This window comes from Lithobates pipiens, unplaced genomic scaffold, assembly GCF_037356315.1.
Source record: "Lithobates pipiens isolate NorthernLeopardFrog02 unplaced genomic scaffold, aLitPip1_a1.2 Scaffold_27, whole genome shotgun sequence".
In the NCBI taxonomy this organism is placed as follows: domain Eukaryota; kingdom Metazoa; phylum Chordata; class Amphibia; order Anura; family Ranidae; genus Lithobates; species Lithobates pipiens.
The window spans coordinates 69459074-69531162 of record NW_027507788.1 but is presented as its reverse complement, the minus strand read 5'-3'; the positions used below and the strand labels follow the sequence as shown (position 1 = coordinate 69531162).

The 72089-nt window shown below is 47.7% G+C and overlaps 1 long non-coding RNA gene across 1 annotated transcript; it reads left to right on the top strand.

Annotated features, from left to right (window-relative positions):
• The first annotated feature begins 40267 nt into the window (after window positions 1-40267).
• LOC143933919 (uncharacterized) lies at window positions 40268-41511 on the top strand. The gene is made up of 2 exons (XR_013263170.1): window positions 40268-40535; window positions 40627-41511. It is a non-coding gene; the product is annotated as an uncharacterized LOC143933919 (long non-coding RNA).
• Window positions 41512-72089: the final 30578 nt, after the last annotated feature.

Sequence of the window (72089 nt, the reverse complement as noted above, 5' to 3'; positions counted from 1 at the left end):
TGCAAATTGAATGTTAATAAATAGAAAAGGCAATCATTCCGACCCCAGCATTTTTCAAACTGGTCACCAACATTTTTTGCCACTACTGTCTAGTTATATGTATACATCATTTTTTGTATAAAATCATTGATTTATGAGCAATTATTACATCTAGTTAACATCATTAATATTAGGACAATAAATATGTCTAAAAACTAATATACCTGGCTCCAGCTGGGTGCATCCACTTCTTCCAGGATGGAAGGCCCAGGTTCTTCCTGGGAAGCCTCTGCTGGGGTGGAGGGAAGGGTGGAGGGAAGGCTGCAGGGACAGGTCGAAAGAGACTCCCTGACTTCAGGCTGGTTGTCCAGAAACCTCCATTTGTTGAAGTACCACAGCCTGGGGACATAAACATTTTCTGCTGATGCTCCTGATCTGAGTGGAGCCTAGATCTTATTGTGCTCCTTCTTGTATATGTTCCTCAAGAGCCCAATTTTATTTTCCAAAAACTTCATGTTTGCTTCGTGGACCCGAGTCTTGGCAAATACCAGAAGTCTCACCAGCATTGCCTTCCTTACTTGTTTTTATTGTAATATAAACTGTGTTCCATTGATTCTTCATCTCCCTGTACTTATCAATAAAACTGGACAGAAATTCTGGGTCTTTAAAATGGAAGTAAACCCTCCTATAGTTTTCAGCCATGGAAGCTGCCATTTTTGACCCTGTTTAATCTTCAACTGCCATGGTGCTGCACATGTGATGAGTTATGATACCAGCCATTGGATGGTTTGACAGTTTGACTAAGAGCACAACCAATGTACAGTTAGCATTCCTGGCATGCCGGAAATGTAACTGTTTTTTGAAACTGTTAAATTGATGGGTCTACTTCCACTTTAACTGATTAATTTTTTCTGTAATTACAATATACAAGACAAAAACACTAATGTCAGTCTAAAATCTCATAATCCTATCCCAATATAGGCCTCCAACTTGAAGCAGTATAGGCCACTGTGATGGGCCAAGTTCAAATTTTACCTTAATTTAGGACGCTCGCCACTTCCGTTCGTCCTTTCCCCCACACACAGATCGGACGTACGATGCGTGTTAGCTTGATAATATAAGAAAACACCAATGTCAAGCTAAACTCTCCTTATCTTATCCCAATATAGGCCTCAATCTTGAAGCAGCATAGGCCACTGTGATGGCCCAAGTTAAAATTTTACCTTTGCTCGCCACTTCTGTTCGTTCGTCCCACACACAGATCTACAACAGATGCATGTTAGCTTTATATACACTATGCATGTGTCAAACTCCACCCACGTCACCCCTGACGTTCTTTTTCAAGAATATTCCCTGCCCCTTCTCTCTTCGGTGCGCAGTAGAAGTAGTAGGAGAAAAATGACGGAGACACATCGGGGCTGATTTACTAAGATGAATGCGCTGCACCGGTACATACCTACATTTGTGCGCCAGATAAATTTTCAAGTGAGCGTATGAACCAGCGCACGCATAAGCGCAACTCATAACATGCCAGCGCAATTCATAATAGCGAGCGCCGTATCATTAACAGTCCATTCACACAGGGGCAACAGGACTTCCAGCGCAACTTTGGGAGACAACTTGCACAGGGAAAGGGGGGGGACAAGAGAGCGCCCCCCCCTCCTGAACCGTTACCAGGCCACATGCCCTCAACATTGGGGGGATGCTGATGAGGACAAGGGCCTCATCCCCACAACCCTGGCCGGTGGTTGTGGGGGCCTGCGGGTTGGGGGCATATCGGAATCTGGAAGCCCCCTTTAACAAGGGGACCCCCAGATCCCGGCCTACCCCATGTGAAATGGTAAGGGTACCCCTACCATTTCACCCAAAAAAGTGACAAAAGTGTTTAAAATGACAGGAGACGGTCTTTGACAAGTCCTTTATTAAAATCTTCTTTTATCTTCTTTCTTCTGGTCCTCTTCCTTCTTCCTTTCTTCATCCTTCGGTTTCTTCCTCTTCTTTCTCCATCTTCTTCCTCCGATTCGCTTCTTCTTGCTCCGGTGTTCTTGTCCGGCATCTTCCTCCTCTTCATTCTCTCGCCGTTCCGCGCAATGGGAGGTTCCTGCTGTGTGACACTTCTCTTCTTCTGACAGGTCTTATATAACGGAGGGCTGGGCCAACCCGGTTCCATGCGTCAGAGGGGGCGGGGTCACCGGTTGGCCCCGCCCTCCGTTATACAAGACCTGTCAGAAGAAGAGAAGCACCACACAGCGGGAGCCTCCCATTGCGCGGAGCGGCCCGAGAGTGAAGAAGAGACGCCATGGAGGAAGATGCCGGACGAGAACACCGGAGCAAGAGGAAGCGGTTCAGAGGAAAGAAGAAGATGGAGGAAGAGATGAAGAAACTGAAGGATGAAGAAAGAAGAAGGAAGAAAACCAGAAGAAATAATACTTAATAAAGGACTTGTCAAAGGCAGTCTCCTGTCATTTTTCACACTTTTGTCACTTTTTTGGTGAAATGGTAGGTACCCCCTTACCATTTCACACAGGGGGGAGGCCGGGATCTGGGGGTCCCCTTGTTAAAGGGGCTCCCAGATTCCGATAAGCCCCTGCCTACAGACCCCCACAACCACCGGTCAGGGTTGTGGGGGATGAGGCCCTTGCCCTCATCAACATGGGGACAAGGTGCTTTGCTTTCTCCTCACACTGACAAAAAAAAGCCGATCACTGGCTTATGCTCAATGGACATTGGTCCTGAAGAGGAAGGAAGCACATATGCCTCCTCTCTGTGCCACCAAGTGCCCCCTGCCATTGCCCACAGTGCCCACCACTGCCACCTTTCAATGCCCACAAGTGCCACTATCAATGCCCACAATGCCCACCAGTGGTGCCAATCAGTGCCTCATCAGTGCCACCTAGCAGTGCTGCCTTTCAGTTTAACCTAGCAGTGCCCATCACTGCCACCCATCAGTGCCCATCCCTGCCAGCTATCAGTGCCAGCTATCAGTGCCACTTCTCAGTGCCCACCAATGCCACCTATCAATGCCCTTCAGTGCCACCCATGAGTGCCACCTCTCAGTGCCCACCAGTGGCACCTATCAGTGCCCACCAGTGCAGCCCATGGTGCCCACCAGTGCAGCCTCATCAGCGTACATTAATGAAGGAGAAAAATTACCTGTTTTCAAAATTTTATTTTATATATATATATATATATATATAATATATATATATATATATATATATATATATATATATATATATATATATATATATATATATATATTTTTTTTTTTTTTTTATTCGGTCTTTAAAAAAAAAAAAAAACGCAGAGATCAAATACCACCAAAATAAAGCTCTATTTGTGGGGAAAAAAATAATTTGGGTACAGTGTTGTATGACCGCGCAATTGTCATTCAAAGTGCGACAGCGCTGAAAGCTGAAAATTGGTCTGGATAGGAGGGGGTTTAAGTGCCCAGTAAGCAAGTGGTTAAAAGAAGTTTAGGACATTGTTGTCTAGATGTCTTTGAAACTAGAATGAATTGCAAACTTCATTCAGTGGAATGTAAGGAGAGGACACTCAGCAGCTGTCTACACATCTGGACTCAGGAGCACTAGTGTGGGACACGAGAACACATTTTTTAGAGTAACACACACAGGTGCTCCAGTGGGTACGTGGGGTGTCTCCATCTGTGAAAAAGGTAAGTATTGCAGCTTGGTAAAAAGCAGAATTTTAATCATGTCTTCAACTTGGATCTCTTCCCAAACAGACAATTGTACACCACTTCAAAGCAATGTTTTTTATTCCTATTTCTGGTCTCAAATATCTGTGTGCTAAGTATAGCTTTTGTTTCATTCTCACAGGGGAGAAAAGACTGAGATAACAGAATCTCGGGGACCCCCGACCTTGCCAGCCTGATTGGGAAGTTAGCCCGTGCCCCCCCCCAAAGGATGTGGATGAAGTGGGCGACATGGGCACCCCACCAGGTGAGTCTCTGACACCCCAGCTTCAGGTAATCTATGTATGCCTGCATATTTCTGAATACATGTTTTTTCATCAATTTTAGGTGATGTTCTGCTTGTGGAAGGGGAAGGGCCAGCACCCAAACTCTCATTATGAAAATAATGGCATGGAATGGGGAGATAGATGAATGCGCAATCGCCTTGACATCATGCAGCAGGAAATGAACATGATCAATGTTTTGGGGAGAATATAATCCCTTTTTCCCTCAAACAAATTTGATTATGTTCTTCATTTTCTTTTAGATGACCATAATAATTTGTTCTTATTTGTACATTTTAAAAGCCAAATTTTGAAGATGCACATGGTGTGTTAACATGTGCTATCTGCCATCAGGGGATCTCAATGTGCGTGTTTTTTGGGTGCAACCCCTTCTTCGTACCACTAGTAGGTGAGAGGAGAGGGATTGCACCGCCAAAACACATCCATTGATCCTCCATTATGGGAGATAGCAGATGTTGACATTACCCATTTGGAATCCCAATTTGTGTGCATCTTCAAAATTTGGCTTTTACATGGGTGACATCACCCCATCATATTAAGGCAATATCAAGACATTTTTGACACTATAATGTCTGATATTGCCTTCAATTTTTATACGTTGAACTTTGTAAGTTCCAGAGTTGTGTATGTTATGTTTTAAAACATGTCTGTTTGTAAAAAAAAAAAAAAAAAAAAAAAAATTTAACCACTTGCTTACTGGGCACTTAAACACCCTTCCTGCCCAGACCAATTTTCAGCTTTCGGTGCTCTCACACTTAGAATGACAATTACTCAGTCATGCAACACTGTACCCAAATTAATTTTTTGTCCTTTTTTTCCCACAAATAGAGCTTTCTTTTGGTGGTTTTTGATCACCTCTGGGGTTTTTATTTTTTGCCCTATAAATGAAAAAAGACCTAAAATTTAAAAAAAAAACGCATATTTCTTTGTTTCTGTGACAAAATTATGCAAATTATTAATTTTTCTTCATAAATTTGGGCCAAAATTTATACTGCTACATATCTTTGGTAAAAATAACCCAAATTAGTGGATATTATTTGGTCTTTGTGAAAGTTAGAGAGTCTACAAGCTGTGGAGCGAATCGCACAAAATTGATCACATCTGATGTACTGGTGGCCTATCTCGCTTCTTGTGACCCGAACAAGCCAGGAAACAAATACCCCCCAAATGACCCCTTTTTGGAAAGTAGACATTCCAAGGTATTTAGTAAGAGGCATGGTGAACTTTTTGATGTTGTAATTTTTTTCCCACAATTCTTTGCAAAATTAAGATTTTTCATTTTTTTTTTCCCACAAAATTGTCATTGTAATAGGTTATTTCTCTCACATGGCATGTGTATACCACAAATGACACCCCAAAAAAAATTCTGCTACTCCTCCTGAATATTACAATACCACATGTGTGGGACTTGTTCACAGCCTGGCCACATAGAGAGGCCCAACATGCAGGGAGCGCCATCAGGTGTTCTAGGAGCATAAATTACACATCTAACTTGTTGACTACCTATTACACTTTTGAAGGCCCTGGAGCACCAGGACAATGACACGTGACACTGATGACAGATGGCACTGATACGTGGCACTGATGACACATGGCACTGATGACACGTGGCAAATGGCACTGACAACAGCTGGCACTGGGGACAGATAGCACTAACAGGTGGCACTGGGGACAGATAGCACTAACAGATGGCACTGGGGGCAGGTAGCAATGGGGCGGATGGCACTGGGGCAGGATGGCACTGGGGGAGCATGGCACTTATGGCCGCTGCAGCCGTTCATCTCTCCCCTCTCACACGCAGTCTGTGTCAGGAGGGAGAGCGGTGCTGAGAGATGATCTCATATGTTTACATATGAGATCATCTCACATTGGACACGCCGATCGCGCTGCAAACGGCTGCTGTGATTAGCCGTTTACAGCGATCTGTGTTTGCATATCTCCGGGGGACAAGGTAAACACAAAACTTCCCCGATGCGTGCCCGCGGCGGCGCGCATTGCGGAAGTAAACACCAGGACATCCAGGGATGGCCTTCCGGATGAAAGCTCCTGCTCTATAGCCATCATTCGGCTATAGGGCGGGCAGGAAGAGGTTAACACATTTTATAAATGCACATGTGTGAATTTGCACACAGTAAACATTTTGAAATACAACAATGTGTGGTTTCCTCTTTCAATACTCAATACCAGTTTTGTAAGTCATTTTGTGTTTACAGTGACATTGGGGATTATTTACTAAAGGAAAATCACTGGTAATACAAGTGCACTAGGAGAACCTAAGAGACAGACAAAAAGAAAAGCAAGCAATAAAGCAAATTCTAGATTTTATCAGAAAAAAATGTTTAATTACTAAAAATTGTATACATTGTCTGGCATTGCAATGGCCCCCTATCCATAAAATAATGAACATATTTCTCCCGAACTTCACAGGTGCTTTGGGGTGCCAAGCCAGTACGGCCAGTATCCAGGCCCATCAGGGAATTGTCTGGAATAAGTCCAGCCTGAGGCCCAAATGAGGCTAGATAAATAATTGTGCAGGATGCAGCAGCACAGGATGATATGGTTGATTTTGTAGTCTGCCATATGGATTGCTGTCAGAAACAGGCAGAACCGGCTGGCCATTATCCCAAAGGTATTCTCAAAGATTCTTCTCGCTCTGGCCAGCCGGTAGTTAAAAACTCTCCACTCCGGGGTGAGGGTCCTTTGGGTGAATGGCCTCATCAGGTGCTTGCCCAGACTGAAGGCTTCATCTGCAATAAAGACGAAGGGGAGCCTTCCACATTGTCCACATCAAGTGGCAAAGCCAGGCCACCAGTCTGGAGACGCTGGTGAAATTCAGTCTGGGCAAAGACTCCTGCATCCGACAATTCTTTCCCACATCCACATAGAGGAACTCATAGTGTGCCGACACCACCACCAATAACACTACACTATTAAACCCCATATAGTTATAATAGTAAGACCCCAAATGGGGTGGTGGCACAATGTGGACATGCTTCCCATCTATAGCCCCTCCACAGTTGGGAAAGTCCCAACGGTCAGCAAAATGGGGGACCACAGTCTGCCATTCCTATGGCGTTGAAGGAAACTGTGGAGTCAAACAAGAAAAAAAATATAAGTACTTTTGCACATAACATTGCAAGCAGATTACACAAAAATATTCTTGCACAACATCAGTATAACATTTATTTGAAGGAGTATTTAAAAAAGACAAAAATATAAGGCCCACTTATCAGATTCCTCACCCCCTCTGATGGCCCATTGATAAAATTGTATGGGGGAGGGGGGGGGGGGGTTTGGGGTGACTTTGGAGCCCAAAAAAAAAAGCCTCAGGCATTCTGCTGAATTTAAGGACACACATGACATGTGAAGGACCTAACCCACAGTCACTTCCTCCACCCGTTAACCATAATATCTAACCCTCTCCAAATCCCCTCACAAATGACATGACAAGATTTTGGATTAAATGGCCTTGATGGCCTTTTATTAACAATTACTTTGAGATTAAATAAACAACATTTAAAATACTCATAACCAACTTTTTGTACTTTTGGGGTCTTTGAGGGGAACCCCACCCCACTGGTCACTGCGAAAAACTTCTTTTTACTTTAGGCCTCCAGTCGCAAATCCCCGGACCCGGAGACGGTACTCAACTTTCGCAGTGACCCACCTTTTACCCCTTCCAGGTTAACCCCTTGTTAACCAGAAGGTACCCGATAACCCCATCCACAGATGGATACCAACCATGTTATCCCCATACCACAGATGGGTACCAACCATGTTAACCCCCATACCACAGATGGGTACCAACATGTTAAACCCCATACCACAGATGGGTACCAACCATGTTAACCCCATACCACAGATGGGTACCAAGCATGTTAACCCCATACCACAGATGGGTACCAACCATGCTAACCCCATCCCACAGATGGGTACCAACCATGTTAACCCCCATACCACGGATGGATACCAACCATGTTATATATGCATATAACATCCATATTCTCCTCCTTCAAAGATCCAACCACTGCCACAGCACGAAAGGGTAAAACCTTACCCTTGCGTGCACCTCCACACCCTCCTCGCTCGAGGTATGCCTTCCCACAAACCGAGAGCCCAAAGACTGGTTCCCACTTCGTTGAAGCGCAACCCCACCGTTCCCAAGATACCTCCAAGTATCCACCTCCAACTCACCATGACGTACAGCCATACCCCCGTTCCTGCTCACAAGCCTACTCACTTCCATGTTCTTACCCCCCAGAGTCCTATAAACCTTTTCCGCAGGCCAAGATGACTGCCCACCATATCTGACCAAGCCATGACCATGCTGGCTGAGCTGCCCCATTGTGCACCTATTAGCCGAACATTTGATCTCCTGGCCCACCCCAGTAAACATATGAGTGACCCAGGATCAACACTGGCCAACTTCCCCAATGCAAACAAGAAAAATGACAACCCAAATCAGTAAGTTCCCCCTTCTGTAATGCTAAGACAAAGGCCCGAAAGCCGCATCCTTAGACCCAAATCTGCAACGAATATGGGCGAATATAAAAACTCAAATCCATCCGAGTACCACCCGTCCATGCACTTATTTGTAACATAAGTTGGGGCTGGGCCTGGCAGCCCCTGTGACCACCCCAATTCAGAACGACTGGGAGGCATAACTTCGTGGCTCATAGCCACCGCTGTCAACCAGTTGTGAAACCCAGCTATGAAAAATGTTCCGTAAACAATGTGCTCCTCTTACCGGCCACCTATGCGTGACTCCTGAATCCGGAACCCCTCCAGACACCTGTCCGTAGTGGTCCGATCAGTTCGACCGCCTTACTCACCTTCTGACGGAATCCCGAAAATAACCTACAAACCCACACCATCTGCCCTACTTTATGACCGTTAAGAAGGGCTGTCTATCTCGCATATACGTAATGTCCCCCACGAGAGCTGGCTAGAAGGCCGTGCGGAACAGGGCACGTTCATGCTCTGAGTTACAACTGTCGTTCAGCCACTAAAATGGGCTGTGTAGCATGTCAACGGAAAAACCGGGCGCCACGTAGTTTGAAAGAAACTCCAAGTCCACCAATACCAATCGATGGCGGCAGCCTAAATACCTCTCTCCAATCCCCTGATAATAAAATAGCGACCCGCGTGGGTTACCTCTCGACCCTCGGAGGCGGTACCAACCCTGTACCGAAATGCTGCACATTCCTGCCTCACCTTGAAGTAGCCCCCCACCAATTGTCCTATTAACGGATCATTGAATCCCCCCATGCCGTGATCCACAAGGCAATGTCCCACCCAAGTCATGATCGGTGTTGTTCCGCATCAGGTGCTAACCCCCGGCAACCGACCAGTTGAAAACGAGACCACGCATTCACCACGGTGATACCCAACCTTGGTACATATACTGCATAAAGAAAGCATCCCTTGGAAACAGCCCAACACCCAATGTCTCACCCCACCGGGCCCCCGGCATAGACTTTGCCGACAAGCGGATGCCGCCCAGACCCCCCCCCCCCCCAGGTTGTCACAACAGAGACACACCTTTAGGTACGGAAGGATTCCCACCACATTTACCTCATTACCACAGTCTGAAACCGTTCCAGATGAACCAAGTTCCTCAAGAGCCGAGCCTCCCCCCTCGCTGGGGGACAAGGGCAGCGCTGCCTTTTCCCGAAAAACAGGCCCCCATAGCCCACGGGGCCCACAGCCTACGTGACAATCCCCCTAGAATATACCGATGGGCCCAGACCTCATAAGAGTATGCCCATAAAATGACTCCAGGATGTCCTGCCACCCCCGCAAGTCCCCCCTTGGGTTCACCGTTGAGACTTCTGAAATCCTAAGGGACCTTGACTAACTCAGATTCCGCCGCCAGCCGGCGGCAAAAACCTGCCCATGGAAAGTCAAGCAAGCAAATTCTCATGTATATGTTTATTCATTTATGGGCCTAACCCACAACGTTTTTAGCTGATGAACAATAACTCTCGCCTAGCAATGGTCCACGACGTCAGCCTTGAACTTTCCCCGCTTGTCCCTCGATAATCGCATTCCCTTCCCATTGAATCCACTTCCATGCCCTGAAAAAAAACCGTGGCAGACGTGAGGCCCCTCCGTCTTACCCATTGTTAGTGGGACCCCGGAATGTTCCGCTATATGTCGCACGGTCTCCAACGGGACGGTGCAAATGGTGAAACCCGGTTGGCAAATGCATCTGAAGTCCACCAGATATTGAATGACCGAGTTGATCGCAGTGATATCCCGCACCACCCATTCCCAAAAAACGGAACTGAACGTTGTGAAGAAAAACGCAGGGGAAGGAGCATCGCATGGGAGACAATGATCTACAAAGCATACCACCTGCCATGTACAGTCTGGTAGATGGAAACTGTCTGGATGAACTGGCAAAAAACCGGAAAGCTGATTCACTATCAGCGTCCGACCACCGCGACCCCCACCCATCGCCGGCCCGTGATACCGCTGCACCCCCAAGTACCTGAAAACCGCATTCTCCTCCTGAGCCGTCAAAGCCGTAATCAACCCACACTCTGGATGGGAAAGGCAGTGAATCCCTCCCAACATATTGGGCTTTTTTCCGGGAACCACAAGCAATGGATAAACCAACGGTCAGTAACCGGAACCGGCCTAAAGAAGGGAGGGGGACGCGTGGTATTGTGACCGCTCGCGAAACCCGATTCCAACACCTGAGCCGATTACCGGTCGGGTACTGCTGGGAAAAAGGAAGCGTCCAAACCATCCACCGTTGTCATCCCTCCACATCCGAACCACCTTCCAGAGCCCGGGAACCCCCCGCGGCCAGCACGCGTGTCTAAAGCAACAGCTCGCCCAGAATTTACTTGTTCGTGGTCGGTTGTCCCGAGGCTGCGGGACCTCAGTCCCCTGCCTGAAACTGATTAGGAGCCCGCTCCGCTGTCATACGCTGCATGTACAGGCAACTATCCGAGTGATCCCATCGCAGTGTCTGTCAGACATCCAATCGTTGTCAAAAATTAATCGTCCCGCAGCCCAGCCCTACCGCCAGACGTCTGACGCCACAGGCTGCCAGGTATCAGAACCGCATCGAGCCGTGTTAGGGGGCCTCCCTCCCGCCCCCCCCCCCCCACTTGCCTGGATGGCGAACGCCTGCAACCCAGCGTGGAGAAGGGGGTGGGTAGAAGAAATCAGCAGATCTCTGTGATTGTCGCACCCAGGTTGAATCTCCCTATCGGCAATAATGAGAAGATCTCCACCCATTCCCCTTTCCACATTTCCGTTACCTCGTTCTTTAGATGGTCATCTCCTCTGGTATCCCCCCCGAAGCCAGCTGTGTAGCCGCCGTGGCACGCTCCTTACGTATGCGGTGCCTGGGATGTTCTGCGCGGGGCCTATCACCGCCTGCCCCCTAACAAACTACCCACCACCGGGGGGCCCTGCTGTCCACCCCGATCTACCACTAGTTATAGAAAGAGAAAACAGAAAAGGAAGAATTGCACTCACCGGGCTGTCCAGGACTGGGCCCACCAGCCGCCACTCTGGAATCCACCGCTGCCGAATGTCCCCGGTCCTCGTCCCTCTCCGACCCGGACGGTTCTCCCTCCGATCAGCTGCTGTCCTCCTCCGTCCGAAGGGCCACCGGCTGCACCCCCCAGAGGGTCCTGCTCAGGTTGCTGGGGTTCGGTGATGTCGCTCCCATCCTGCTCACCGTCCTGTCGCACAGACCCGCTTGGTGCCCACATAGCTGGGCTCCCGGTCTCAGCAACAGCAGTTCAAACTCAGACCATGCTCCCCACCAACGCCGCGCTCCTCCTGTCCTCCCTCAGGTCGCGTGGGACAGCGGGCCTACCCTGCCGCCTGACCCACCACCCGTGCCGCTGTTCAGACCTGCTCCATCAAAACTGGCTGCGTGCACCAGGCCTCTGCGACGAGTAATGGGGATGGGGGGGAGGGGGAACGGAACGGAGCCATGAGTCGTGTTGGGCTCCCCCCGCACTCCAGCAACTGCGTGCGTCTCACACCCCCCCTGAAACCCCCGGGCTTCTGTTCGCCGTGGGGGAGGGGGGGAGAGGTGTGATGCTCTCTCACACATTCCCATCTAGCTGCTTTTGCTGGCACCGAGCCCTGGTGAGGTGGCAGGCTGAAGTGCTCCGGCTGTAGTGACCGCCGAGCACGTGGAGTCAATGCTGGCCACAGAGCCCCGTTGAAGTATCTGGCTGAGGTGCTCCGGCTGTAGAGCCCGCCGAGCACGTGGAGTCACAGGTCCCCCCCCTTCTACTATTCGTCCCATCCTCCGCATACCGGCCCCCCCGCCCGTGCTTGCAGCCGTGACATACCTCTGTGCCACCGCTGCAGCCGCTTGTAGCTGTGCCGGAATGACTCCTCCACAGCCAACACAGCCGTCCATGGATCGAGGATGAAGAGCGGTGAGGGTGTGTGGAATCTTTTCCTCCGCCGCTCACTACTGACGTCACTCTCCTTCCTGCTTATTAGTTTTCTAGCCCGAGCACCTCCCCTGCTCCGGCCACTCCCCTTTTCTTAAAGGAGACAAATTATTTTTTCCTTACAAGCATGACTGTGCTGTCCACACCTGTCATGCTGTCCCTGCGCTTATCCTTTTCTCTCCTTCTGCTCCGGGACTCTCTTTACATTTGGACACATTTTAGGGGTGTTTCAGGGAAAGCAGTGCAATGGAGCGGGCAATATACATTGTTAAAGGGACTAGGCTATAGGTGTATTTGGGCCCAGGATAGCATGCTGGGGAGGTTAGTGAAGGCAAATATGCATGTAGGCCAAAAAAGGAGTATTAAAAAAGATTCCATCATGCATGAGGATAAAGGGGACATTCACAGCATATTACAATCATTGTAATTAGGGAATGATGAAATAAATACATACATTAGCAAACATTAAATACATATAATGTGATGTTAAGGGATAAAACTTACCCTAATATAGTCCTTCTGCAGGACCTGGATGATGGCAGAATAGGTCTCTGGAATAATGATCCCCAGGGACTGGGAGGAGATGCCTGTTGAGAATTTGAGGTCATCGCCCAGTACAGCAAGGTGGCGACTAGCCTCTGCTTCGGAGTGATGGCTTGACGCATGCAGGTATCCGGCCTTCTGATATAAGGGGTGAGCAAAGCCAACAGACGGTGAAAAACGGGGTTCGTCATCCTTAGATAATTCCTGAAATCATTAGGATTATTCTCCTGGATCTCACAAAGCAAAGGCATGTGCGAGAATTGGTCACGCTGGAGTAACCAATTCTTGGTCCATGAACTCCTCGTCTCCCTGTTCATGGACTAGGCTTGGGTCAACGTATGAACCCCAACACCAAGCCCCCACACAACATGATCTCTACAATGAGTACATACCCGCACCATGGTTTCAAAACGGTCGGTTGGTCCAAACGAACTTAACCGAACGCACTGAAGAATAGCAAGGCCTGTGAAGAGTGAGCTGAAGATCAGTAACAAGAGGACCAGAACACACTGAAATACAGATATGAACTGACTACACACACTGAAAACCAGATACAAACCCACAAGCACAAACTGAACAGTAGTAAAATGATCGGAATAAGCTGGAGTCTAAAAAGTGCAAATCATCTCTAACCAAACTTCTACTAACACGACATCAGCAGAAGGAGCCCAAAGGGTGGCGCACTGGGTCTTGAACTTCCTTTTTCTAGTCCCGTCATACGTGCTGTATGTCACTGCATTCTTAGCGATCGGACTTTGATGTGATCGTGTATGCGCACAACAGTTTCAGCGGAACTCTGTCGGAACTCCGTTGGAAAAACCTTCGGGGATTTATTCTGACGGGAAAACCGGTCGTGTGTACGAGGCATTAGTTCCTTTGAAAAAATTAATGGTACCATTACGTAAAGCCATAGAAAGTTTTATTTGGGCCAAAAAAACACCACGAATAAAAAGAGAAATTTTAATTAGAACAAAAAAGAATGGAGTATGACCCTCCCTGATTTCTCAAGATATCTACAAGCTGCATCCCCGATAAGGATAATAGGTATCATAATGTTGACAATAAGCAATGGATAACTATAGAGGAAGATATTACAGCTTAAATCCCTCCCATAGATAAAACTCAGCTTCGGCTGGAGAAAAAAAGATTTAACAATCCTAGTGTTGGCAACTTTAAGAACATGGGATATAGCATTAAAAAAGGGGAGAACTCTCTACAATAATTGGGCCAATGACCCTGTTGTTCTCCAATCCTCCAATCCAGCATTGGGGGTTACTAAGTTTATCAAATGGAATAGAATGGAAAACACGGAGGCTTGTTCAGACCCTAATAAATGGCAAACTTCCACAACTACCTAACATGGGGGCAGGAATATAAAAATAAATGGATACAACACCATCAATTAAATACATAAATAGAACCAAAGATACAGCCATTTTTGACTAATAGACCATTAACTGGGTTTGACCAACTGTTAATACAGGAGCGAAAACCAATCCAGAAATTGTCTATAGTATATAAAATGTTGCTCCCTTCCAGACCTCTCAATGAACTAGCATGCATAAGAAAATGGGAAAATGAAACAGAGAATCGGATTCCATTATTGGAATGGGATAAAGCATTTTCAGTAATAAATAAAGCATTGGTAGGGGTTGAACATCAAGAAAGAAATTATAAAATTATTATGAGATGGTATTGGAGTCCAGTGGCCTTAAATAAAATAAATAAAGATAATACAGAGATTTGCTGGAGATGTCTTAAACATATGGGAACAGCATAAATATTTGTTCTGGGTGTCATACGGTAGGGTGAAGGATTTCTGAAACAGGATATTTGAAATATATCAGAAGGTATCAGGTATTGAAATACAGCCAGACGTAAAAGTCTTGCTGTTATCTATAATACCAAGGTCAATAAAATCAATAAAATGGATATCCTTCACCATATGACAACAGCTGCCAAAACAGAAATAGCCCCGAAGATGGCGAAAAATAAAAAGTACTACAATAGTTGAGTGGGTTTGTGAATTGAACGAAATACAATATATGGAAGAACAGATTAGTAGAGAAAAAACACAAAAGAATCAAAGAAAATAGGTTCCTGCTCCCCCAAAAGGTGCCAAATGTGGCACTGGAGGGGAGGAGGAAGCAAACAAGCGGAGCTTCCCCTTTTGGGTGGAGTTCTACTTTAAATACATTTTCTTAACCAAAAATAAATGTCTATAAAAAACAGTGCTTCTTCATACAAATCTCAATATGTGCTCCAGCAAACTGTGCGTGCTGGCCTACTTCCAAAAACACAAAATCTGTGCTCTCACACTCAAACTGTGCACTCACCAGAGCTCCATGACCCTCTTAATTTACTAAGTGGGTGCACAGTACCTTAGATTTATGCTGTCCTTCCTGGCAGCTTTCCAGCCTTCCAAGTCACCTCCTTCCAGATTTTGATCTTTACACCTTTTATTCCCCCAAACGCATTTTGTCTATATGAAAAATACAAATGCCAGCCAGTATTCAATATACTACCACATGGTTCCAAGATGGCCACCGATGGCTCAACTTTCTGTTGGTTTCCTACCTCAGCCAGAGCCTCAATTCGCCTGTAACCACTGAGATGTTATGTTTAAACAGTGGTGTGTATCCAGGGACTGAGTTTCTGCAAAGTTTATGACCTCACAAAAACTGGTCAAAATGAATTGACCAGTTTGTATGCAGCCAGAGCAAAGAGTGCAGGTGCATCCAGAGATAGCCTTTAGCCACCTTCAAATACAGCAAACTAATTTGCTGCAATCGAAGTCTATGAGGTCAAAATATAAATTGATGCACCAAAGAAGCACCTGTGTTATTCTGTGTTGCAGTGCAATGCGCATACAAGTGTGAATAGTAGTGATGGCCGAACGGTTCGCCCGGCGGTCGTTTCGCGGCGAATTTCCGACTTTCGCCGTCCGCGGGTTCGAACGCCTTTTTCCGTCGTTCGCCCCGGCGGACTTACGTGTTTAATGTATACAAGAACTTTAACCTTTCGTGACACGTTTATCATGTGTTACAGGACAACCAATTGAGACATGACAGCTCATGGACACTTGGACATTCCCCCTAACCTATAAATACACCCGATCCGGTGGCCATTTTACATTCTTTCTTCTGTCACTGTAGGGAAAGGATCCTGTGTGGAGTAGGGACAGAGAAAACGCTAGCTATTTGGTACACAAAAGTTCTTTTCAGGACTGGTATAGGTGTTAGGTCAGCAGCCTGAGTTTCTTTTGTCAGTTTAGATAAAGGGACAGAGCGCTGTATGCTGCTATTTTAGGGACAGCTCAGCCAGATTAGTCTTTCTTCATCATCATCATCATCATCATCATTAGCTGTTACTATCAGGTCCACAAAAGAGCTGTTCCAGCTAATCGTTCCAGCCTACTCTTTTTTGCCAATTTGTATAGGGACAGGCAGGAAGCAGTGTTGTCAGGCAGTGAGGATAATTTTAAAGACTTGCTGTTACTATTAGTTCCACAAAGGTTCTTTTCAGGACTGGTATCAGTGGTACGGTAATAGGCTTGTACACGTATAATATTCTTTCTTCCAAATATAGAAAGAATATTATACTTGACTGCTGCCCTTCTGCTGCAGTCTGCTAATCATTCACAACTCACTTGTTCCACAAAGCTCTTTATCAGGACTGGTAACTTGGTCTGTCTAGGGTGCTACGGTACATAGGCTTGGGTGCGGTACAGTCTGCTGTTCTGTAAGGACCGCTATCGGTCCACAATACATAGGGTTGCCGTGCACTACTGCTGACCGCTGCCCTATACTGCAGCAGTCCTTCATTGGTATAGGGACTGACGTACAGTCTGCTAATCACTAACACACAACCTGGCTTGGTCCACAAAAGTTCTTATAAGGACTGGTAACTTGGTATAGGGTGCTACGGTACATAGGCCTGAGTGCAGTACAGTCTGCTGTTCTGTAAGGACCGCTATCGGTCCACAATACATAGGGTTGCCGTGCACTACTGCTGACCGCTGCCCTATACTGCAGCAGTCCTTCAGCGGTATAGGGACTGACGCACAGTCTGCTAAACACTAACACACAACCTGCTTGGTCCACAAAAGTTCTTATAAGGACTGGTAACTTGGTATAGGGTGCTACGGTACATAGGCCTGAGTGCAGTACAGTCTGCTGTTCTGTAAGGACCGCTATCGGTCCACAATACATAGGGTTGACGTGCACTACTGCTGACCGCTGCCCTATACTGCAGCAGTCCTTCAGCGGTATAGGGACTGACGCACAGTCTGCTAAACACTAACACACAACCTGCTTGGTCCACAAAAGTTTTTATAAGGACTGGTAACTTGGTATAGGGTGCTACGGTACATAGGCCTGAGTGCGTTACAGTCTGCTGTTCTGTAAGGACCGCTATCGGTCCACAATACATAGGGTTGCCGTGCACTACTGCTGACCGCTGCCCTATACTGCAGCAGTCCTTCATTGGTATAGGGACTGACGTACAGTCTGCTAATCACTAACACACAACCTGCTTGGTCCACAAAAGTTTTTATAAGGACTGGTAACTTGGTATAGGGGTGCTACGGTACATAGGCCTGAGTGCAGTACAGTCTGCTGTTCTGTAAGGACCGCTATCGGTCCACAATACATAGGGTTGCCGTGCACTACTGCTGACCGCTGCCCTATACTGCAGCAGTCCTTCATTGGTATAGGGACTGACGTACAGTCTGCTAATCACTAACACACAACCTGCTTGGTCCACAAAAGTTTTTATAAGGACTGGTAACTTGGTATAGGGTGCTACGGTACATAGGCCTGAGTGCAGTACAGTCTGCTGTTCTGTAAGGACCGCTATCGGTCCACAATACATAGGGTTGCCGTGCACTACTGCTGACCGCTGCCCTATACTGCAGCAGTCCTTCATTGGTATAGGGACTGACGTACAGTCTGCTAATCACTAACACACAACCTGCTTGGTCCACAAAAGTTTTTATAAGGACTGGTAACTTGGTATAGGGTGCTACGGTACATAGGCCTGAGTGCAGTACAGTCTGCTGTTCTGTAAGGACCGCTATCGGTCCACAATACATAGGGTTGCCGTGCACTACTGCTGACCGCTGCCCTATACTGCAGCAGTCCTTCATTGGTATAGGGACTGACGTACAGTCTGCTAATCACTAACACACAACCTGCTTGGTCCACAAAAGTTTTTATAAGGACTGGTAACTTGGTATAGGGTGCTACGGTACATAGGCCTGAGTGCAGTACAGTCTGCTGTTCTGTAAGGACCGCTATCGGTCCACAATACATAGGGTTGACGTGCACTACTGCTGACCGCTGCCCTATACTGCAGCAGTCCTTCAGCGGTATAGGGACTAAGAGTTTTGTCACAGGGTGATTTAAAAAATGACAGGCAGAGGAAGAGGCAGGCCCTTCCGCAGGGGTGGTAGGGGTAGGGCAGGAGCAACAGCCTTGAGCCAAAGTGGGAAGTTGCAGAAGGTGCGTTCAATTACTTTAAAGGACGCACCAGACTTGGTTGAGTGGCTCACTCAGCCTTATTCTTCTGCACCCTCCTCATCCTCTCGATCTGCACCCTCTTCTTCACTCTCTGCTATGTGCACCCCCAAAGACACTACCACCAACAACACGACCACCACCACCACCACCACATACCTTCCGCTTGAGTCACTGGAATTATTTTCCGATCCATATCAAGAGGACATTTCTGATGCGCAGCCACTCTTGGTATTGGATCAGGAAGAGGAGGTAGCAACAAGCGCTACTCAGCAGTCTGACGCCAGTACCCAGATCAGCCCAAGGAGGAGGTTGGTCCCCGGTGTTGCTGCCTACTCTACTTATAGCGGTGGGGAAGGTGACGTTGATGATGACGTGTCTAGTGATGTCACGTGGGTGCCCACAAGAGAGGAAGAGGAGGGGAGTTCAGAGGGAGATATGGACCAGCAGATAGGGAGGAGAAGCAGCAATGACTTACATTGCACAGCAGGGACAAAGCAGACTGCAAATGTATCAGGAGCGAGTCATCGACCATGTACGGTCACATCTGGCGCTCCCAGGACACCGGCACATGGCTCCGCAGTGTGGGCTTTTTTTAACGTGTCCGCTGCTGACAATAGCGTTGCCATCTGCAATCTTTGCAGTCAACGCGTTAGTCGCGGTAAGCCCAATACTCACCTAGGGACGACCGCCTTAAGAAGGCACATGAGCAGCCATCACCGAGCCCAGTGGGAGCAACGGAACACACAAAGCCACACTGCAGGCTCTCACCGTCCAGCCTCGTCTTCTACTTCTCCTTCTCCTCTCTCCTCACAATTGTCCTCCACTCCACCTTCCATCACGCCAAGCTCACATTTTTCTGCAAAAAGGCAGGCTTCCGTGGGCCTAATGTTTGAGCGTAAAAAAATGATGACGCCGGATAACCCTCTTGCCCAACGGTTGGCGGCTGGCTTGTCAGAACTCATAGCCCGCCAACTACTGCCATATAAACTGGTGGACTCGGAGGCCTTTCGCAAATTTGTGGCCATTGGAACACCACAATGGAAGGTCCCAGGAAGGAAGTATTTCTCAGAGAAGGGCATCCCAGAGCTATATGGCCATGTTCAGCGGCAAGTGAATGTATCTCTGGCACACAGTGTCGGTGCCAAGATACATCTGACCACAGACACGTGGTCTAGCAAACACGGGCAGGGAAGGTATATCAGTTTTACTGCCCACTGGGTGAACCTTCTGACGGCCGTCAAGCATGTAACCCGTGGCACCCGTGTAGATTTGGTTTTACCGCCACGGATTGCATGCAGGCCTGACTCTTCTTCTCCTCCTCCTACTCCATCCTCCTCCCTCTCCTCCTCAGCTGCCTCCTCCTTTTCCGCTGCTAGCGTCTCTTCCACTGCACCGCCCAAGCTCCCCAGAACCTATTCCACATGCCAGGTGAGACGTTGCCATGCCGTGCTGCGTCTGTTGTGCCTGGAAGCAAAGAGCCACACTGGCCCGGCACTCCTTTCAGCTTTGCGTTCACAGGCAGATGAGTGGCTAACACCGCTCAATTTGACAGTTGGTAAAGTGGTGTGTGACAACGGTGCCAATCTGCTTAGCGCATTGAAACAGGGCAAAATCACGCACGTGCCGTGCATGGCACACGTCTTAAACTTGGTCGTGCAGCGATTCCTTGTCAAATACCCTGGGGTCCAGGACATCTTGCGGCAGGCAAGGAAAATCTCGGCCCATTTCAGAAGATCTTACACGGCCATGGCTCGCCTTGCTGACATTCAGCGGCGACACCATCTGCCGGTCAGACGTCTTATTTGCGATTGCCCGACGCGATGGAACTCAACCTTCTATATGCTTGATAGGCTGCTCCAGCAGAAACGTGCAGTTAACGTCTACCTGTATGAACTCTGCGAAAGAAACGGTTCTGGGGAGCTGGGTTTTTTTTCACCGCGCCAGTGGCTGCTCATGCGCGACACATGCAGACTTCTGCGGCCATTTGAGGAGATCACCAAACTGGTCAGTCGCAGCCATGGCGCCATCAGTGACATGGTACCTTATGCCTTCTTTCTGGAGCGTGCATTGCGTCGTGTCATTGATCAGGCTGTGGAGGAGCAGGAGCGGGAAGATGAGGAAGTCGCAATGCTGGATGAATTCCCAGGGGGGGCTACTCTATCTGAGACAAGTCAACAACAGGAGTCTGATGAGGAGTCAGAGGAGGATGGTGCCGGGGCGGATGAGCAGGAGCAAGAAGAGCATGCTTTAAACCTTTCTGGGATCCCTGTTGTGCGAGGATGGGGAGAGGAGAATGAAGAGGACGACATTATCCTGGATGATGAGCAGGAGCCAGGCCACCACACCGCTTCCACTTTAGTGCAAATGGGGGCCTTCATGCTCCAGTGTTTTAATAGGGACCCCCGTATAAAAAGCATGAGGGTCAAGGACCAGTACTGGGTGGCAACGTACTTAGACCCCCGGTACAAACACAAAATGGCGGAAATGTTACCGCCGTCGCAGAGGGCTGTCAGAATGCAGCACTTCCAGGCCTTGCTTCGAGAAATGCTGCATTCTGCTTTTGCGTGCGCTGGCAGAGGAGCAATTCCCACTCCCAGAGAAGGATTTGCGGGTACCAATCCAACAGCGCCTGCAAGAAGAGGCCGGTTTGAAGATGTGTTGGTGACTTCGGATATGAGGTCATTCTTTCAGCCGACCCATCGACAGGTGTCATCCGGATCCAGCATCAGGGAACGCCTAGACCGTCAGGTGTCCGACTACATTGGGTTAACGGCCGATGTGGACGCTCTGAGGAGTGATGAACCCCTAGACTACTGGGTGGGCAGGCTTGACCTCTGGCCAGAGCTTGCCCAATTTGCAATCGAACTGTTGGCTTGCCCCTCATCCAGTGTCCTGTCCGAAAGGACGTTCAGCGCAGCAGGGGGGATTGTGACCGATAAGCGTACTCGCCTAGCTCACCACAGTGTTAACTACCTCACATTTCTAAAAATGAATGAGGCATGGATCTCGGAGGAATTCAACACATGTGATCAGTAGACCATGTATATGTCTATAAACAATTTTTGGAATCAAGCACACAGACCTTCTTAATTCATTTGGCTCACTTCCCTGACCCAAAAAAGCACACCGTACTATATGCCCCTACCCTCCTCTTTGAAGAGGTTGAGCGGTGTCATATTTCTACTGGGGCTGCTTATTATGAGGGGTTCCCACCATCCCTGTGCTGTGCTGACTTCCTCCTGGGTGTTCTTATTATGAGGGGCTCCCACCATCCCTGTGCTGTGCTGACTTCCTCCTGGGGGTTCTTATTATGAGGGGATCACACCATCCCTGTGCTGTGCTGACTTCCTCCTGGGGGTTCTTATTATGAGGGGATCACACCATCCCTGTGCTGTGCTGACTTCCTCCTGGGGGTTCTTATTATGAGGGGATCACACCATCCCTGTGCTGTGCTGACTTCCTCCTGGGGCTGCTTACGGTGCTGCTGTCAGCGCTGTATGTCACGGAGCTGCTGTCAGCGCTGTATGTCACGGAGCTGCTGTCAGCGCTGTATGTCACGGAGCTGCTGTCAGCGCTGTATGTCACGGAGCTGCTGTCAGCGCTGTATGTCACGGAGCTGCTGTCAGCGCTGTATGTCACGGAGCTGCTGTCAGCGCTGTATGTCACGGAGCTGCTGTCAGTGCTGTATGTCACGGAGCTGCTGTCAGCGCTGTATGTCACGGAGCTGCTGTCAGCGCTGTATGTCACGGAGCTGCTGTCAGCGCTGTATGTCACGGTGCTGCTGTCAGCGCTGTATGTCACGGAGCTGCTGTCAGCGCTGTATGTCACGGAGCTGCTGTCAGCGCTGTATGTCACGGAGCTGCTGTCAGCGCTGTATGTCACGGAGCTGCTGTCAGCGCTGTATGTCACGGAGCTGCTGTCAGCGCTGTATGTCACGGAGCTGCTGTCAGCGCTGTATGTCACGGTGCTGATGTCAGTGCTCTGTATTACGGTGCTGCTGTCAGTGCTCTGTATCTCCTGCACCCTCTTGTTTGCCTACCCTGGTCCCTGACCTTCCCTCTCCTCCATTGCCTTCATTAGCTCCATAGTCCTGAATTGTCAGAACAATTTCCCAAATAAAAAAAAAATGCTTGTAGTTATCGATCCCAAATTCACCTCATACATGTATTATGCTATTGTCCAGGTGGTGGGACTACGTGCTACCCCCTAATAATTACCCCGTGGCCGCAAATTCGACCTAAAGGTTTGCGAAATTCGCCTCCCATTGAAGTCAATGGAGCCCGCGGCGAACGGTCGTTTTCGCGAACGTTTGTGCCCGTTCGCGTTTCGCGTTCGCGAAACGTCCCGTCGGAAGTTCGTCCATCACTAGTGAATAGGCCCCTATAAAAAAAATTGAACTCCTATTGTCCTGTGCTGGCACAGGAGTAAACTGGGACAAAAGGGATAGCAAGGTACAGAAGCTCAGACATTGCCATTTTAACCCATCCTTATTCTACCTAAAACTAAAAAAAGGTTTTGGCCATATATACACTTTAATTTACCTAAGCAAAAAAGCAGGTACTTGCCTACCTTATGCTCCTCTTTAAGCCCACTGCCTTTTTGATCGACAAAGAAAAAACACAGTACTTCTGATCATACAGAAACTTCTAACCCACATTCCAGGAGACAGCTGTTAATGGGCCGATTGCCCAGACTAAATGCAAGGGCAAGGGGAACCTGAATAACTCTGACTTTCTCAGAAAGGTAAAACTTACCCAGGAGTTTCTTGAGACTCTGACAAGAGTGACATAAAGGTAAGGTAAGTACACAATGCTAACTGTGGCTTCTGTAAAACAAACCCATTACTTTGCCAATCATGGGCACAGTGCAGGTTTACACAGTACACAACTCCAAAGCACAGTGGCTGCCTGGAACATGAAGTGCGTTGAAATAAGACTGTCAATTAAAAATTAATATATGCATGTGCAATTCCATACTTCGATTGGTGTAATGTATCGAGAAATAAGTGAAAAAAACAGGAAAAGCTGCTAGCACAGGTTTAACCAATTTAAGACCTATTTTTCAAACTTGTTGTTTACAAGTTAAAATCATTTTTTTTTTGCTAGAAAATTACTTAGAACCCCAAACAGCATATATATATATATATATATATATATATATTTTTTTTTTTTTTTCTAACACTGTAGAGAATAAAATGGTGGTTGTTGCAATACTTTCTGTCATACCGTAAAATACCCATATCCAATGTTTAAAAAATTCTGCAGGTTGTTTGTTTTGAGCTACAGAGGAGGTCTAGGGCTAGAATTATTGCTCTCACTCTAACGATCGTAGTGATGCCTCACATGTGTGGTTTGAACACCGTTTTCATATGCAGGCGCTACTCACATATGTGTTCGCTTCTGTAAGTGAGCAAAGTGGGACAGGGCACGCTTAAAAAAAAAAAAACTTATTTGTTTTACCTTTTATTTTTACACTATTCTTTAAAAAAAAATGGTGTCACTTTTATTCCTATTACAAGGAATATAAACATCCCTTGTAATAGAAAAAATGCATGACAGGACCTCTTAAATATGAGATCTGGGGTCAAAAAGACCTCAGATCTCATATTTACACTAAAATGCAATAAAATAAAAAAGTTGTTTGAAAAAAAAAAAATGTTGCTTTAAGCCCTTGTACACACGGTCGGAGATTCCGACAAGCAAATCCGTCAGAGTTATTCCGACGGATCAATTGCGGATGAGGTCCGGAAGTGATGTTGCATACACACGGTCGGACTAAGTTGTCAGAATTTCGGGTTGCCAAGAACCAAGTGACTTAAGCCGCATACGGCGGGCCTAGAAAAGGGAAGTTCAGCACCACGTCCGGCACCCTTTGGGCTCCTTCTGCTGATCTCATGTGCATCGCGTGTTAGTAGAAGTTTGGTGAGAGACTATTCACGCTTTTCAGATCTGTGATTCAGTTCACTACTGCTCCTTTAGTTTCTTCTGCTTGTCTTTGCGTATCTGATAATCAGTGCGTGTAGTCAGTAAGTATTTGTTTCTCATTGTTGACTATATCTTGGTATAGTACGCTTTGATTTGCATTGCTTATTAGTGATGGACGAACTTCCGACGGGACGTTTCACGAACGCGGACCGCGAACACCGCTGATAGTTCGCGAACCGTAACATTCGTGGCGGGCCCCATTGACTTCAATGGGAGGTGAACTTTGCAAACCTACAGGTCAAATTTGCAGCCACAAAATAATTACTAGCTGTGCACACATAGTCCCACCACATGGCCAATGACATAACACATGTATGAGGTGAATCTGGGATCGACAACTACAAGCATTCTTTTTTTATATGTGAAATTGTGACAATTCAGGACTGTGGAGCGCATGAAGGCAATGGAGGAGAGGGAAGGTCAGGGTAGGCAAAGAAGAGGGTGCAAGAGATGATCAACAGCACAGTGATAGAGTGCACTGACATCAGCAGCGTGACATACAGCAATGACACCTGCACCGTGATAGAGTGATCGGACACCAGCACCGTGATAGAGAGCACTAGAGGTTGACCAATATATCGGCTGATATTTGGCATTTTTTTATTAATCGGCATCGGCCGATTGTGCTGATAAAATAGCCGACTACATGTTCAGCTCGACTTGCAAAAGACTTCTGTAATAGAAGTCAATGTAAGTTGCCTGAAGACATCAGTGAAGGACTTTCCTCCTCTCTGGGAAGGCTGCCAAGAAAAGATCAAAGTGATACAATGTTTCTTCTTCAATGGGCTGAACTCCCTGTGTAGAAGTTCTCAGTTTAACCATTTAAAGACTAAATCTTTTCTGACACTTGTTGCTTTGAAGTAAAAATCCAGTATTTTCTGCTAGAAAATCACTCAGAAGCCCCAAAAATTATATATATATTTTTTAGCAGAGACCCTAGGGAATAAAATAGCTGTTGTTGCAATATTTTATGTGATGCGGTATTTGCGCAGAGGTCTTTCAAACGCAAGTTAGCCCTTTTTTTTTTGTCCAAAAGTTTTGAGTACCTGTTTTTGTATATTTAATAAATTGTTTTTTTTTTTTAAATCTAAATTATACATACAAGTGAACTGATTGGAGGTTTGTTTTGTTTAATAAATGTGTAAGAAATTTTCTGCATCACTTATTAAGGTTGCTTTCACACTGGATCGGGCAGGCGTTGATGGTAAAATGCTGCTGGTTTTAGCAGCGATTTACCGTCATTTTAGCCCCGCTATTCGGCTGCTAGCGGGGCAGTGAAGCACTACTGCAAAATCGCATTGCATGTGCTTCAGCAGTGGTGACCATTCATTTCAATGGGCAGGAGTGGTGGAGGAGCAGTTTACACCACTCCAAAGATGCTGCTTGCAGGATTTTTTTTTTTTTTTAACGTCCTGCCAGCGCATCTCCTCATTATGAAAGCACCTGGGCTTTCACACAGACTGCAGGGGAGCCGTTTTGAAGGCAATTTACAGGCGCTATTTTTAGCCCAAAATTCCCTGAAAACGCCCCAGTGTGAAAGGTGTCCAACTTAGATTTTATGAGATGAAGGGGGGGGGGGGAAGGAAAAAATAAATAAAAAATCGGCCTAACATATCGGCCCAAAAAAATCGGCATCATATATCGGCCATCGGCTGCCACGGTTTCTAAATATCGGCATCAGCATCGGCCAGAGAAAAACCCATATCGGTCGACCTCTAGAGAGCACTGACATCAGCAGCGTGACATACAGCAATGACACCTGCACCGTGATCGAGTGATCTGACACCTGCACCGTGATAGAGAGCACTGACATCAGCAGCATGACATAAAGCACTGACACCAGCACTGTGATATACAGCACTGACACCAACACCGTGATATACAGCACTGACACCAACACCGTGATATACAGCACTGACACCTGCACCGTAAGCAGCCCCAGGAGGAAGTCAGAATAGCACAGGGATGGTGGGAGCCCCTCATAATATGCACAGCAGAGGTACAGCCCTAGGAGGAAGTCAGCACAGCACAGGGATGGTGAACTTTACAAACCTACAGGTCATATTTGCAGCCACAAAATAATTACTAGCTGTGCACACATAGTCCCACCACATGGCCAATGACATAACACATGTATGAGGTGAATCTGGGATCGACAACTACAAGCATTCTTTTTTTATATGTGAAATTGTGACAATTCAGGACTGTGGAGCGCATGAAGGCAATGGAGGAGAGGGAAGGTCAGGGTAGGCAAAGAAGAGGGTGCAGGAGATGATCACCAGCACCAGCACCGTGATATACAGCACTGACACCTGCACCGTGATAGAGTGATCTGACACCAGCACCGTGATAGAGTGCACTGACACCAGCACCGAGATAGTGAGCACTAACAGCCGCACTGATACCAGCAACTTGCTGCTGGGCCCCAAAAATATGACACTGCTCAACCTCTTCAAACAGGAGGGTACGGGCATATAGTATGGTGTGCTTTTTTTGGACAAGGAAGTGAGCCAAATGAAGAAAGAAGGTCTGTGTGCTCGATTAAAAAAATCGTTTATAGACATATACATGGTCTACTGGTCACATGTGTTGAATTCCTCCGAGATCCATGCCTCATTCATTTTTAGAAATGTGAGGTAGTTAACACTGTCGTGAGCTAGGCGAGTACGCTCATTGGTCACGATCCCCCCTGCTGCGCTAAACGTCCTTTCGGACAGGACACTGATCGAGGGGCAAGCCAACAGTTCGATTGCAAATTGGGCAGGCTCTGGCCAGAGGTCAAGCCTGCCCACCCAGTAGTCCAGGGGTTCATCACTCCTCAGAGCGTCCACATCGGCCATTAACCCGATGTAGTCGGACACCTGACGGTCTAGGCGTTCCCTGATGCTGGATCCGGATGACATCTGTCGATGGGTCGGCTGAAAGAATGACCTCATATCAGAAGTCACCAACACATCTTCAAACCGGCCTCTTCTTGCAGGCGCTGTTGGATTGGTACCCGCAACTCCTTCTCTGGGAGTGGGAATTGCTCCTCTGCCAGCGCACGCAAAAGCAGAATGCAGCATTTCTCGAAGCAAGGCCTGGAAGTGCCCCATTCTGACAGCCCTCTGTGACAGTGGTAACATTTCCGCCATTTTGTGTTTGTACTGGGGGTCTAAGTACGTTGCCACCCAGTACTGGTCCTTGACCCTTATGCTTTTTATACGGGGGGTCCCTATTAAAACACTGGAGCATGAAGGCCCCCATTTGCACTCAAGTGGAAGCGGTGTGGTGGCCTGGCTCCTGCTCATCATCCAGGATAATGTCGTCCTCTTCATTCTCCTCTCCCCAACCACGCACAACAACAGGGATCCCAGAAAGGTTTAAAGCATGCTCTTCTTGCTCCTCCTCATCCACCCCGGCACCATCCTCCTCTGACTCCTCTTCAGACTCCTGTTGTTCACTTGTCTCAGATAGAGTAGCCCCCCCTGGGAATTCATCCAGCATTGTGACTTCCTCATCTTCCCGCTCCTGCTCCTCCACAGCTTGATCAATGACACGATGCAATGCACGCTCCATAAAGAAGTCATAAGGTACCGTGTCACTGATGGTGCCATGGCTGCGACTGACCAGTTTGGTGATCTCCTCAAATGGCCGCAGTCTGCATGCGTCGCGCATGAGCAGCCACTGGTGCATTGAAAAGAAAAACAGCTCCCCAGAACGTGTTCTGCCGCAGAGTTCATACAGGTAGACGTTAACTGCACGTTTCTGCTGGAGCAGCCTATCAAGCATATAGAAGGTTCAGTTCCATCGCGTCGGGCAATCGCAAATAAGACGTCTGACCGGCAGATTGTGTCGCCGCTGAATGTCAGCAAGGCGAGCCATGGCCGTGTAAGATCTTCTGAAATAGGCCAAGATTTTCCTTGCCTGCCGCAAGATGTCCTGAACCCCAGGGTATTTGACAACGAATCGCTGCACGACCAAGTTTAAGACATGTGCCATGCATGGCACGTGCGTAATTTTGCCCTGTTTCAATGCGCTAAGCAGATTGGCACCGTTGTCACACACCACTTTACCAACTGTCAAATTGAGCGGTGTTAGCCACTGATCTGCCTGTGAACGCAAAGCTGAAAGGAGTGCCGGGCCAGTGTGGCTCTTGGCTTCCAGGCACAACAGACGCAGCACGGCATGGCAACGTCTCACCTGGCATGTCGAATAGGTTCTGGCGAGCTTGGGCAGCGCAGTGTAAGAGACGCTAGCAGCGGAAAAGGAGGAGTCAGCCGAGGAGGAGAGGGAGGAGGAGGAGAAGAAGAGCCAGGCCTGCATGCAATCCGTGGCGGTAAAACCAAATCTACACGGGTGCCACGGGTTACATGCTTGATGGGCCGTCAGAAGGTTCACCCAGTGGGCAGTAAAAGTGATATACCTTCCCTGCCCGTGTTTGCTAGACCACGTGTCCGTGGTCAGATGTATCTTGGCACAGACACTGTGTGCCAGAGATACATTCACTTGCCTCTGAACATGGCCATATAGCTCTAGGATGCCCTTCTGTGAGAAATACTTCCTTCCTGGGACCTTCCATTGTGGTGTTCCAATGGCCACAAATTTTCGAAAGGCCTCTGAGTCCACCAGTTTATATGGCAGTAGTTGGCGGGCTATCAGTTCTGAAAAGCCAGCCGTCAACCGTTGGGCAAGAGGGTTATCCGGCGTCATAATTTTTTTTACGCTCGAACATTAGGCCCACGGAAGCCTGCCTTTTTGCAGAAAAACGTGAGCTTGGCATGATGGACGGTGGAGTGGAGGACAATTGTGAGGAGAGAGGAGAAGGAGAAGTAGAAGACGAGGCTGGACGCTGAGAGCCTGGAGTGTGGCTTTGTGTGTTCCGTTGCTCCCACTGGGCTCGGTGATGGCAGCTCATGTGCCTTCTTAAGGCGGTCATCCCTAGGTGAGTGTTGGGCTTACCGCGACTAAATGCGTTTACTGCAAAGATTGCAGATGGCAACACTATTGTCAGCAGCGGACACGTTAAAAAAAGCCCACACTGTGGAGCCATGTGCCGGCGTCCTGGGAGCGCCAGATGTGACCGTACATGGCCGATGACTCACTCCTGATACATTAGCAGTCTGCTTTGTCCCTCCTGTGCAATGTAAGTTATTCCTGCTTCTCCTCCCTATCTGCTGGTCCATATCTCCCCCTGAACTCCCCTCCTCTTCCTCTCTTTTGGGCACCCACGTGACATCACTAGACACGCCATCATCGACGTCACCTTCCCCACCGCTATAAGTAGAGATCTCGGAGTAGGCAGCAACACCGGGGACCAACCTCCTCCTTGGGCTGATCTGGGTACTGTCGTCAGATTGCTGAGTGGCGGTTGTTGCTACCTCCTCTTCCTGATCCAATGCCAAGAGTGGCTGCGCATCAGAAATGTCTTGATATGGATCGGAAAATAATTCCTGTGACTCAAGCGGAAGGTATGGTGGTGGTGGTGGTGTTGTTGTTGGTGGTAGTGTCTTTGGGGGTGCACATAGCAGAGAGTGAAGAAGAGGGTGCAGATCGAGAGGATGAGGAGGGTGCAGAAGAGTAAGGCTGAGTGAGCCACTCAACCAATTCTGGTGCTTCCTTTGACGTAATCACACGCATCTTATGCATTTTCCCACTTTGGCTCAAGCCTGTTGCTCCTGCCCTACCCCTACCACCCCTGCGGAAGGGCCTGCCTCTTCCTCTGCCTGTCATTTTTTAAATGACCCTGTGACAAAACTCTCCCTATACTGATAAAGGACTGCTGCAGAATAGGGCAGCAGTCAGCAGTAGTGCACCTCAACCCTATATATTGTGGACCTATACCAGTCCTTAAGGATTAGCAGACTGTAACTCACTCAACCCTATATACTCTAGTACGCTATACCTTACCAGTCCTTATAAGGACCTTTGTGCAACTAGTAGGTTGTGATTAGCAGACTGTACCTCAGTCCCTATACTCATAAAGGACTACTGCAGCTGAAGGGCAGCAGTCAAGTATAATATTCTTTCTATATTTTGAAGAAAGAATATTATACGTGTACAAGCCTATTACCATACCAGTCCTGAAAAGAACCTTTGTGGACCTAATAGTAACAGCTACTGATTAAACTGACTGTCCCTCACTGCCACACACAGCTTCCTGTCTGTCCCTATTTAAACTGACAAAACACAGGCTCCTGCAACAATAACTTGAATAGTACTCAAAACTATATCCTGTACTACTTTACCATACCAGTCCTGAAAAAGACTTTTGTGGACCTAATAGTAACAGCTAATGATGAAACTGACTGTCCCTGCTGCACACAGCGTCCTGTCCCTCTCTCAGCACTGACAAAAGACAGGCTGCTGCAACAATGACTTCAATAGCAGTGCCTCAAACCTATATCCTGAACTACACCTATACCATACCAGTCCTTAAAAGAACTTTTGTGGACCTAATAGTTAGCGATTTGGGTCACTGCAGTCTCTCCCTGCTCCACACAGCAACCTCTCCCTATAGTGACATACAAAAGAATGTAAAATGGCCGCCGGATCGGGTTTATTTATAAGTTTGGCGGGAATGTCCAAGTTTCCATGTGCTGTAATGTCTCAATTGGCTGTCCTGTACCACATGATGGATGAGTCATCATAAGTCAAAGTTCTTTTACACAGTAAACACGAAAGTCCGGCGGGCGAACAGCGGCAATAGTCCGCCGATCGGGCGGACCGCGAACAGCCGAAATTCGCCGCAAACCGATCGCCAGGCGAACTGTTCGGCCACCCCTATTGCTTATTGTCTGCTTGCTTCTGCTATTCAGGTCGTTCTTTCAGGCATTGCTGTTTATCGGTGCTTTCTGTTGTCTGTTCTGACCAGCCGACCGTTTTCAAACCATGTTTCATCTACGTACTCATCGTAGAGTTTGTGCTGTGCAGGGGCTTTGTGTTGGGGTTCTTACTTTGACACAAGCCGGGTCCATGAACAGGGAGGGGAGGCGTTTGTGGACCAAGAATTGGTTGCGCCAGCGTGACCAGTTCTCGCACATGCCTTTGCTCCGTGAGATCCGGGAGAATAATCCTGATGATTTCAGGAATTCTCTCCGGATGACAGACCCCGTTTTTCACCGTCTGCTGGCTTTGCTGACCCCTTATATCAGCAGGTAGGATACCTGCATGCGGCAAGCCATCCCTCCGGAGCAGAGGCTCATCACCTTAAGTTCTCTACAGGCATCTCCCCCCAGGCTCTGGGGATCATTATTCCAGAGACCTGTTCTGCCATCATTCAGGTCCTGCAGAAGGACTATATGAAGGTAAGTTTTCTCCTTTAACATCACATTCTATTTAATGATTGCTAATGTCTTGCATTTCTTTCCTCATTCCCTAATTACCATTATTGCAATATGCTCTGCCCCTTTGTCCTCATGCATATTTGCCTCACTAACTTCCCCATCATGCTCTTCTTGGCCCATAAAACTATAGTCTAGTCATTTACCAATGTCTTTTGTCAGCTCCATAGTATTCCTTTCCCCACTAAACACCCCCTAAAATGTATACACATGGTATCTGTGTGCTTCAATTCATGCAGAGTGACATTTTTTTTTGGTTGTGCCAAACTCATTAGGAACCCCCCTCCCCCCAACTGCTAGCTCAGCTGCTAGCAATCCTCTATCTGCTGACTTTACCAAACCCAATACACACTATATCTACCTTTTTGATGGTTACATTTATTGATGAATTCACCAAAGCATGTAGTGCAAGGGCCTGCCTCAATACTTTCAAATGCTATCATTTTTTTGTTTTTTCCCCCATTTTTATCTTGATATGTAATAGCAGAATCTCAAAATGTGCTTCCATTTTGTTTTCTTTTTGTTATGACACTTCTTACCTGTCCGGTGGGCTGCCAATAGTGTAAGTAAGGAGGGGCTTCCCAAAGTATCACACATTATTTAGGCATTCAGCTCTCAATCAAGTGGAGAGGGTTACCTGTCCAAAACATCCCCCCCTCATTTTTTAGCAAGGGCCCATCAGATGGGGGGGGGGGGGGGTGATGACTCTGATAAGGAGACCTTATACTTTAGGCTTTAAATACTCAGTTCCCAAAATGTTATAGTGATCTTGGCCAAAAATGTTGGTGTCTAATCTGCTTGCAATGTTGGTTTGCAAAATTACAAATTTTTGGTCTTGTTTCACTCCACAGTGTCCTTCAACGCCACAGGAAAGGCAGACTGTGGCCTCCCACTTTGCCAGTCGTTAGGACTTTCCCAATTGTGGAGGTGCAATTGATGGGAAGCACGTCCGCATCATCCCACCACCCAACTCGGGGTCGTACTATTTTAACTACAAGGGGTTTAATAGTATCGTGATGTTGGTGGTGGTGTCTGCGACCTATAACTTCTTGTATGTGGACGTGGGGCAAAATGGCCGGATGTCGGATGGTGAGTGTTCGCACGGACGGAGTTCTACTGGCGTCTCCAGAGTGGCAGTCTGGGCTTGCCACCCCCAGAAGAGAATCAGGAAGGACTCCCGTTCGTCTTCATCGCGGATGAGGCGTTTGCCCTGGCAAACCATCTGATGCGGCCTTTCCCGATGAGGACCCTCACCCCGGACCAGAGGATTTTCTTCAGATAAGCTTATTATGTTGTGGGTCTGCTACACACACACCTTGTTTTTGTTAACTAATGTATGTAGTGCATTACTGACCAAAATATTGCTCATTTTCAGCACCATGGCAGGAAAATGGAATGATTGTGAAAATTAACACATCACTGTGGGTGTTATTTACTAAAGGCACATCCACTATGCACTACAAAGTGCACTGCAAAAGTACACCTGAAACTGCACTTGGAGTGCAAAGTGGAGTTACCTTTAGTAAATAACACCCATTGTCACCGAAAACAACAATTTTACTCCAAATACTGCTTTTGCGCAATGAAAAAGGAAGCCACACATTGTTGATAATTTAACTTTTTAATCAAAGCACATTCACATGTGCGTTTAGAAAAGGGTTTTACAACAAACCAACGTATTGGGTGTATCAAAAACATTATTTCAGGTAATTTTTTTGTAACTTGGTGTTTTTGTGTAAACAGGCATGTATCAAAGCGCAACATACAGAACACAGGAACTTACAAAGTTCAACTCAATATCAGACATGAGTATGTACAAACTGGGCTGATATTACCTTCATCACATGGGGTGTCACCCCTGGAAAAGCCAAATTTGGAAGATGCACACAGTGTGTGAACATGTGCTATCTCCCATCGTGGGGGATCAATGTACATGTTTTGGGGCTGCAACCCCTTCATCTCAGCCACTTTCCAGAAAACACGTACATTGATCCCCCATGATGGGAGATAGTGCATGTTGACACACTCTGTGCATCTTCCAAATTTGGATTTTTATAAAATACAAAAGTTGTGGTTTAAAAGCAAAAAAATAAAACCCTAGCTAGTTTGGGCTGTTTCACGTTCTCTCCCCAAAAGATCAATGATGTTCTTCATTTTATTTTTAACATCATTAATGTTTTGCTGTATATTTTCTAAATCTCGATTGCACCCCATTATCTCCCCAATCAGGATCTGGGCACTTTCATTTGTAAAATGTGATTCTTCTTCCACATCACCTACAAAACAAAGCAAACAAACACACCATGTATTATAAATATGACGACATACATTGATGAGCTTACCGCAAGCTGTGTTCTCTGACACTCACCTATTGTGGTGACAATTTGACCAACTTCAACAATCTTCCTCCTCCTCCTGCTCCTCTGCTTCTGGCTTTGGAATTTTGCCTTGTTTGGGAAGTGTGGGGTCCTTGGTGTCCTCATACTTTCCGAGTCTTCTCTCCCCTATGAGAATGTAAAAAGGGAATAATTAGCACACAGAGGGCAGAAATAGCAATATGAAACATTGCTTGGAAGTGTTGTACAATTGTGTTTTTTGGCCGAGTTCAAAGGTGATAACATTATTGTGGACACTTTGTTAAGCTGGAATACTTACCTGCAGAATGATGTTTCTTACGAACGAATGAAACCATGAACTTGAAAGTGGCCATTTTAAAAATTAGAGTTACGCTTACCGGTAACGTCTTTTCCAGTAGTCTTTCAGGACAGCCACTATGAGAGAGATAGACTCCTCCTCTTCCTCTGGAAACACTGCGCCAGCCCATAAATTCTTACTTCCCCTGCCGGACCTCAGTTTATATCGAGAATACCTCCGGCCAGCTGGGGAGACACAAGAACACATTAATAACATATTTATCAAATACCATTATCTTGCTGCGCTCTGGTCTTTTGTAAGACTCCCCCCAATTTTCGGGTGGGAACTAGGGCTGTCCTGAAAGACTACTGGAAAAGACGTTACCGGTAAGCGTAACTCTAATTTTCCCTAATCGTCTTTCAGGACAGCCACTATGAGAGGATAAGCGAGCACTTACCAGTTAGGGTGGGACTACAGCTTGCAAAACCTTTCGCCCAAAGGTCTGCTCACCTGCCGACACCAGATCCCCTCTGTAGTGTTTTACGAAAGTGGAATAGCTGGACCATGTTGCTGCTCTGCAAATCTGCTCTGGCGTTGCTCCCGCTCTTTCTGCCTGGGAGGCTGCCATAGCTCTAGTGGAGTGTGCTTTAATACCCACTGGGATTTCTTTCCCTGCAACTGAATAAGCCTGCTCGATGGCTACTCTGAGCCACCTAGCAATAGTGCGCCGGGACGCTTTACAACCTTTTCTGGCCCCGGAAAACAAAACAAATAAGGAATCTGACCTTCTGAATGTCTTGGTCAGTTCCAGATAGTGTAGGATACATCTCCTAACATCCAAATAATGACATTTTAGTTCCTTCTCACCGGAGGGATTGGGACAAAAAGAGGGCAAAACAATTTCCTGGCTTCTATGAAAGCTGGATGCCACTTTCGGCAAAAAGGCTGGATCGGTCTTTAAAACTATCCGATCCGGAAAAATAACGCAAAAGGGAGCCCTGACTGATAAGGCCTCCATCTCACTGACCCTCCTGGCAGTTGTTACTGCTACCAGAAACACTGTCTTCAGAGTAAGCTCTCTCAGAAAACACTCCTTTAAAGGCTCAAAGGGGGGTCCAGTTAAGCTCTGTAAAACTAAAGATAAATCCCATCTGGGAAAGGACAGACCCTGGACCCGTCTCTGTCTGGACAGGGCCCTAAAGAACCTGACTACCCATGGGTTGGCAGCCAAATGATCTTCTAAATAAACACTGAGGGCTGATACTTGACCCCTAAGGGTACTAATGGATAAGCCCTTATCTGTCCCACATTGTAAAAATTCCAAAACTGCGGAGGAGCTCCGTACTGGGAAAGAGCTCTCTGCGCACCACTTGTTGAAACGCAACCAGACCTTTTCATAGATCTGGCGAGTTTCCTTCTTCCTACTGTCCAGGAGGGTAGAAACTAGTCTCTCTGAAAATCCTTTAGATTTTAATAAACCCTCCTCAGTAGCCAGGCCGCTAACTTCCACTGGCGTACCTGTGGGCAGAGGACTGGCCCCTGAGAGAGGAGATCGTCCCGAGGGGGCAAGAGTAGGGGAGGTTCTACCGCCAACTGCTTTAGCATTGAGAACCATGCTCTCTTGGGCCAATGTGGAGCCACCAGAATCAGAGATGTGCTTTCCATCTGAAACTTTCTCAGAACTGCTGGCAACAACGCTGGAGGTGGGAAGGCAAAGCAAGATCTGAAGTGCCAATTCTGGCTCAAGGCATCCACACCTAAGGCTCCCTCTCCCCTTTTTAGGGAGAAAAAACAGGGGGTTTTTGCATTGTTTTTGGACGCGAACAGGTCCACCTCTGGAGACCCCCATCTCTTTATTATGAGATTGAAGACCTCCTGGTTGAGAACCCAATCGCCCTCCCTCAGCCTCTTTCGGCTGAGGAAGTCTGCTACCACGTTTTTCTCTCCCCTCAGGAAAACTGCTGAGAGCGAAAGGGTGTAGGTTTTGGCCCAGGACAGGATCTCTGTCGCTAAAGACAACAGGGTTCCGCTTCTCGTGCCACCCTGCTTGTTTAAATAGGCCACTACGGAAGAGTTGTCCAACCGCACCTGAATCTGGTGACCCCGGAGCTCTTTTTTGAAGAATCTGAGGGCTAGTCCCACTGCCCTTAATTCTTTCCAGTTGGACGATCGAGTCAACTCGCCGCCCTCCCAAGTGCCCTGGGCTAGAAGGGAACCCAAATGTGCCCCCCAACCTTTTCCACTTGCATCTGGGGTCACTACCCGAGAAACCGGGATGAGCCACAGACGCCCCTGCGACAGATTCGTCATTTTCCTCCACCACCAGAGGGATCTCTTTACCTGGTGTGGAATATGTACTAGGGTGTCTAGAGCCTCCTGACTGTGGTCCCACACCCCTAGGATGAAGGTCTGTAGGGGACGAAAATGTAGCCCTGCCCACTGCACTGCTGGGAGGGTAGATGTAAGGTGACCCAATACTGACATCAGAACCCTTATGGAAACCAGCTGGTTGCTCTGAAGAGAGGCCACCGCTTTGTCCAGCTTTTGTACCTTTTCTCTTGGTAGAAAAACTCTCAACAGTGTTGAGTCCAACAGGAAACCTAGATAGGAGATCTGTTGTGAGGGGATCAGGCTGGACTTTTCCAAGTTCAGAAGCCACCCCAGGTCTGTAAGGACCCCTTTGGTTAGATCGAGATCCTTGACCAACTGTGTTGGGGATGCTGCAAACAAAAGCAGGTCGTCCAGGTAGGCTATTATACATATCCCCTGGAGCCGAAGAAAGGCCATGGCTTCTGCCAGGACCTTGGTAAAAATGCGGGGTGCAGAGGATAGCCCGAATGGCAGGGCCTGAAACTGAAAGTGTACTGTTTCTCCCCCTAAGAGCCCATTCACACAGGGGCAACTTGGGATCCGACTTCAAGTCGCCCCAAGTCGCCCCAAGTCGCCTCAGGTCGGACAACACACAGAACTCAATGTTAGGCAATGACTGCCGTCTAAATGGACACTACTGAAGTCGTTCCGACTTCAGAAAAGGTTCCTGTACTACTTGTATCCGACCTCTGGGCGACTTGCATCCATTGAATTCAATGCAAGTCGCCTCCAGGTCGGATTACAGTACATACTGAGGCGACTTAACAGGAAACTGAAGGCAAATTATCATACAGCCAGCCCCCTCCTGCTCAAACACAGCCAGCCCCTTCCTGCTCTGCAAGAGAACATCTCCATTTTTATTCCTCTGATTGCTCTGTTCTGTCCTGTTTAGTTCCTAACTTCTGGAAAATGTCTAGCAGAGCCAGTAATACCAGGGAGGTGGTGGACAATGAAGCCCTAATTAGGTTTATTAGGGCTAGAAAATGTCTATACGATAAAAAAGATCCTGCTTACAAGGATCATGTAAAGAGGGACCATGCCTGGGTTGAAATATGTCGGCTATTCTTCCCAGATTGGGATCTCTTGTCAGAGACTGACCGCAGTGAAAAATGTAAGTTAAACATTTTTATATTTCTCTCTGTTATCTTTGACTTGTCATGATGTTTGTATTTCCAGATTTATCCGTGCAGAATAGGTACCTGCCAGAAGTTGCGTATTGTCCACTTGCCACGACTCCTGCCACAAGTTGTGTATTGTCCACTTGCCACGACTCCTGCCACAAGTTGTGTATTGTCCACTTGCCACGACTCCTGCCACAAGTTGTGTATTGTCCACTTGCCACAACACCTGCCAGGATTGCCACGTGACCTGCCACGAGTGCCACGTGACGTGCCACGTGTGCCACGTGACGTGCCACAAGTGCCACGTGACATGCCACGTGTGCCACGTGACCCGCCACAAGTGCCACGTGACCCGCCACGTGTGCCACGTGAAGTGCCACGTGTGCCACGTGACCCGCCACAAGTGCCACGTGAAGTGCCACGTGTGCCGCGTGATGTGCCACGTGTGCCACGTGACCCGCCACAAGTGCCACGTGACCCGCCACGTGTGCCACGTGACCCGCCACAAGTGCCACGTGACGTGCCACGTGTGCCACGTGACCCGCCACAAGTGCCACGTGACGTGCCACGTGTGCCACGTGACCCGCCACGTGTGCCACGTGACCCGCCACGTGTGCCACGTGACCCGCCACAAGTGCCACGTGACGTGCCACGTGTGCCACGTGACCCGCCACGTGTGCCACGTGACGTGCCACAAGTGCCACGTGACCCGCCACGTGTGCCACGTGACCCACCACAAGTGCCACGTGACGTGCCACGTGTGCCACGTGACCCGCCACAAGTGCCACGTGAAGTGCCACGTGACCCGCCACAAGTGCCACGTGAAGTGCCACGTGTGCCACGTGACCCGCCACAAGTGCCACGTGACGTGCCACGTGTGCCACGTGACCCGCCACGTGTGCCACGTGACCCGCCACGTGTGCCACGTGACCCGCCACGTGTGCCACGTGACGTGCCACGTGTGCCACGTGACGTGCCACGTGTGCCACGTGACCCGCCACGTGTGCCACGTGACCCACCACAAGTGCCACGTGACCCGCCACAAGTGCCACGTGACGTGCCACGTGTGCCACGTGACGTGCCACGTGTGCCACGTGACCCGCCACGTGTGCCACGTGACCCACCACAAGTGCCACGTGACCCGCCACGTGTGCCACGTGACCCGCCACGTGTGCCACGTGACCCGCCACAAGTGCCACGTGACCCGCGAAATTGCACATTCCAATTATACTTCAGATAACAGCAATGCTAGTGGTGCATTGATTGGATCAAGGGATCATTAATTAGGGTATTTAAAAGTTCTATGAATCATTGCAAGCAATTACAATTGTTTCAAATATTTTTTAATAGTTCATCAATCATTTTTAATTAACTATATAAACATACGCAAAGTAATTATTACAACATTTTCATGTTAAAATTTACAATAAAAGACATTAACTATAACTATTAACTATCGTGAACTAATTGTAAAATCAATACCTGCAGGCTCTAGAGAACAGTACAGCAAAAACAACTGATCATAATAGTAATCACGTTATGAAATGGCGTCCATTTGCCATTCTATTTCGCCAGCCGGTGAAACAAAGTATGATGTGAACTGATTGCGCACAGTTGCACCGTCACTGGATCCCCTGGTAGCAGTGATGTGTGCACTTTCCAGGTTGTGCATGAGTGAATCCTCAAAAGAATAACCATCACGTAATCGAACAAAATTGTGCAGCACACATGCTGCTTTAACAGCAGCAATTGCATTCTCCACGTGCAAGGCTATTGGTGTATGTAAAAAACGCCATTTATTGGCAAGAATGCCAAAACTGCACTCAACCACCCTTCTTGCTCTTGTTAAACGATAATTGAAAATCTTCTTCTCAGTAGTGAGGTTCCTATTGGAATATGGCCTCATAAGGTGTTCTCCCAAGGCAAAAGCCTCATCTCCAACAAAGACATAGGGTAGTGGGGGTTCAGTTGTGCCTGGAAGTGGACAATTTGCAGGAAGATCGAGTTGATCCTCTCGTAGCCTTTGCCCAAAGGAGGAATTCGCAAAAATACGAGCATCGCAGGTACTTCCATAGGATCCAACATCTATGTATGTGAAACAATAATTTGAATCCGCCACGGCAAAGAGTACAAAGGAGCAATATTTTTTATAATTAAAGTACATACTTCCAGTTCCAATTGGCTTTATGACACGCACGTGCTTCCCATCAATAGCTCCAATACAATTGGGGAAATTGCACCGACTCCAATATAGATTTGCAATGTCCCGCCAATTCTCCTGTGTAGGTCTCTTCATAACGATGTTGTTCAGAACGTCCCATAAAATTTTGCTTGTTTCACGGATAATCAAGCTTATTGTTGACTTGCCCACCATGAACTCGAAATGAAGGCTTGCTATAGAGTGACCGGTTGCCAGGTATCTAAAATAAAAAATACATAAATGATTATGTTTCTGTTTATATTTTGCAGTAACCGTTTTACAGACACGATGGAAGGGTCTGAGGGACTGCTTCAAGCGCCACCTACGGAGACTGCACGAGGGCAGAAGTGGCTCAGGAAGTAGGCGGTTTGTTCCTTATGTCCACGCCGAGGAGCTGCAGTTTCTGTTGCCTTTTATGGAACCGAGAGAGTAAGCTAACATCTTTCATATTTCACAAGTGATATACTGTAACGTTCTATATATAAATTGTGCTAAAATTTGTATTATATGTTTTATGCAGAACACAGTCGAGTTGGGGTGAGGGACAGCAGTCCCGACATGAGGCATCATCACAGTCATTAAATGAGGCAGCATCTGCAGGAGCAAATCTGGATTTGCCAGTACATGAGCCAATTGAGGCAGCTGAGGATGAAATATTTGTACCGCCTTCTCCCCAGCATGATCTACAAATTTCATCTTCACAACAGGTTGAGCTGCAACAGGTGTCCCAACTCGACCTGCCCAATGTGGAGCAGCCCCAGGTGGAGCAATCACCAAATCAAAGGGCACCATTGCTTAGATCTAGCCGGCCTGTTGGGGGATCCAGGGGAGCCCAAACGATGGAGCGATTTGCCAACCTAATGGACCGCCTAGATAGGAAGTTGGAAACACTTGAGACAGAGGAGAGTGCGTTTGGGGTGATGGTGGCTTCTATGCTCAAGAGAGTGCCAGATGATCGTAAAAATCTTGTCCGAAAAGATATCATGGACATTTTAGAAGCTAACATGATCACTCCTAATTCCACCAATCAGAGTGTAATGCTTCCTAACCCACCATGCCCACCAGGACCTTATTATAATATGCCCAACCCTCCACCACCCCGTACCCACCCCTACTACCCCCCTCGCTTCCGTCCATACACGGATGAGTATGGAAATGCTCTGACTTCTGCCAATGCCCCGATCCCCTATCCATCACCATCCCCGATTTTTTCATCCCATGATGTACCTAATAACCCAATATTGATGCCATCCACACCATCCCCAATGCCTTCCACCAGCTCCAATTTAACCTATCACCAGCTATAATTTGGTTCTTTTGTTTACAGTTTTTTCTATTGTTTTTCTACTTTTGACTTGTTGTTCGTTGTTGTTCCTGTTAATTAAAGTTTTTTTGGTGATTAAAATGTTTAGAACCTACTCTTTTCTAAATCTAAAAATATATTTGGAAAGATTGTGTTATTAATATTCCTTAAAAATTTGGGTATGCTACTAATGTGCATATAAAATACTTTACCTTAGTGTAATAATAAGTCTTTCAGTGCTTGAGATACTCCTCCTGTATGATGTATTCTGTCGCTGAAGATGGATGTGAACCAAACCAAGCAATTCGTCAAAACTGCAATACAAAACCCCAAAAAAATTGTCATTTACAATATTATAAATCACAAATCTAAACCAATTGGTAGCTACACACACACACACACACACACACACATTGCCGCTTAGCCAACCATATGCAAATATGTGGCCTCTCACAAACACCAGGGTTTCTGCTGGGGGAAGGTGACATGGCAAGTGGACAATACTCAACTTTAATGCCGAAAAGTGCTTGACATTTGGCTACACATATCTCGGGGTCCCTTGTAGTTATAGATCCCAAATTTGGTAATTTTTTAGTGCTAGATCTACTGTGTTTGCAGACAGTTGAGGTTTCTAGCTATACTTGGCCACGAGATCCATGGCCCCAAAGTAGTGTCGCAAAATGTCATTCTCTGCTACATAAACATAATTGCCATATTGTCCATATTTTGGGGTCACTTTGTGCTTGGAATCTCACAACTTGTGTCCGGTCACATGGCTCACACGACACATAACATGACTCACATGGCACATCAATGGGGTTCATGGGGCGGGTCACGTGGCACGTCACGTGGCACTCGTGGCGGATCACGTGGCACACGTGGCACATCACGTGGCACACATGGCACGTTACGTGGCACTCGTGGAGGATCACGTGGCACGTCACGTGGCACACATGGCACGTTACGTGGCACTCGTGGCGGATCACGTGGCACACGTGGCACATCACGTGGCACTCGTGGAGGATCACGTGGCACACGTGGCACGTCACGTGGCACACATGGCACGTTACGTGGCACTCGTGGAGGATCACGTGGCACACGTGGCACGTCACGTGGCACACATGGCACGTTACGTGGCACTCGTGGAGGATCACGTGGCACACGTGGCACATCACGTGGCACATGTGGCACACGTGGAGGATCACGTGGCACTCATGGAGGATCACGTGGCACACGTGGCACGTCACGTGGCACACATGGCACGTTACGTGGCACTCGTGGAGGATCACGTGGCACACGTGGCACATCACGTGGCACACGTGGCACACGTGGAGGATCACGTGGCACTCATGGAGGATCACGTGGCACACGTGGCACGTCACGTGGCACACATGGCACGTTACGTGGCACTCGTGGAGGATCACGTGGCACACGTGGCACGTCACGTGGCACACATGGCACGTTACGTGGCACTCGTGGCGGATCACGTGGCACACGTGGCACATCACGTGGCACACGTGGCACACGTGGAGGATCACGTGGCACTCACGGAGGATCACGTGGCACACGTGGCACGTCACGTGGCACACATGGCACGTTACGTGGCACTCGTGGAGGATCACGTGGCACACGTGGCACGTCACGTGGCACACGTGGCACGTTACGTGGCACTCGTGGAGGATCACGTGGCACACGTGGCACGTCACGTGGCACACATGGCACGTTACGTGGCACTCGTGGAGGATCACGTGGCACATCACGTGGCACACGTGGAGGATCACGTGGCACTCGTGGCACGTCATGTGGCTCACGTGGCACGTGGACAATGCACAACTTGTGGCAGGTGACGTGGCAAGTGGACAATGCACAATTTGTGGCAGGTGACGTGGCAAGTGGACAATGACATGCAGCTTATGTACTTGCCTTGCGATGGACATCCGTGTATAGTTGGAAAACTTGTCCTCAAAAGCACGCAAGTTCTCGTACATAGCCCAGAACTGCCCTCTGTTAGGTCTATTGACAATGATTGGATGGATCCAGTAGCGACGTCTTCTTCTCATCCTCATCCTTCGCTTCCTTTCTTCTTCTTCCTCTTCCATCAACACTGCCAACCCAGCAGTTATGACAGCTGACATCAAATAACGCAACGAGAGCATTTTGGACACAGCACCAGGAAACAGGGAACCAGGAAACAGGGAATAGGAAGAGAACAGGAACAAGAATTATGTCACAAGAGCAGATAAGCTCTTATTGGCCACTTGTACACTATCCTTTGCTGGAGGCGACTTGTAAGTCGCCCCAAGTCGCGCTTGAAGTCATCACAAGTCGTTTTGAAGTCGTCCCAAGTCGTGCTGTGATCTAAACTCAAGTCGTGTCCAAGTTGCCTGACTCAAGTCGCCTACAAGTCGTGTTGCCCCTGTGTGAATGGGCTCTGAGGGTTTTTTCACTACGAAGATGTGAGAATAAAACCCCCTTCCCTCTTCTGCTTTTGGGACCCTGAGAATAACATCCTGATTCTCCAATTCCCTCAGAGCTTCTAGCAAGGCCTCGGCCTTTACCATGCACCTGGGTAGATGCGTGACAAGGAGCCTTTGAGGGGGTGGTCTTAAGAATTCCAAGAGGTACCCCCTTCTTATTACCCCTAAAATAAATTGATTGGGGGATATTGTCTCCCACTGTGGTAGAAAGGCCCCCAGTCTTCCTCCCACTGTAGCTGGAATGTCACTGGGTTTTACGGGGCTGGACAGGAGGGGGCGAAAAATCACCCCTCCTCTGCCCCTGCCTTTTTGGGGCCAGGTTTTCTTTTTCCCCTCTGGCTTAGAGGTTTCCCTACGCTCTTGCGGACGAAACCCCTTTTTAGTTTGTATGGGGGTTTTCCGTTTAAGAGGAAAGGATTTTTTCCTGTCCGCTGTCCGGTCTAGAACAGTCTCTAGCCCTGGGCCAAAAAGGAGGTCCCCCGTCAGGGGTATCCCACATAGCTTTATCTTGGAGGCATTATCCCCTGGCCATGTTTTTAACCAGAGGGCCCTTCTGGCCGAATTGGCTAGAGCCGCCGTTCTGCCCGACATGCGGACGGACTCAGCAGAGGCATCTGCTATGTAAGTGATCCCTCGCAGCATAGTAGGGAAGGATGACAGAATGGTTTCCTTATCTGTGCCTGCCTCAATATGTTGTTGGATCTGTGAGAGCCAGTGTTTTAAATTGCGAGCCACAACTGTAACTGCCATTTCAGGCTTTAGATTGCCGATAGCCGAGTCCCACGTTTTTTTAAGCAGAGAGTCAATCCTTTTGTCCATGACATCAGCCAAGGCCCCCATGTCTTCAAATGCCAAATCTGTGTGTCTGAAGACCTGGGAGAAAGCGGCATCCAATTTGGGATTTTTATTCCAAAGGCATGCCGGGTCCTCTGAAAATGGGAACCTTCTTTTGAGGGATCTAGATAAAAAGGGTTTTCTCTCCGGATCCTGCCACTCCTTTTTAACTGTTTCCATTAAAACTTCGTGCACTGGAAACACCCTTCTTTTTGGCTCCCCCAAACCTGAATACATTTGGTCATGCAGGGTTAGGGGCTTTTTATCCGTCTGGATACTGAGGGTTGCATAAATTGCCTTTAAGAGGTCCTCTACCTCATCAAGGGATAATTTATATCTGGAGGCTTTCCTGGACCCGTCCTGGTCCTCCCCCTCGGAACCCTCCCGGAAGAGGAACTGTCTGGAAGTTCCCTACCTGTCCCTGAAGGGCCTGCAACCTCTGTCCCCCCTGTACTAGCAGGTTGGACCGGAGCAGAACTCTGTGCTAGAGGTGGGGTTGTATCCTGGGGAGATGGACCCGTGGGAAGCTGAAATTTTTCAAAAAGGGACCTAAAAGAAGAGAAGGTGGACGAGAGCTCTTTGACTAAAGCTGCTAGTCCTGACTCCTGTTCAGATTCCCTTTCCCTAACGAGGGAGTCAATACAGCCTTTGCACAACACTTTGGTCCAAGATTCCCCTAAAATGTCCCTACAGGAGGCACACTTCTTTTTAGAGCTATGCGTAGACCTAGTTTTTTTCCGTAGCTTTCTAAAAAAAAGGAAAAAAGAAAAAACAGAAAAAGACAAAGTCAATCCAAAGCTCGGGATACAACCCTGGGAGTGCACTAGACCCTTTTTTAAAAGAAGGAATCTGAGCCTCCCCTCCCCCCTGGCCACCCAGGGGGTCTGCCCCCCCCCCCATGATAGAACCATACATTGGGGTGGGGGGATCCTAGATAGAGAGTACCCCTCCCCAGGGTGCTCTTATCTTAGGAATGCTGGAGATAGAGTCTGTTGTTTGAGCCTCAGCTTCCGACATGACTGCAGGTGGCTGCTTACTACAGAGTTCCACGCTGCCTGTGCGCGTTCTGAACTCATCTCCAGCTTGTGCCCGGCCCTCCTATCAGCTCCACGACCCGGAACCGGAAGTCGATCATTTGAGGTCAAGCCTTCGTTTCCGCCGGATACGACGTCGCCCGTCGTTCGGCCCGCTCGGTTCAAAGAAAAAAGGGGCGGACTGTACCCTTGTACAGGGAAATCTTCCGAACGGCTTGCCAGCTGCGTCCCTGTAGACGCGATAGGAGTCCCCCACGACCTGAAGCCGCGCTCGACTCGGAAGGGGTGGCAGTACCTGGTGAGGTAAGTAAACCGTTCGACCCGCCCGACACACGGACGTTGGTTTCGAACGGTTTGAACCCAGCTTTCTCCAAAGGAAGCCCCTGCTTCTTTCAACCGGGTTCTTTAACGACAAAACGGCCACAGCCTCCCCGACTGATCGGCCTGGTTCCTTGCACAGTGTCTCCCCGCCGGAGGAAACACTAATAACTGCGGTCCGGCAGGGGAAGTAAGAATTTATGGGCTGGCGCAGTGTTTCCAGAGGAAGAGGAGGAGTCTATCTCTCTCATAGTGGCTGTCCTGAAAGACGATTAGGGAAATGCACAACATGAAATCAAAGCACATGGAGCATGTATGCAAGCAAGAATCATCATGAACACATGACAACTACTTACTTTTTTCAAGAACACGCTTGATCCTTCTGTACTGATCGTGCTCCCTCAGTTTCAGGTCTGACCAGCATTTTCTCAGTTGATCCATGGATCGGCGTACCCCAAAATTCTTCTGAAGACACTTCACAACTTTAGTCATAATCTTGGCTTGTCTGATATTTGGGTTTGGGTAAGGTCCATACTTCCCATCATAGTCGGTCCTGTTCAATATGTCCACCATCTCCAACATCTCTACAAAATACATATTTGAGGCCTTAAATCTTCTTTTCCTGGATCGGGACGTTTCAGGCTCCAGGCTTTCCTCACCCTCCTCCTCGTTAGTGGAACTCTGATTGCACACCTGCGTTCTCTCGGCCATGTGCTCTCCCCATTGCGCCAAAAGCGAAGGGGCGGGGAATAGTCTAGAAAGAATGTCAGGGGCGGGCGGAGTTTCACGCATACACACTGTATATAAAACGCAACACAGGTGTGTCGTCCGTACGATCTGTGAACAGAGGGAGAAGCTGACGTGACGATCGTGCAAACAAAGGTAACATTTTGAACTTGGTACATCACTAGGCTATACTGCTTCTAGATTGAGGCCTGCATTAGTGGAGTTTAGCCTGACATTAGGGTTTGTCTTGTGTCTTGCAGAGATTATGGATGGTTTCAATGATCATAGCTTCCTCCCTCTGTTCATCGATAAATACAGGGAGCTGCCCTGCCTGTGGCAAGCGACGCACCATCATTATAGTGGCAGACTAAAGAGGCAGGCAGCAATGGAGAAACTGGTTGAGTTTGTGAAGCCAGTGGTCCCCAAGGCAGACGTCAACTATTTAAAAGTGAAAATCGGTGGCCTGAGGAGTACTTATCTGAAGGAGAGGAAGAAGGTGCGGCAGTCCATGCAATCTGGAGCTTCAGCAGATGACGTTTATGTCCCCAGGCTGTGGTATTATAACAGAATGCAGTTTCTGTCAGACCAGGCTGAGGCCAGGGAATCACTCTCTACTCTTCCTTCCACGCGTCCTATGCTACATTCCACACCCGCTGAGTCTTCCGACGCCCAACCTGGGCCTTCCACTCAGGAAGAACTGGGGGAGTCCAGCTTGAGCCAGGTATAGTATTGTTGTACATATTTTGGGAGTATAAATGAATGATGTTAACATGATTTTTGTTCACTAATTGCTGATTTTAGAAAGTGTTTCACATATCAATAGACAGTAGTGGCCAAAACCTTTGGGACAAGAAAGAAAAATGCTGGGCTCAGAATGATAGTCTTTTGTATTGCTTAACAATTTGCAACAGTCTTGATGGGAAAATTGTGTGTGTTTGATGAACCAAAAACTAAAACTATGTCCCTTTTTCATACACAGGAAGACAGCCAGGAGAAGGGTGTGGAATGCAGCAGCCAGGAGGTGGCTGTGGAAAGTGGCAGCCAGGAGGAGGCGGGGGTAAGCGGCAGCCAGACGATGGGCGGGCAAAGGAGACTGACAGAATGCCAGGTCCCTCTCCTCCGCCTTCCACGCAAAAGGGGGGGAATGTGGAGGAGTCGGCTCTGAGGCTGATTGGGGAGGCTTCAGCGGCCCTCCAAGCCAAATCCACCTATCAAGAAGCCTTTGCTGCCTTGGCTGCGTGCAAACTGGAGAAAATGGAGGAGGGGCAACAGCTCTTGTGTGAGGAGATAATTATACACGCCCTCAACAAGGGTGTGTTGGGCCAAATCACACAAACAACACACTTGTGTGATTTGGCCCATGCCCCTCCTCCTCCTCCTTCTGCCACACCTCCAGCACCACAGCCACAGCCTGGAAGGAAGCGTGAAAGGAAGACCAGAGTGTGATTACCTGGGTTCAGTCTGGTCTGACAGAAGATGCAGGCTCTTGTAGGACCACTAATCTCCCCAGTTTCTCCATCGCTGCCTCCCTCTTTATCTGTTACTGCCACCTAAATAAAAAAAATTTTTGTTTGAAGAAATACTTGCGTATGTGTTTGACTTCAAAAAGGCCAGTTTATTTGTGAGCAGGCAGGTGCATTTCAAAAATACAAAGTGACATGAATAACAAGGGGTACCAACACTAAACAACCTCCTGTAGATTAAAAAAAATATATATAAAAAAGATAATAATGTTGTTGTGGTACGTTGACACACAAAACACACCCCAAAAAATGGAAAGATGAGCAAACTGTCAAAAAAGGAGATATTTATGAAAAAAAACAAACACAAAATTCACCAAAAAAACAATAAAAAAAAATTGTGTAGATGTGACGATTTCAAAAATTGTATTGCTGAAATGAGTAAAAAAGAGTCAGGAAATACATTCGGGAGAAGTGTGTGTGTGACTATGAGCATCAAAAGAAGTTCATTCTTGCAGCATTGTAAAGAACAAAAGGATGCGCTTCATGAAAGAATTTTTAACATTGCAGCGTGACGAATGTGCTATATCGATTACGAGCAGTAGTTTTACCTGAGCGAGCGCTTCCGTGTCGGAATTTGATTGTGAGCATGCGTGGCACCTTGTCCGTCGGCGTAGGCTACACATGATCGGAGTATGTCCGATCGGAGCATTTTGTCAGAAAATTTTACCGGCAAGTTGGAAAAGTTGGTCCGTCGGATACTCCGACGGAAACAGTCCGATGCAGACCACACACAGTCGGAATATCCGACAAAACACTCCGATAGGAAACATTCCGTCGGAATCTCCGACCATGTGTACAAGGGCTAAGAGCTATGTGCGAAAGTGAAGTTTTGAGATTCATTAGTATGGAGCCAGGTGGGGGGCATCTTCCCCTCACTCAGCTCCATACCACAGAGGACACAGTATCTGATTACCTTTTCCCGGCAACTCCGGTAAAAAACGGAGGGGTGCCCCTCTCCTGCCACCAATAAAAGTGATCTTGTAGCTAGCTAGCTGCTGCCATAACAATGATATTCCCTTCAAAGTACCGCCGTATAATGATGGTGGGCAGTCCGGAAGTGGTTAAAGATACAAAACCTATGACCAATGCCAATATAATGTTCAGCACTATTATACAGACAGACGTGAAACAATATTTTGAATACTATTTTCACAGATGATCAAAATTCAGTCAGTCAATCCAGTGACAGTCTGTGCTCAAAATAAAGTCCACAAGAGAGCAAGAGGTATTTAAGAACTCCAGAGAAGGCTCCCAGAAATACAATATATATAAGAGTGAGGTTGGATGGATACCAGACAAAATGAGGCTCAGCCTCTCACACAAATAAAAAGCTTTTGAACAGTGGAATGGCCGCCGTCTGTCACAGACGAGGAGGAGAATTGTGGCTTTTAATCCTGGCATGTTTTTATGACATGCTGATCAGTGCATAATGGCACACAATGGCACACGGAGCTGCAGAAGGACAGAGAGGCTGCAGAAGGACACAGAGGCTGCAGAAGGACACAGAGGCTGCAGAAGGACACAGAGGCTGCAGATTGGCACACGGAGGCATGCACTGGACACAGGGAGGTACACAGGGAGGTACACAGGGAGGTATGCAGCTGCAGATGGGCATTGTTGACCCTCTTTTCCACTCTTTTAGGATGTAACAGTAGCTGCTGCATGTCTCATCTTCGGCTTATACACGAGTCAATAAGTTTTCCCAGTTTTTTTGTGGTAAATTAGGGGCCTCGGCTTATATTCAGATCGACCTATACTCGAGTATATACGGTATTAGGATTAAGATATAAACAAACACTCATAGTGCAGTATATCTATAAAATAGAATTTATTGAAATAAAGAAATGCATTCACATTCCAATTAAAACAAACTGACCTTAATAGTCTTATGCTGATGCTGATATTTTATGTGTGCATATTTGTCATACTTAAATGATTTAGATCATTAAACAAATTTTATTATTATTAATTACACAAAGATAATCCAAGTAAATACAAAATGCAGTTTTTAAATGTTGATTTAATTTATTAACTAGTTGCTGCCTGTCCTGCCATCAAATGACGGCAGGGCAGGTGGGGTAAGTATTGCTAGAACACGGCGCGACCCCGATCTCTGTAAAGAGTTGCATCCACGGCTCTTTAACCATGTGATCGGCTGTGTCCAAACACGAAGATGCTAGTAATCGATCACTGGCATCTCCACGCAGGGGGACATCTACACATGTAGTGGGGCACTGATAATCAGTGCCCTGATTACAATATAGCGCCAACTGTGTCACCAGTGCCCACCATTGCCCACAAGTGCCAGCAATCAGTGCCCACCAGTGGCAGTAATCAGTGCTCAGCACTGTCCACAAGTGCCACCAATCAGTGCCCATTAGTGGCTATTAGTGTCACCTATCAGTGCTGCCCATCAATGCCCACTAGTGACACTTATCAGTGCCCACCAGTGCTGCCTATAAGTGCCCTGTAGGCAAGTGGTTAAGGGAAAAAAGCTGTCCAAACCTGCCTGGCCCTATGTGAAAAATGTTCTACTTTCTGTACTTTTCTAGATTTTTCTACAGTTTACTTGTAAAATTATTTTCTTGGAGTATATCACAGGACACAGAGACAGTTATAATTATAATAGCTACTTGGGTTATACACCACCTATAGGTAAATGGACACTGGTAGATCAATCAGAACATTCAAACAGAAAGTCCTCCCCTATATAACCCCTCCTACACAGGAAGCACTTCCATTTTGTAGCAAGCAATACATTCCCAAAAGAGGGGAGGGACCTCTGTGTCCTGTGATGCTCCCTAGAAAATGATTTTACAGGTAAGCTGAAGAAAAAATCAAATTTTCATATCATACATCACAGGACACAGTCCAGTTATAAAAAAAAAAAAATAACTACTTGGGACATCCCAAAGCAATACCCTTGAGGGGAGGGAGACACCATTGCAGAAACTGCCACTAGAAAAGGACCTACTGGTCAGGGCTGGGCTCAACCCTCCCTTGTCAAAGCTGGCCATTCAGCTGTCGGCTAATTGCCAGCTCCTATCTCTCCACAGTGACTCACCTGTTGATATCCTGCTCATCAGTCCTGCCTACTTAAGCCAGTCCAGATGATCTCTGCCTTCACCTTGGTCACATCTCTAGAGATGCTCTCCTGTGTTCCTGTTAAAGACTTGCCTGGCTGACATTCCTTCTGGCTCCAGATCCTGCTTGCTGTTCTACAACGTTCCTCTCTGGCTCGGTGATGTTTTGGCTTGTCTGACTATCCTTTCTGGTTTCTGAACTCTGGCTATGTTTTGGCTAAGTTTACTCGGTTTACCTTTTTTTATTATTATTATTAAACAAGTGTGATTTAACTGTACTTCTGTCTCAGTCTGATTCAAGGTTTCTGACAGTAGGCGAAGGTCATTCAATCCACTTGTTGGTAATATTTTTTCTAGACTGGATGAGCATGGATCCGTTTCCCATAGCGTTACAAATGCTTCTGAGTCGCACGGCTCAACTGGAATCTCCCACTGTGGCTGCTCCGGTACTGCCTGTGTTGCAGGCCGTCACTGCTGCTGCTCCAGTCTCTGTGCAGGCACCCGCCTCGAATATTACCTCTAAGCCCTTGTACACACAGTCGGGCATTCCGAGAAAACAAAATCTGTCGGATTTTGTCTGACGGATTTTGTCCGAAACACACGGTCGGACAAAGTTGTTGGAAAATCCGATCGTACATAACGTAAGGACGTTATTTCGTTACGACTGGTCTACTTCAGGCTAGTAGCCAATAGCTTTGGTCTAGGAATTTAATCTGAGCATGCGTGGCACTTTGTCCTCTCGGAATTCTCTACACACAATCGGACAAAGGCTGATCGGATCATGTTGTCGGAAAGTTTTATAGCCCAGCTCTAAAACTTTGTCCGTCGGATATTCCGACGGAAACAGTGCAATGGAGCCCACACACAGTCGGATTATCCGACAACACGGTCTGATCGGACATTTTCCGTCGGAAAGTCCGACCGTGTGTACAAGGGCTAAGAGGTATGTCTGGATCCACTCCACTTTCCCGGTGATTTGGGAGCGATCTAGTCCAATGCAGAGGGTTTCTCAACCAGGTTGAGATATACTTTGAGATGCTGCGTTAGGCGTTTCCCATGGACAGAAGAACAGTAGGTTTTGTGATATCTTTGCTTTCTGAGAGAGCCTTGGCCTGGGCAAACCCTCTATGGGAGATGCAAAAAACTGTTGTCTTGAGTTACCCTGAGTTTGTGGCTTCTTTTAAAAGGGTATTTGATGTTCCTGCACATTCCGCTTCTGCTGCCAAGTGCCTCATGTCCATCAAACAGAGTACAAGAACTGTTGCTGATTACGCCATTGAATTCCATACTCTCGCAGCAGAAGTTGTTTGGAACAATGAGGTCCTCGTGGCTGATTTTTCTCATGGTCTCTCGGATACCATCAAGGATGAGATAGCAGCCCGAGATATACTCACTGAGCTGGAGAGGTTGATCACGTTTGCAATCCTTTTTGACTTCAGACTCAGAGAAAGGACTCCCTTTTACGGAGCGCTTGTGGAAGCCTCCTGTACAATTGTCTCCGGGCTTTGCAGTCCCATCCTTGCCTCCCTCACCTCCCATGCCTCCAGGTATCGAGTCAGTCTGTGAAGATGAACCCATCCACTTGGGCTTCACTCGTCTCTCTGCAGAGGAGAGAACCCTTAGGAGGAGGGAGAGATAATTGTGGCCAGGCAAAGTAAATTTTTGAAGTTTTGTCCTACCCATCCAGGGAATGCCCGAATCTTGAGGTCCTGTCAAGGACAGACCTTAGGTGGTGTTTCATCCCCAGTTTTCCAGATAAGCCCCTGGTTTTCGATACCCTTTCTTGGGCTGAGTTATCCGTTGAGATACAGGTTCTAATTGACTCTGAGGCTGCATGTCTGTTCATTGATGCTGCCTTTGTATCGAAGCACTTGATTCCACTGCAGCTGCATGACACTCCACTTGCCATTGAGGCTCTTGACAGGAGACCTCTACAGCCTGCCCGTGTGACTCATGAGACTGTTCTGTTGTCCATGGCCATAGGGGCTCTTCACCATGAGATAATCCAATTCCAAGTTATTTCCTCACCCAAGTTTCCGCTGGTCATTGGTTATTCTTTGTTACATAGGCACAACCCTTCTTTTGATTGGCTCCAAGCTGAGGTTCTCTTCTGGTTGCCACAATGCAGTAAGACATGCTTCTAGAATGTAGCCAAGATCCTATGCACCTCTTCACTCTCCTCCCTGCTGGAGGATTACTGTGATTTTAGTGATGTCTTTGACAAAGCTCAAGCCGGTAGTTTGCCTCTACACCTGTCGTATGATTGTGCAATTGACCTTTAACCTGGTGCCATACCCCCTCGTTGCAGGGTTTACCCTCTGTCGGTCTTGGAGGATAAGGCCATGGAGTATTTTGCAGATGCGCTTTCTCGAGGTTTCATCCGCAAATCCTCATCTCCTGCTGGTGCTGGTTTCTTCTTTGTGAAGAATAAGAGTGGTGAATTGAGACCTTGTATTGCTTATAGGGGTCTCAATCGTTTCACGATTAAGAATGCCTATCCGATTCCGTTGATTACAGAGTTATTTGACTGCCTCAAGGGAGCAGCGGTTTTCACGAAGCTTGATTTGAGAAGGGCATACAATCTCGTGAGGATTAAAGGGGTTGTAAACCCTTGTGTTTTTTCACCTGGTAGTCACCGGCCACCCAGCCCCCCTGTTTTACTTACCTGAGCCCCTTCATTTGTTCGACAGGGAAGTGCTGTCCCTCTCTCCATGGTATCACGGCTCTTCATTGGATAGATTATAGCGGCGCAGCCATTGGTTCCCGCTGCTGTCAATAAAATCCAATGATGCGGGCGCCAGGGGCGGGGCCAAAACCAGCATTCATGTCTGTGGCCGCAATGATGGACTTGGAAGCGCACCCTCAAGGTAACCCACTCGGGAGAGTTCTTCTCCCAGGGGGTTATCTGATGCTGGGAGGAGCCACGAGAGCCATTGGGGGACCCCAGAAGAAGATGTTCGGGGCCACTCTGTGCAAAACGAGCAGTGCAGTGGAGGTAAGTATGACATGTTTGTCATTTAAAAAAAATAAAAAACAATCCTTTACAATCACTTTTAAGAGTGCGACGAGTGGAAAACAGCATTTCATACCAAAGCAGGCCATTATCAGTACCTCGTAATGCCTTTTGGCCTTTGTAATCCCTCAGGAATTTTCCAGAAATGTATTAACAATGTCCTCCGAGATTTTTTGAAGTTATGTGTGGTGGTTTATCTCGACGATATCCTCATATTTTCCAAGTCCCTGGAAAGCCACCACACAGATGTCTGTCGTGTGCTTCAGAAACTAAGAGAGAGCAATCTCTATTGTAAATTGCAGAATTGCGAATTCCATCGTGAACAGGTTAAATTCCTGGGTTGTGTTATTTCCACTGCTGGTTTTTCGAACTTTCAGTAGTCCTACAGTGGCCCCAACCCGTGGGTTTATGTCTTTTGCAGCGTTTTCTTGCCAACTATTATCGAAAGTTTATTCGTAACTTCTCATCTCTGGTCAAGCCCCTGACTGATATGACCAGAAAGGGCGGTAACCCATAGAGTTGGTCTCCGGAGTCCATTAAGGCCTTTGAGAGTCTCAAGGCTGCCTTTGTTTCTGCTCCTGTGTTGGCACATCCTGATCCTACATTACATTTTGTCCTTGAGGATGATGCTTCTGAGACTGGAGTTAGGGTCCTTCTGTCTCAATGTCCTACCTCTGAGAGCTCGCCTGCAGAGTGCAATTGCAAGATTGGTGACAGAGAGCTGTTAGTGATCATTTTAGCCCTGAAAGAATGGAGACATCTCCTCAAAAGGTACCACTGTGCCAGTTCTCATTCCTACTGACCATAAGAATCTCACATTCTTGTTTGAGGCTAAAAGTCTTTCTCCCAGAAGGGTGTGATGGGCTCTTTTCTTGTCTAGTTTTAATTACATTGTAATTCAAATCAAATGTAAGGGCTAACGCTTTGTCACGACAATTTTACTCCACTTCCAAGATGAAGTCAGTTCCGGTTCCTGTGATTCCTCCTGATCGTATTCTGGCTACGGTTCGCACCAGTCTCACTACTCCTTTGTGTGACAAAATTCTTGCTGCTCAGGTCCATGCTCCTCCTGAGAAACCTTGTGGCAGATGCTTTGTCTCAGAAAGTCTCCGTACTGCCGTGCTCCAGACTTACCATTCTCCCAAGGCTACTGGCCACCCTGGGAAGAATCAACTCCTTTAGGCCATTTCCCAACAATTCTGGTGGCCTAGTCTATGTGCTGAGTAACCCAGCTCCCAGGGCAACACAATTATCCTTATGTTGGTTGACCGGTTCTAAAAAAATGTCCCATTGTATTCCACTTAAGTTGCCCACTTATACTAGCTTCCATTTTTGCTCGGGAGATCTTTCGCTTACATGGGCTACCCAAGGGGATTGTCTCGGACAGGGGTAGTCAGTTTGTATCCCGGTTCTAGCAAGCCTTTTGTGCACAGTTGGAAATTCAGCTTAATTAAAACAATAATATTAGTGCTCTAATAGCAAAAACTGCATACTTAAATCCGTATGGATTTTTTCACAAGATGTGCTTCATAAAAAACAAACAGTAATGAGCAGAATAAGAGAGAAAAGAAAAAAGTTTTCAGCCAGTAGCTTAAATAGACTGCTGCGCAACGAATGGATGGATAAATGACAAATAGTTAATTTATGCAGTCCCAAGGGATGGATGAATAAAATAAATGACAAATAATTGTTATTTTAAACAATCCCAACACTTCCATGTAAAGGACCTACTGCACCTTTAAATATAGCAGTTTGCGTTAGCCTAGGTAGCTGTGCACAGATCACATAAATCAAACTTCTATCATAAATTCATAGATATCCTGCTCCTGCACCATTCAAACGCTGTGCTGAATATATCTCTTAATCACTTGTTTCCACTTCCTCTTATTTCCACCGTCTGCATACAAAGAAAAAAATACACAATAAATATTACACATGTTAATTATAGAATCCCAATCTAAACATGAACTTGTTTAATAGAAACTTACAAATGCAGATAAAAATATGAAAAAAAGAGAATTAAAATAGAAATAAAAATAAATCTAAATAAAAATAAAAATAATAATAAATATGAAAATGAACTAAACATGTAATTAACATGTGTAATATTTATTGTGTATTTTTGTGGCAACATATATATCTTTTGTGGCAAAGATTGTACTCTAAGTGTGTCATGCTGTTGTTTATGTTTGGGAGCTGAGAGAGAGGCGGCATGATGATACGAGGATCCCTGTGAAGTCACCATGGCAAACGCACAACACAGTGCGTCACAAGGCTCATTTCCCTTGAGAATGTCACATGACCTGTGACGCAACGCGTCGGAGGGGGGGCCAGTGACGCCAAGCCTGCAGTGTAGCAAAGCACGGGGAGGCTGTGAGGAGGAGTATAAGCTGACAGTTGCCATCAATCCATGCTCCAAACAAAGAGAGGTTTTGTGAGTGGGCCAATCGGTCCTTGGAGCAATTCCTACGTTGCTATATTTCTGACCATCATAACAACTGAACAGACCTCTTACCATGGGCAGAGTTTTCTCACAATAGTGCCTTGAATTCTACTTCCCGATTGTCCCCGTTTAATGGCGAACTATGGTTTCCAACCTTCCATGTTGCTGGACTCATTTGTTCCTCAGAGTATTACTGCGTTACAGGAGCATTTCCGTGGTCTTCTTTTCACTTGGGCACAAGTCCAGGAGGCTTTGCGACATGCTAATGATAGGTATAGACTCCATGCTGACTGCAGACGCTTGCCTGAGCCTTTCTACCAGGTTGGGGACAGGGTCTGGCTATTATCTCGCAACCTCCGATTTCGTGTTCTCTCTCTGAAGTATGCACCTCAGTTTATTAGGCTTTTCTGTATTCTTCACAGGATTAACCCAGTGGCTTATGCATTAGACCTTCCTTCTAATATGTGTATCTCAAATGTATTTCATGTCTTCTTATTAAAACCTTTGATCTGTAACCACTTTACCACCTCAGTGCCTAATCCCCACCCTGTACAAGTTGAGAACCTTGAGGAGTATGAAGTACAGTCCATTGTTGACTCCCGTAGGTTTCGTGGTTTCATACATTACCTGATGCATTGGAAAGGGTACAGTCCGGAGGAACGCTCTTGGGTCTCATCCTCAGACGTACATGCCCCTGTCCTCCTCCGTGATTTCCATAGACGTTTTTCCTTCAAGCCTGGTGGGCCTCCAGGGGGGAGGGGGTCATTGAGGAGGGTGTACTGTCAGAGCTGGGCTCAGCCCTTCCTTCTCAAAGCTGGCCGCTCAGCTGTCGACTAATTGCTTCTGTCTCAGTCTGATTCGTGGTCTATGACACTACTCTGCTTTTTGTAATAGGCTGATCCACTGCTAAATATTCACCCTTAATGCCGCCTGCCCTTCCTGGGCTCTTCTGGCAGCACAAACCAGGATTCCTGACCTGTGCCAACAACTCAAGTAGATCCTGAGTGCTTGAACTACCTCTAGAGTATGTAGCAATCTTTCTCCTCCAGCCTGTGGACTAGGAGAAAAATAAAAGGGAAGACACTGTCCTGATTCAAGTGAAAACTAGTTTCTCTAAGCAATAAAGATGGATGAGAACGCCACATCCCCTATCCTGATGCGAGAGCAAAAACGGCTCCTTGTATAAAAGAGCCACCAGCTCTGACACTCTACTTAGTAAAGTAATAGTAACCAAAGAAGCCATCTTCTGAGATAAGGGACTAACCTAGTCTCCCAATTAGTTTTAAAAAAAATGACCGCTGCATGGACAGTAAAGAGCAAATTCCAGTCTCAAGAACACATGACCAGTGTAGGACAAATGACCCCCTCTACTAGACTGTAATGCACCTATACTCCCCTCACCTTTAATACCCACCTAGAATAACTGAGACTACACTTTGCTTATGGAGTATAATTGGCTATAACAGCCTTTATTAAAACAATTCAACCAAATAACTCCAATATCATATATAACATAAAACAACATAATATTTTAGCCCAGTCTGTTGGTCTCTGACGGCAACCCACCTTTAACTATATGAATATACCACCACATACTGCGGGACCATTTTAAAACCTGTTAGGTCTCCAGTTGTAACCGCTCGGAGACACCCACTTTCCTGCACTACCATCATTACTGAATTCCAGCCCCCTTGCTGGAATACACTGGAGGGGCTCATACTGAGTGAGCTCCTCACCCCTTTTTCATCACGTACACATACTGCCACCATCAGACACCAACAAGCAACACTGCCACAGCCCGAAAGGGTGACTAACTTACTCTTGGGGGCGCCTCCCCAACCTCAGATCCCTTTGAATCCCCTCCTGTAAGCCCATTGTCCAGAGGTCAATCCCCACATCCGAAAGATGAACTCCATCTCTCCTCAAGTAAAGACCGACATTTGTCTCCAGTTCCTTATGCCTGATCTCTAATCCTCCATTTTGACCACAAACTGCACCACCACTTTGTTTACTCAAATCCATGTCTTCTGAATACTCGCCACTGGCCTGGCTCATCTCCAAACTGTCTGTGTCACGATGTCTGACCACAGCAACCACCACTGTAAAAAGTCTGTTAATTGCAAAAAATCTGACTTGATGCTGGCGATCAGATCCCTGACCGGGCAAACCCCCAAGTCATTGCCCCCTGCATGTAATACCAAGACATCTGGAGGTTTGTCCAAACTAGCATACCTCACCACTTCCCATACTACTCTCTCCCACTTCATCCCAGGCGTGCCCAACCATCGCAAACACGCTTCCTTCCGTGAGATGCCCAACTGTCAGCCATCTGGCCTAGCATCTCCTCTCCTGGCCCCCCAACACTCATAAGAGTGCCCAAGGATCCAGACAAGGCTATGGGAACCTCCACCTGAAACGAGACAATAACAAAAAGGTAGCAATACCCATCAAGCCTTAAACTTACTGACAACTCCGTCATGCCCCGCACCCAACTCACAAACCTGCTGCTGATCATTCCCCCCCCCCCTCCCCCACCTCTTTTCTTCTTCTCTTTTTTTTTTTTTTATTCAATCACCATTTGGGGCCTAATATAGGAATAAAATCTCCTTGATTCCAACCTTCCAATTCGATGCACCGCCGCCTCATCCAACCCACATCTGGCAGCTTCGGTATCTGCCCCTATGCTGAAGGAGTTTGAAGCGTACTGTGCCCCGTCAAAACCAGCCATTGTCAGGCATTTTGTGAACACCGAAACAAACTGGAACTTGGACAAGTAGGACCCATCCTCATGACTCAAAAATGTCCCTCCCCAGTTGTTCTGGCCTTCACAAAGTCCCTCACCACTTCTACCATGCACACCTCAGAACCCGGCAGAGCGAACAGCCAAACATTCACCCCTTTACCTTTTTGATCTGTCTTAGACCTTCGCAGCCTACAACATACCCTATCCTCTTCCAAGCGTATACCCCTCTCCAAAATCCCTCCTGCCGCTACCCTTGATGGGCTCACTAACTCGCCTATCCAGAGCGCCCCGTAAAACACTAGCAAAAAAGCTGCCGTAAACAGCAGCACCTCGTATTTGGAGGTACACACCGCACTCAATAACCCACAGATAGACCGCAGATTGGCAAACGTGACAGGGCACCTCAAATCCAATCTCTTGTGACCTTTCTTAAAACTCTTTATCGCCTGCCTTACCCAAAAATCCTTTTTTGCTCTTTCGCTCTATGGCAGATACTGATCCCCCCACGTTCCACATTCCGGGACACAAAGTACACCAGCAACCTTTCCTCTGCCCTGTCCTTCCCAATCCCGGCCTCCTGTACCTGTAATGACCACTCTTTACAAACTTTACGGACTGGCGAATCTATCCCGCGGCGACTCCAATGCCAGCTCCCAAATCCAAACCGGGCAAGGAAGTCCGTCCTTCTCTGCACCCGGGGCCAGCTCTCTGAATCTGTCCCACTGAAATCGAGACAGTGCGTCAGGCAGATTATTGTCCACTCCCGGAATGTGAACAGCATAGATGAAAATGTTTAAACTCAAACACCTCAACACCAAGCTATGCAACAGCCATATTACAGGTGGTGACAACGCCGACATGCGGTTGATCACTTGAACCACCCCCATGTTGTCGCAATTCAGTCTCAATTTCAAGTTTTGACAAGCCTCCCCCCATAATTCCATTGGCAGCACTACTGGAAACAGCTCTAGTAGCACCAGGTTACAGGCAAACCCTGCTTCAACCCAGGACTGAGGCCAATGCCCCGCACTCATCTGCCCCTGAAAGAAGGCCCGTGGATCCTGCTGCATCCGTAGCTACGTCGAACTTACTCATCGGGCCTGACATCCACACCTAACTTGTATGACTCCAGAAACTCATACCACACCTTCAGATCCTCCCGGTGCTCCTTGTTAAGCCTAACAAAATGCTTAGGTGCCTTGATCCCTGCCATAGCTGCCGACAGCCGTCGGCAGAACACTCTCCCAATGGGGATTATACTACGCGCAAAATTCAACTTGCCCAGTAGTGACTATAGCACCCTCAACTGAACTTTCTGCAGTCCTTGGATGCCCCAAATTTCGTTTTGCAAATCCTCCAACTTACCCCTAGGCAGTCGACACTCCATTGCTTCTGTATCTATAACTATACAAACAAAAACTGAGTTCCATCATCGGGCCTTCAGTCTTTTCAGCTGCCAAAGGCACACCAAACCTGCCTGCGATGTGCTGCAACATCGATAATAAAATCGCACACACAGCGGAGGCAGGCGGGCCAATGCACAGAAAGTCATCTGACTAATGTATGACCGAATCCAGACCCGACACGTCCCTAACCACCCACTCCAAAAAGGACCTAAACGCCTCAAACATGGCACACAAAGTGGAGCAACCCATAGGTAAACATTTATCTACGTAGAACTGCTCCTGTCAACAACAACCCAACAGCCGGAAACTATCTGGATGCACTGGTAGCAAGCGGATGCAGATTCTATGTCCAACTTTGCCATCAGCGCCCCTTTTCCATATTTCCTGACCCACCGCACCGCCGCGTCGAATGACGTGCAAGACACGGTGAAAGCCTCCGGGTAAAATGAAATCGTTCACCAACCCCCTTTTGGGAAGGACAAGTGGTGAATCAGCCGGAACTTGTTTGGTTCCTTCTTAGGCACCACCCCAACGGAGAAATCACCAGGTCCTGCATAAGTTTTTCCGTGGACGCCCCCCCATGGGACCCAGGGACACCTCCTTTGCCAACTTCTCCCCCACTACCCCAGCATGTTCCAAAGCGGACCTCAAATTCCTTGCCAGCGGGGACACCAATGCCAAGGAATATGGTATTTGAAAACCTTCCCTAAAGCCCACAGCCAGCAGTTTTACCGCCTCCTTGTCCGGATATCTATTTAGAAAATGTTGCTTTCTTTCCTATTTCCCCCTGTGTCATCCCTTTTGTGAGCAGGCTCGCTGGGACGCTTCCCTTTCATGAAGCATCTGGACAATGGGTGGGTTCCCCCACAAGCTGAGCACTTGTGCTTAAACTTGCAGGAGCTCCCAAATCTGCAGGAACCTTCATTGTACTGCCAGCACACTTTTCTCCAGCCAAAAGTCCTGATGCATGTGTACTCCCTGTCCCCCCTGAAGAAACTGTGATGGGGGCCCTGATTGAAGACATGAGTCACATTCAGAGGCTTATGTCCTTGTGATCCCAACCTCCTCTTTTCCTCATCCTCTTTTTTGGAGTCATCCGGCTTCACCCTATCCAGGGAAGCAAAATCTTCACATACTCACCCTTGTGAATCTTGTCTCGGACCTCCTGGTTCAAGTGTGCACCCAGCGGACCCTCGTAGCACACGTACACCTCACACCTCGCCTCGCCCGCGATCCTCACCACATCTGTCCTGGCTGCTGGTTCCGTACTACCTGTTGCCCCCTTTTCGGGAGCCGCCCACTCCCGTCCCATCGTGTCTGTCCCCGCTTGTGCCACTGTGCTTGATGCCCCAGCACTTACCTCCGTCGACCCCTGCACCGAACCAGTCCAGGGGGCCACCTGGGGGGCCTGATCCTGCCTATGTTCAAACCTGCCCACTAACGCCTTTAAACCTTCCAACAAATCTTGCATTTGTGTCCCTGACCTGGAACTGGCCGGCCCCCCAGCCGCCAGTTGCTGGTCAGGGGCCCCCTCGCTGTCCCACCTGTGCCCACTGAGACCACCCTCAGCAGATGATTCAGGGCATTAGACAAAGACAGGTTATCATTTGACTTACATGGCCGTCTGGGCGCTCACCTCATCACCTCTGTGCCGTTTGGGATTGCTGGCGCTTGTTGTTCCTCTGCATCTGACAGTTCCTCTTCAGACCGGTCGCTGTGCTCCATGGGGGAAGTGTCCCTGGAAGCCGTGGCATTCTGCCCCTGTGGGGGCCGACTCCCTCCTGCCGTGGATCCCCTCGCTGAACCACCGCCAGAGTCGCCCTGGACCTTGCTGGACTTGCATGTTGCTGACCAACCTCCACCATCTTGGCTCCTTGTTCTTCTCCCCATGAGGCCCCGCCCACCCACCGCCCTGTGCACAGCTCCAGGCTCTCCTCCACTGACCGCTGTGAGGACTCCCCTCTCCCCCACTAACCCCCCTCTATCCCCCCTACCCTGCCGGGTGATCTCCCTACCATGCAGCCTGTTACTCTCCGGAAGGGAAGTGGCGCCATCACGGCCCGTGGCACCGCCCCCCGTTGTAGACACACGGCATGCGGGCCGCTCTGGCCCTGCAGAAATGAGGGGAACCAGCCGTTTTGCCTGAGGTACTGAGCGCTCCTCCCGAGGGCTCCTGGTTTGCCGCTTCCTCCTCTACTGATGACCCAACTTGCCTGCTCAGCCATTCAGTCCCCCTTGTAGCTGCTGCCGCCCACAATCTGGCCAAAATAGTGTCGATGTCCGCCATGTTTGAGGAGCAGTGTGAAAAACTGCCTCCTCTAATCTCTCTTTCCAACTGCCTCCTGGCTCCTCCTCCTCCCTTCCCTATCTCCCCCCCTTTTTCCACTCCCTAACTTCCTCCCAGGATTAACCCTATCCTGTGTCTCCTTCTCCACCCTGTCATGACCGGCCCTCCGTTATAATCCCCTTCAGTCCTTTCCACTCCGTGCCTCACTAGAGTGTCCTGACATGCAGCACTGTCTACGTTACAGGCTGTATGAAGTATGAATCAAGAAATTAGAACAATGGCCTCTGGAAAAAATGGATAGCAATGAACTCCCTTAACGGTAACGGTAAGGTAACGGTACTTAAGGCCAATCTCCTTTTCCCTACTGATTGAAAATTTCCCACTCACATAGTTCTGTGGGTGCCACTTCCTGGCTTCCCCCAGGCAAATTTTTTTTTGTTCAAGTCCTGTAAATGAAGTTCCCTGAAGCTGGCTTCCAGGGCTCAATAGTGCTGAGATACAAGACCATTAGGTCTAGCTGGACTGGGAGTGTCCAAGGAGCGACTCCCACCAGACTCGCTATATCAGTGTACCAAGCCTTCCTGGGCTAATTTGGCTAACACTATTATCAGTGTTACCACCTCGCGAATTCTTCACAAAAGATGTGGAAGAATTTGAAACAGAGGGAAAGCGTCAAATAAGGGAGAACTGGTCCCTAAGGTGTTACCAGTGCATCTACAAAACAGAAAAGGAGGGTGCATCGACCTAGTGCATTACCACAGACAGAGCTTTATTCAAATCGAACACATAGCAAAATGACTACTCACAAACGAGTATTGATAAAAGGCATAATCAATACAGCAGGGTCCACTTCTCTGTACATCAACAAGCCCAGACCTGATGTCAAGTAGACCAAATGATACCCCAACACAATGGTTGGTGCGTTTCAGGGGAGAACCCCTTTCCTCGGAGCCTAAACGGGCAATGGTTTCTCGCTAGAGGACAGCGTTTTATATATATATATATATATATATATATATATATATATATATATATATATATATATATATATATATATATATATATATATATATATATATATATATATATATATGTGTGTATGTATGTGTGTAGGTAGGTCTCTGTGTGCATGTGGCCAAACTACCACAAAGCTCCACACAAACCACTCCCACACCCAGAAGAAAAAAAATCTCATATTTACACTTACAATTGGCTCTTTGCACATAAATTAAAATATATAAAAATATAAATACAGATATGGGTCCCCTGAATTGATCGCTACACAATCATTGTAAAAAATAAAAGAATATAGCAATAGACTCATTTTAGATATGTATGCACGCTGTCATGGTGGTGAATGAATAAATCATGAACAGATCCGGGGAATAACAGAATTTACAGAATGCCCAGTCCTCACAAGGGCTCACGTCTGCCCATAATGCTAATAAGATAATATAGTAATATAATAAAATAATAATAATAGTATACAAAGGACTTACACTGCTGTGGAGATGTCAGGAATACCTCTACTAGTTAGTTCCAATCCAAACTCACACATCAGGAACATTGCTGGAGCGCCAGCCGTGGGCTGGAATTGCTAGAGCACTCAACTGGCTTACTGGAATGCATGCTTCATCATATACAGGAAGTGCGGGTGGAAATGCGCCCCACCCGCAACTTCCGGCCGCCCCACATATCGCTTTCGCTCCTGCGCACACTAAGGTCGCTGGAGCGCAAGCTATGGCCCAATCCAGGAAGCTCGGGTTGAGATGCATTCCACCCGCAACTTCCGGCAGCCTCACGTGTCACTTCCGCTCAAGCGCACGCAAGCAGAATGCCTGCGTGTGAGAGCGGCTATCCTAGGATCTCAGCGCCTGTGTAAAGACAAGAAGTGCACGCCGGAGATGAGGTCCAGAAGCGCAAAGTCAATCGCTTCACCCGCTACATCCGGCCAGCCAGGAGTGCACGAGAAATGGGTAACGGTACTGCCCGCAAGTGAGGACAGCGTCAGCCCACAATGCCCAGTGCTTACATCTAAATGTCAAATATGAAAAAACAAAACTATATATATATATATATATATAGTAATACGGGACGTTTCGCGAACGCGGCCGATAGTTCTCGGCGGGCCCCATTGACTTCAATGGGAGGTGAACTTTACAAACCTACAGGTCAAATTTGCAGACACAAAATAATTACTAGCTGTGCACACATAGTCCCACCACATGGCCAATGACAAAACACATGTATGAGGTGAATCTGAGATCGACAACTACAAGCATTCTTTTTTTATATGTGAAATTCTGACAATTCAGGACTCCGGAGCGCAAGAAGGCAATGGAGGGTGCAGGAGATGATCACCAGCACCGTGATAGAGAGCACTGACATCAGCACCGTGACATAAAACACTGACATCAGCACCGTGATATAGAGCACTGACACCTGCACCATGATAGAGTGATCTGACATCAGCACCGTGATAGAGAGCACTGACATCAGCAGCGTGACATACAGCACTGACACCAGCACCGTGATATACAGCACTGACACCTGCACTGTGATAGAGTGATCTGACACCAGCACCGTGATAGAGAGCACTGACATCAGCAGCATGACATAAAGCACTGACACCAGCACCGTGATATACAGCACTGACACCTGTACCGTAAGCAGCCCCAGGAGGAAGTCAGCATAGCACAGGGATGGTGGGAGCCCCTCATAATGAGCATAGCACAGAGATGGTGGGAGCCCCTCATAATATGCACAGCAGAGGTACAGCCCCAGGAGGAAGTCAGCACAGCACAGGGATGGTGGGAGCCCCTCATAATAAGCAGCCCCAGGAGGATGTCAGCATAGCACAGGGATGGTGGGAGCCCCTCATAATAAGCAGCCCCAGGAGGAAGTCAGCACAGCACAGGGATGGTGGGAGCCCCTCATAATGAGCATAGCACAGGGATGGTGGGAGCCCCTCATAATATGCACAGCAGAGGTACAGCCCCAGGAGGAAGTCAGCACAGCACAGGGATGGTGGGAGCCCCTCATAATGAGCAGCCCCAGGAGAAATAGGACACCGCTCAACCTCTTCAAACAGGAGGGTACGGGCATATAGTACGGTGTGCTTTTTTTGGACAAGGAAGTGAGCCAAATGAAGAAAGAAGGTCTGTGTGCTTGGTTAAAAAAATCGTTTATAGACATATACATGGTCTACTGGTCACATGTGTTGAATTCCTCCGAGATCCATGCCTCATTCATTTTTAGAAATGTGAGGTAGTCAACACTGTCGTGAGCTAGGCGAGTACGCTTCTCGGTCACGATCCCCCCTGCTGTGCTGAACGTCCTTTCGGACAGGACACTGGACGAGGGGCAAGCCAACAGTTCGATTGCAAATTGGGCAAGCTCTGGTCAGAGGTCAAGCCTGCCCACCCAGTAGTCCAGGAGTTCATCACTCCTCAGAGCGTCCACATCGGCCGTTAACCCGATGTAGGCGGACACCTGACGGTCTAGGCGTTCCCTGATGCTGGATCCGGATGACACCTGTCGATGGGTCGGCTGAAAGAATGACCTCATATCAGAAGTCACCAACACATCTTCAAACCGGCCTCTTCTTGCAGGCGCTGTTGGATTGGTACCCGCAACTCCTTCTCTGGGAGTGGGAATTGCTCCTCTGCCAGCGCACGCAAAAGCAGAATGCAGCATTTCTCGAAGCAAGGCCTGGAAGTGCTCCATTCTGACAGCCCTCTGTGACAGCAGTAACATTTCCGCCATTTTGTGTTTGTACCGGGGGTCTAAGTACGTTGCCACCCAGTACTGGTCCTTGACCCTTATGCCTTTTATACGGGGGTCCCTATTAAAACACTGGAGCATGAAGGCCCCCATTTGCACTAAACTGGAAGCGGTGTGGTGGCCTGGCTCCTGCTCATCATCCAGGATAATGTCGTCCTCTTCATTCTCCTCTCCCCATCCACGCACAACAACAGGGATCCCAGAAAGGTTTAAAGCATGCTCTTCTTGCTTCTCCTCATCCGCCCCGGCACCATCCTCCTCTGACTCCTCTTCAGTCTCCTGTTGTTCACTTGTCTCAGATAGAGTAGCCCCCCCTGGGAATTCATCCAGCATTGTGACTTCCTCATCTTCCAGCTCCTGCTCCTCCACAGCTTGATCAATGACACGACGCAATGCACGCTCCATAAAGAAGGCATAAGGTACCATATCACTGATGGCACCATGACTGCAACTGACCAGTTTGGTGATCTCCTCAAATGGCCGCAGAAGTCTGCATGCGTCGCGCATGAGCAGCCACTGGCGCGGTGAAAAAAAACCCCAGCTCCCCAGAACCTGTTCTGCCGCAGAGTTCATGGAGGTAGACGTTAACCGCATGTTTCTGCTGGAGCAGCCTATCAAGTATATAGAAGGTTTAGTTCCATCGAGCAATCGCAAATAAGACGTCTGACCGGCAGATTGTGTCGCCGTTGAATGTCAGCAAGGTGAGCCATGGCCGCGTAAGATCTTCTGAAATGGGCCGAGATTTTCCTTGCCTGCCGCAAGATGTACTGGACCCCAGGATATTTGACAACGAATCGCTGCACGACCAAGTTTAAGACGTGTGCCATGCATGGCACGTGCGTAATTTTGCCCTGTTTCAATGCGCTAAGCAGATTGGCACCGTTGTCACACACCCCTTTACCAACCAAGGAGAGGGAGGAGGATGGAGTAGGAGGAGGAGGAGAAGAAGAGCCAGGCCTGCATGCAATCCGTGGCGGTAAAACCAAATCTACATGGGTGCCACGGGTTGCATGCTTGACGGCCGTCAGAATATTCACCCAGTGGGCAGTAAAAGTGATATACCTTCCCTGCCCGTGTTTGCTAGACCACGTGTCTGTGGTCAGACGTATCTTGGCACCGACACTGTGTGCCAGAGATACATTCACTTGCCGCTGAACATGGCCATATAGCTCTGGGATGCCCTTCTCTGAGAAATACTTCCTTCCTGGGACCTTCCATTGTGGTGTTCCAATGGCCACAAATTTTCGAAAGGCCTCAGAGTCCACCAGTTTATATGGCAGTAGTTGGCGGGCTATCAGTTCTGACAAGCCAGCCGTCAACCGTTGGGCAAGAGGGTTATCCGGCATCATCATTTTTTTACGCTCGAACATTAGGCCCACGGAAGACTGCCTTTTTGCAGAAAAACATGAGCTTGGCGTGATGGAAGGTGGAATGGAGGACAATTGTGAGGAGAGAGGAGAAGGAGAAGTAGAAGACGAGGCTGGACGGTGAGAGCCTGGAGTGTGGCTTTGTGTGTTCCGTTGCTCCCACTGAGCTCGGTGATGGCTACTCATGTGCCTTCTTAAGGCGGTCGTCCCTAGGTGAGTGTTGGGCTTACCGCGACTATTGCGTTGACTGCAAAGATTGCAGATGGCAATATTGTCAGCAGCGGACACGTTAAAAAAAGCCCACACTGCAGAGCCATGTGCTGGCGTCATGGGAGAGCCAGATGTGACCGTACATGGTTGATGACTCGCTACTGATACATTAGCAGTCTGCTTTGTCCCTCCTGTGCAATGTAAGTTATTCCTGCTTCTCCTCCCTATCTGCTGGTCCATATCTCCTTCTGAACTCCCCTCTTCTTCCTCTCTTGTGGGCACCCACGTGACATCACTAGACACGTCATCATCGACGTCACCTTCCCCACCGCTATAATTAGAGATCTCGGAGTAGGCAGCAACACCGGGGACCAACCTCCTCCTTGGGCTGATCTGGGTACTGTCGTCAGACTGCAGAGTGGCGGTTGTTGCTACCTCCTCTTCCTGATCCAATGCCAAGAGTGGCTGCGCATCAGAAATGTCTTGATATGCATGGTAGTGAATGGTAGTGAGAATGAGTGAGGAGTGAGAGCATGGTGTAGCTCTCCCCCTCTCCACCCTGCCTAGTCTGATCCTCTATCACCTGGGCTACTTGACATTGGATGAAGGCCCCCTCCATCTCGTTTTTTGGGTAGCCGACTTGCTTGTGTGGACGCCGCTCACCTGTTCGGGATTTGGCGCTTCTGGGGCTCCGGTACCTATTGGGCTGGAGTGTGGTAAGCTATTGGCGGAGAAGGGGCTGTGAATCTCGCAGAGGATATCGCGAGATCTTGAACGGCATCGGCGTTCCTGCAACATCCTTCGCTCCTGCTGCCGAGATAGAAGGTCTCCTCACGCTGCTGTAAAAACTTTTGCTATGAGACCTGATGGTTTGCGCTCCAGGCTTGTTGAGGACAAATCAGAGGGATCAGAGAACCTCCTTTGGACGTGCGGTGGGGTCTTGTTTTTATTTTTATATTATATATTGATGAAATTTCCTGCCCTGCTTTAATTGACTGAATAATATATATATTTAGGAGAGTGGAATCAAATTGCTTTAGGGCATAGACCTCAGTGCTATCTCACTGCTATCTTACTTGCTGTCTCCCCGCGCACCTGCCCATTGGGTAATGCTCCCCCGTACTGCTGTTCCCCTTCATCTCGCTCTCTAAGACTTAAGTCTAGGTCTTACGGAGTCGCATATGCCGCTCTCTACATAACTGTTTTATATACTGTCTGCACTTTACGATTAAATAGTGCTGAGAACTTCCCTGCTTGTAATACCATTGGAGCTACGACCCAGCTTACCGTTTTCTCCCCCCTCCCCCTACAAGGGGCCCCTTGTAGGATTTGGTTACTCCCGGATATTTTGGGTTGGAGTGACACAGTGGTCTATTGATCCTTTTAGAGGGAAAAATTCTAGTCACTATTTAAAGTTAATCATGTCCAGGAAAAGATCTCCTGAAGAGCAACCTCCCATGGAGGAGTCGCAAATCACCCGTTCGGCTAAGGATAAAGCCAATCATATGGCTTTGACTGCAGCTGCAAAACTAGAGCGATATGCACACCCGGGCCTGGTTTCACCTTCAAAGACGAGTAGCCAACAAAATATTCTACAGAATAAAGACTCTAAAAACTCGTCTGGTGATAGAAAGAGCCAAGGACAGGCTGCGACTAACCCCCCCACTCCTTCAGTTTATAAATCTGGTGTTACTAAGGGATCAGGGGGAGGAAAAACTGTAATGGCCACAATAAACATGGAAGCGATCGATACGCCAGCTAGTATTTATACATCTATACCTGCTATGCTAGAGGGGGAGCCTACACTAAGAGACATATTGAATGCGATTAAAGAATGTAAAGTCTCAATATCTAGCTTCGACAGTCAGTTGAGATCTATTAAAGAGGAATTACTATCTATGAGACAAGAATTAAATAGGACTTTATTAAGGACCTCCGATCTTGAGGAACGCGTAGGCGTGATCAAGGACGAGTTGAGTCCTGTGAAGCATGAAGTCGAATCCCTTAAAAAAATGATCAACAGTCAAGCGGCCAAGTTGGATGAGATGGAGAATAGAAACCGAAGAAACAACATTAGGGTGATAGGCCTCCCCGAGCATTGTGAGGGCACTAATTTAATAGGTTTTCTTGAGGGGGGGTTCCGGGACCTTTTTGGGGTTACTGCTCTTAGTCCCTTATTCGCAATAGAACGTGCACACCGAGCCCCTGCCAAAGTTCCCCATATGAGGGATCATCCTAGGCCTATATTGATCAAAGTCCTTAATTATAATGACAAAGTGTCCTTACTGCGAGAAGCCAGGGAGAAGGGCGACATTAGATTTGAGGGAGCTAGGGTCTCTCTATATCCTGACTTCTCGCCGGATCTCCAGAAACGAAAAGCCGAATTCATTCCAGTCAAGCGTAGTATGATTAAGTACAAGATAGATTACGCTCTCCTCTATCCAGCTCGCCTGAGGGTAATAGCACTCGGTAGGACACTTTTTTTTAATGCACGAGGGAGGCAGCCCAATGGCTAGAAGAAAACAAAAAAAGAGTTATAGACCTATATAACTGGGTTGTTTTTCATGATTTAATAATTTTATTGTTTGCAATTTGCTGTGTGGGGGGTGAAGATAGGGTATGAGATATCAATAATTATTTGCACGTTTATTTTATGTATAAAAAGGAGTAGGGGGGGGGGGGGTTGCACTGTGAGGCATTGAGGTTAAAAGAATGCATATGGGTGAGTGTGGAGGGGTGCATTTGTGGTCCTTCGCTTTGGGCTTGGTTTTTGATTGAAGTATTAAGTAGAAATAGCGTAAGTGGTGGATGGGGTGTAAGAAGGTCACGGGTCAACCCCTAGGGGGGAGCCCTGTAGGGCAAGATAGGAGGGTGGGGAGGGGGGCGGTTCTAATTTCAGGATTTGGGAGGGATAGGGAGGGAAGGTTGGAAAATATTGCACTACATATGTATACACAAGATTGAGGATCTACCTCCTGGGAGGAGGTGGGAGAAGGCATCACAACTGGGGGGGTAAGAATCTAATTTATGTATTCGGGAATGGCACGATTGCAATTGTGTGGGAAAGGGAAGGTCTCTTGTTCTTTTTTTTCCTTTTTCTTTTTTTCTTCTTCTTCTCTTTTTTTTTTCTCAACTTGCCCGTTATATAGGTTGATAAGATGAGATGCAGGCGAAAAGAATTAGGGTAATGTCATGGAATGTCCGGGGTTTGGGAGATCTGACCAAGAGAGCTGTGGTATTATCAGCACTAGAGGGCATAGGGCCCGGATTGCTCTGCTTGCAGGAGACACACCTGACTGCTGAGACGGTTGCGCTCCTCCGTGGCCAGAAATTCCAAACTCAATTCCATTCGGTATTCTCTTCATATGCAAGAGGGGTGAGCATCTTGATCAATAGGGAGATCTTGTTTTCCTGTTATAATAGCCGCATAGAC